Source organism: Xyrauchen texanus, chromosome 11, assembly GCF_025860055.1.
Source record: "Xyrauchen texanus isolate HMW12.3.18 chromosome 11, RBS_HiC_50CHRs, whole genome shotgun sequence".
NCBI lineage: Eukaryota > Metazoa > Chordata > Actinopteri > Cypriniformes > Catostomidae > Xyrauchen > Xyrauchen texanus.
The window spans coordinates 4,699,552-4,768,671 of NC_068286.1; the positions used below are offsets into that span (position 1 = coordinate 4,699,552).

Sequence of the window (69,120 nt, forward strand, 5' to 3'; positions counted from 1 at the left end):
TTAAACATACATATCATATTTCCATACCACTGAACTACAGGCAGCATACGATATTCTCTGGCCCAGGATTACGACAGCAGCAACAATCACAATTCTGGTCCGGTATAGAAAGTGAAAGTCTACTCAAATCAAAAGTTAAACAAAAGGAAGTGGTCTTTAGGTTCTGCATTTGAGTGAGTGTGGGTGTCCAGAAACTACATGCAAGATTAGGTTTGAGCACTGAGAACAAGCATACATTTACTACTGAGCATGCTAGTATAACATACCTCACCAGTCACTATTAGAGCTTTAAAAGATTGCTGAATTTGACAGAGTCAAGACTATTGGAACTGGACTTGAGCGATAATAAGAGGATTTCAGCTCAAAATGAAGTTCTTCTGTATCCTCTGGCTCTGTATGTTTCTGTCAGGTCAGTTCTCTCTATATTAAAAATAGAAACTTTACAGTGTGGGTGACCCATTAGTTTGCTTTTCATGATAAGAGTGTCTCAAATAGTGGTCGACCGAAATGGGGTTTTTTAATGGCTGATGCCGATGCGATATCCGGAGAGCAGGGAGGCCGATTGGCCGATACAATGCCGAAATATCAAACATCAAATTGCTAAATAAATCATTATAAGCTCTTATTTGGCACTATATTTACTCAATTTCACACAAAGCTTTGCCTTTGTAAAAAAGAATCCAAAAAATTGTATTGTATTTTAATTGGTAGATAGAAGTTTCTTCTGATTTCTGTTTATTCAGCTAATTTTAGGCATTTATTTGCACATGAAACAATTGTTGATATATTAGGAAGAAGCCAGTAACAGTACACTCTGTAGTCCAGAAACCACAGATGGCATGTCCACGTTAGCAATCGCATTTCCTAAAAACTAAACAATCAAACCAATTGTACATACAGTACATAGTAAGATATTTACTTATACCACAAGTGAAGCATTTGTACTTTGAAGTTGCACTCATGCGCTGGTGCGAATCAAGCGGGAGCAGCATTCTCCTGACAGTTTCAACGGCCATATTATATCAGGAGAGATTTATATATTATGTGCTTTAGAGGTAAACAAATGAGCTCTCCACAGGATGCTGGATCTGCTCAGGTTTTGTGAGGTTTGTTTATTACATCTGTTTAAACGAGACATGTTTGCAGATGGTCTATGATAATATATTTATTGATGTTTATTTATCATTAGACTAGACAGTTAAAAGTTACAGGGAACTGTTGAGGAGAGAGAGGGAGAATGAAGCAGATGAACACTTTAACATTATAAGATCAAACGCGTCTGCCGCGGCTATGATATGTGACCGTTTCAATGAGACTGTGTTGCACACCGGACTATTGCTGTTGTAACATGATGGCACGTAACAACAAAACAAACCGTGACTGGTCATTTACATGTCTCAGTCCCTTTACATGCAAGCAGGAGATTTTCGGCACCCGCGAGGCCAATAAATCAGACGATAATCTGACTTTTTTAATTATCGCATCGGGCACTAGTCTCAAAATTAGCTTCTATATGAAATTCAACCCCTTCGACAATGAATTTCAAAACTTTTCGACCATATAATCTACATTTATCTTTATACCTGTTTTTCTTTCACATGTATGTTTACAATAAACATTTTGCAATAATACATTTAATTGCAGACAAAACAAATACACTGTTTGTAAAGAGATCATACTTCCTATTATAATATTAATTGAGAATACGAAAGTGTAACAGGTACTTTTTCAAATAAATAACTGAAACTGAACAACCTTGTAGAGGAATTGATAATCGAAACATACACCATTTTTCAGAACTAATAAAACCGACTATGAACACAGAGTGTGTGTGTGTGTCCAAAATACAGGAAGTACCATAAACAAGTCCCAAACTAACCTTAAACAAGCCAAATACCCTTAGTAAGCATGGCTGTGCATGGACGGGTCAATAACAGAGGCCAACTGCTTTATTTTATCCAACAGAAATTAAGACTTCAACTACTGATGGCATTTCTGCTAATGGATACATGGACCAAAACATCACAATTTCATGTTCTTTCACTTGGGCTAACAGCAACATTAAGTACTTCTGCAGAAATCCATGTAAAGACAGAGATATTCTAGTTAAAGCTGAAAACTCACTTGTTAGGAGATTTAAACTGAAGGACTTTAAGAATGGGACCTTCATTGTGACCATCACTGAACTACAGGAGTCAGACTCTGGGGTTTACTGGTGTGCAGTGGAACGGTTTGGTGTAGACTCGTATCATAAGGTGACTGTAAGTGTATCTAAAGGTAAGAATACTGTGCACTGTTGTGCATTTCATTACTATTCAACACATTCTTTTCATTTCACATTAATGGCTGACACACACACCTCCTATACCAGGGACAGGTTTTAAAATACAACTGACCACACCAAAATGTCATGTTTCCACACGTGCAACTACAGAAGACAGCAAAACCTCATTGGCATCAACAGGTAACACAGATTTCTCTCAATCTCAGCATTTCTTTTAGGGGTGGGTGGACTAATCGGTGTGTGTGTGTGTGTGTGACTTAGTAACGATGTATATACAAATAGTAACGCAAGCTGAGTGACTCCAGTCAGGCTTCCTTAGCAACCAATTGGCCCGGTTGCTAGAGTGGGTATAGTCATGTTAGGTTAACCTTCTCGTGGTCGCTATAGTGTGGTTCTCGCTCTCTTCGTGGGGCGTGGGGAGTTGTGTGTGGATGCTGCAGAGAATAGCGTGAGCCTCCACACACGCTAGGTCTCCACGGTAACACGCTGCACAAACCATGTGATAAGATGCGCGGATTGACGGTCTCAGACGTGGAGGCAACTGAGATACGTCCTCTGCCACCCGGATTGAGGCAAGTCACTACACCACCATGAGGACTTACAGTGCATTGGGAATTGGGCATTACACATTGGGGATAAAAAAAAAACACAGATATAAAATCAACACAACCAAAACTGAAGTGATCTTCAATTAAAATCAAATACCCAAAATTAGATTTTAACAATTTAATGAAAACAATTAAATTCTATATTAATGCAAAGTTCTGATGTTGCTCTGCTATCATAAACAACTATTAGATGTCCTGTTCACACCACAGAAATGACGCTAGACAATGCGATCTGTGTTGCTGCAGCATATCATTAAACAAGACGAATGTTATATCAATATATGAATCTAACTCACTCAGAATGCTGATACGGTTTTCCACACATCATTTTATTAGGCCATAACTATGTATGTGGTCTCACTCCGAGCGGGATTCGAACCGGCGTCTTTGGCATGGGAGGTGGGCATGCTAACAAGGAGGCTAAAGGCTACAGCCCCTAGCGTCAGTGGCTAGTGCGCCTCTTGAGGCCAGGGGAGTGAGGTTTACACACACAGCAAAGCACATATCAGTTGGCTACCCTTACACCTGCACTCGAGTCGACTCCAGAATCACATACTCACTGCCTGGAGATGGATGACGTAAATTCCTTTGTCTTCACTCTCATTGGTAGTTGCTTGCGAATTTCGCTCTTCATTTGCATAAAGTTGACATTTTCTCAACTTGTCTTGTCGCTCCCCGCGGCGATCTCTTTTGCCAATGGTCGCGACAGCTCGTGTCACCAGAAGTCGCTGCGATCTCATTGAAAATTAATGGGATCGCGTCGCTTCGTCGTGCAATGCCGCTTGCGGTGTGAACAGGGCTGAAGTGGAGTTTCAACATCACTCTTAATAACACTATACAATATCAACCGTGATATAACCTGTATAGTGAAATCTCAACTATTTTACAGTTCCACCGGTGTCCCGAAATTACTAAGTATCTTAAAGGTTGTTTAAACAATGTTGCTTCCTCCTCCCTTTTAGAGCTTAATGAAGCATCTGCTGAAGCTTTCTTTGACAAAGGCAAAACAGCAGGTGAGTTGCAGCCTCTTCTGATCTACAATGGCATTTAACTCGTGTAGAAATAGCCCTGTGATGGTTTTCTTCTATTCTTAGATAAAGATCCAACTCAATGCATATTTTAATGCCCTAAAATCCTTCATATCTTTTTTCTACCACCCCCAGTGCCTGTGAATTATATCCTCTATGCTGTTGGTGGTCTGATTGTCATGGTTATCATATTTGCAGTTGGACTTGTCACTGTTTGTCTGTACAAAAAGCGAGTCAAGACATCAGCAAGTGGGTGACCGCTCATACACAGTGCATGCTCGTATAGCAAACTTTCGTTTTTACTTTCTTAAAATTCATTTATATCAATATATTATTATTCACACATTTCACAAAAAACAACCTGTTTGTTTCAGGTTGTGTGCCAGAGACATCTATTGGGTGTAAAAGTGAAGAGGTGAGTGACCCACAGGAACAGTTCACACAACAATGCAGTTAGATCTAAACCACCTTTCCTCCAGCTCTCTTTAATTTCAACGGATTATCAACCATCTTTACCTTGTGTCTCCTTCATTCAGACCAACAGTGTTCATGACAATGATCTTGATGACAGACCCAATATCACCACAAAAAAGTTTAACAAGACAAAGGACTTCAAGAGCCAATCAGATCCAGTCTACGAGAATGTACAGTTTAAGACACGCTAGGCACATGCTAGATATGACAATCTTGAATCTGTGCAACATATGAAGTCCAATAGTCTCAACTGAAATGAGTGAATGTGCAGAAGAAGAGGAATATGTAGTTTTGTGAAGTAGCATGCACAGTTTCAAGACACTTACCTTATGTGTTAGTCCTTTATCTGCTGTCCAGTCAGTTAGCCCAAAAGCTAAATGAGTATGTGGTCCATTTAGGCAGGGAGGGAAAGGTCCCCCATTGGATCACCCATTCACAGACTCCCCCTCCACCCCGCCATGTTTTATCTGGCTTGGGTGGCATACTTTTCTTCCTTGTTTGTTAATTTGATACAACAAAACACCTGTGAATCTGTCTGTATTTCATCGTCGAGCTTTTCTGGCATGGAACTCAATTTACAAACACAATTTTTCGTACTTTTTTTTCTTTTTCTTAATACTTAATTTGGAACAACAAGGACATTTTATACACTGGCAGCCAAAGTTTGGAATAATGGACAGATTTTGCTATTTCGGAAGGAAATTGGTCCTTTAATTCACCAATGTGGCATTCAACTGATCACAAAGTATAGTCGGGTCATTACTGATGTATAAAACAGCCCCATCACTATTTGAAAAAATTTAATTTTTGATCAAATCTAGACAGCAGCATCACTCCAACACCTTATCCTTGAGCAATCTTGCTAAATTGATCATTTGGTACCAGAAAATCACTCGCCATTATATCAAACACAGTTGAAAGATATTTGGTTCATTAAATGAAGTTTAACATTGTGTTAGAGTTGCACAGTGTGCAATAGACTGGCATGTCTTAAGATCAATATTGGGTCAAAAATGGCAAAAAAGAAACAGCTTTCTCTAGAAACTCATCAGTCAATCATTGTTTTGAGGAATGAAGGCTGATACAATGCTTGAAATGGCCAAAAAACTGCAGATTTCATACAAAGGTGTCACTACAGTCTTCAAAGATAAAGCACAACTGTCTCTAACAAGGACAGAAAGAGATGTGGAAGACCAGATGTGCAACTAAACAAGAGGATAAGTGCATCAGAGTCTCTAGTTTGAGAAATAGACGCCTCACATGTCCTCCGCTGACAGCTTCATTGAATTCTACCCGCTCAACACCAGTTTCATGTACAACAGTAAAGAGAAGACTCAGGAGGACTTATGGGAAGAACTGCAAAGAAAAAGACACTTTTGAAACAGAAAAACAAAAAGAAAATTTTAGATTGGGCAAAGAAACACAGACATTGGACAACAGATAATTGGAAAAGAGTGTTATGGATCTTCAGCCCATTGAGCTTTTGTGGGATCAGCTGGACTGTACGGTGTGTGAGAAGTGCCCGACAAGACAGACACATCTATGGCAAGTGCTACAGGAAGTGTGGGGTGAAAGGTCAAGTGCTGCAGGAAGTGTGGGGTGAAAGGTCAAGTGCTACAGGAAGTGTGGGGTGAAAGGTCAAGTGCTACAGGAAGTGTGGGGTGAAAGGTCAAGTGCTACAGGAAGTGTGGGGTGAAAGGTCAAGTGCTACAGGAAGTGTGGGGTGAAAGGTCACCTGAGTATCTGGAGAAACTGACCGCTAGAATAACAAGCATCTGCAAAACTGTCATTGCTGCACATGGAGGATTATTTTATGAGAACTCTCTGAAGTAGTTTAAGAAGTTAAGATTTTTTTTTTTCTTCCAATTTTAATAGTAATTTTTCACATTATTAATGTCCTGACTATACATTTTTGATCCGTTGAATGCCACTTTGGTGAATAAAAGTACCAATTTTTTCCATATGAGCAAAATCTGAACATTATTCAAAACGTTTGGCTGCCAGTGTATAAAAAAAAAAGACTCTTTTCTTTGAAAAGTGGTTTCGAAATAATATTGTTTTGGTGGACCAGTTATTAAATAAAGACTTCTCTTTACTTATGATGAATTTTTGGCACAATATAACATTCCTGTACCACCAGGGGAATTTGCAATGGTGTTAGGTGCCAATCCTTCTGGAGTATGCATGTTGTTTAGACAGCAAAGGAGGTTGGATTACCAGCAACTCCCGCCCCTCACACCAAAACACTGCCTTGTTGGTGAAATATGTTTCTCATTTCATTGCAGTAATAACAATAGATCAATAAGAGCCCTATTCCAAAAAGACATTGTTTCACAATCAAATGTAATTGCAAATTCTTAAGACAATCAAACTCACACATATTTGATAAATGTTGTTATTTTAATGGCTAAATTCCACATTCATAAATGTAAATTGCCTGTTGTAAATGTAAAATGTCTTTGTGTAATTGTATGCATACCTCCCCTTAGCATACTTGTACTCTCTTTGTAATATTTGTAATGTATTTGTATTGTATTTCATTATTGATCTGTAAAAATAAAAAATTGCCAAAAGTTCATTTTACAGTAGCAAAAGTTACATTTTCATGTCTGTTTTTAATGTTTATTTAAAACAAGGCAAACTTGGTATAATTTTTTATCTCCAATCCGTTAGCTATCATCTTAATTCTCAGCTATAGCAGCACAAGTGACCAGCCAGATTTTAATCCCACTTACTCTGATGGGGCATGTTGTACCTGCGTTACCATGTGCCCAATAAGAGCAAACCATTCCATGCAGTCAGATATGAAATCTACATAATTCAACGTTTTGCGTGTGTGTCCTCAATCCATGCATTATTTAAGTCAATGCAGTTTTTTGTTGTGTATTCTTTGTCAAATGTCAAAATTATTGCAATATTAAACATGAAGTTAATAAATGGCTTTTATTGACATAGTATCATAGTTTGTCTTCTACAGGGCCATTTCTACTGATGCTAACGTTATTAGCTTTAAAAAAAGCAAGTTCACAAAAAAGAGTTCACAAAGTATTCTGATCATTCGGCAGCGGCGTTTATTTACAACAGAAGAATGAACATCACGCAAGAGTTCTGCCATTACAAACAGCATCAGAGCCCTGGACGGAAGCGCCGATTTAATGTTAATAAAACTTGAATTATCGACTTGTTTCTTACATACAGTAAATCTTTCGATCCGCTTCTGTTATGCTGCCTGAATGTGACTTTTGGACCGTCATAGTGCTAGCACCTGTTTACTTGCATTATAAGGTCCTGACAGAGCTCTGTCTTCTACTAAAAATCTCATTTGTGTTCTGCTGAAGAAAGACTTGAGAAAGAAAGAGCAGGTCTTAGTGGGTGCCAACTCCACAAAGAAGATCAATGATCAGTTCAAACTGTTATCATAAAAGGCAGGAAGCGCACCGCCTGTGCTATATACTATATAAACTTATATCTATATAAGACTGTTTAATTAGACCTCACTGTTCTTCTCTATTAAAACACAACTAAACAATTTCAGCAGATGCTTAGTATAAAAAGTGCACTCTATCAGTAAACATATGATATAAACAGAAATGTTATGAAAATAATAAAGCAAGAAACTTTGTATTTATTAAAAGCCTGTTTTAGATTTATAAATCAGGTGCAATCCCAGAGTTGGTTAAAAAGAAAGAGGATCAGCCTGTCTTGTCAATCCACTGTAGATCACAGAAAAATCATTCTCTTGGCTCTGAGGAGATCTGTGAAATAAATAAAGCCAAATACATCATTTTTAAGGGTGCTACTGTATGTAATATAACAAGCCAATTTAGCCTTTAATTCACCCGTCGTAGCAATGTTTCATTTAGAGAGCCCTGCAAAAGATTTTCTACAAGAATTCCAATTACAGAGCTCTCTATTTGCATTTTACTTGAAATTTGGCTTTCCATAGTTTGTGGAAAGATTAACTTACATATAGAGGTTTGTTTCACACACACAAAATGTGTGATTAAATATGTGGGCATATAAAGGGACTTTGGGATTAACGGTCTCACTTGGTTTCAGTAGCATTGCGGTGAATTGTAACGCTGGCATACTGGATTTCATCCTCGTCAGGTTTCTTCATAACTTTATCTTGACGCTGAACAGTAGCAGAGAGTCCCTCATCACCATCTCCAGATGTAGACACCTTTCCAGCAGATGTCTGCTACACAATCAATGCTGCATTACATTATTATGGACCCAGCAATCGATAATACTTTAGTCACAATTATGAAAAATATATCCCTCATGTTAGCATTTATGCACTTGAACATATCTTTAAGCATTATTGGCCACTGGAGGCAGTGTTTGCACAAACTATTGTACAATAGTGTATAATCTTACGCACCTTTTTAAGTTTGGTGTCCGTAGAATCATCATTTCTTCTTTTATTCCTGCTTTTCAATATGTAAATGTTGCATAAAAGTTAGTGTATATAAGAATTGTTAAATACACTGCCAGGCCAGGCATTGTTAAACAACCATGTCAGAAGATGTATCCCGTGGTCGAGGAAAAGATGTTCTATCGGGAAGACACGCAGGCTTGAGTGAAGTTTAAGATGCCATTTATTTGATAGATTAAAAACAGAAAGTTATGTCTCTGTCTTTGGCGTAGGCCCTGTCCGGCGGTCCGAGGGAGTTTTACCCAGAACCGTCATGTCCTGCCGGAGATAGGAGGAGGAGCCTACCCCCGTGCGGGACAGGGCTCAACTGGTGGTGGTGGGGTGGTGGAGGTTGCCGTGAGCGGAAGTGAGCGGACTTATAAAGCAATGGCTTACATGCGATTGGCTAGGAGTTACCCCGCTATTGATGTGATGATGTACAGCTGCTAGTATTCCCGCTAGAACTACACTGCATGTGCTTCCATTTCTGGCCATCATACAATTCCATTTACAGTGTTTAAGAAGAGTAAAATTAATGACCTGCATCAAGCAAAAAAAAACAACTAAGGAGATTACTGAAATCACTGGAATTGGGTTAAGAACTGTCCAGCCCATTATTCAAATCTGGAAGTATATTGGTGAACCATTAGCTTCGATGAAGAAATGTGGTCGGAAAATCGGAGATCACTAAAACGCTTGGTGAAGTCACATCACAAAACATCGATCGTAGAACTCACGGCTGTGTTAATAGTTAAATCAAGAGCATTTCCACACACACAATGTGACGAGAACTTAAAGGATTGTGACTAAACAGCTGTGTGGCCACAAGAATGACACATTTTAGTGTGGCTAATCAGAAATAAATTACTTAAATTTGCTATGGAGCATAAAGATTGGACTGTGGAGCAATGGAAAAACATCATGTGGTCTGATGAGTCCAGATTTACTCTATTCCAAAGCGATGGGCACCTCAGGGTAAGAAGCGATGCACCCGTTTCAACTCTCCCATCATCATTACAGGAGCTCGGCCAAAAATGTATGCAACTCTGGATGGAAATACATTTTGTGACGTTGCATAATGTTGTCGGGTGGTCCAACGAAATATTAAAGTATGCAACTTTTTGGCAAGGCAGTGTATATTAAACTCCTTGCTGCAAAAGTTGGCTATACAAAATGTTACAATTAAACATAAAACAATTTCATATAAAAAACATTTCACTGCTCAGAGCTACAGAAAAATCTGACACAAAATCCATTTCAAAACAGAGAAAAACTGTCAAAACATAAAGCTTAATAATTCAAACATTGGCAACAAACTGACCATCTGATGACAATGATGAGGAGGAACAAGATCCCAAATCCAGCCGCAGTTCCAATAATGACACGCAGTCCAGTGACATACATGACATTCCAAGCCCCTACAAAAATTATAATTTCATTAATTCTGTGTAGATCAGCTGGCATGTGGTTGGTACATGTAAGACTGACTGCTTTGTTTTCTAGTGACAACATGGTTCCTGAACTTGAAGGTCTTGCACAGAAGAAAAAAAATGGAGGAATCCACTGTCTAGTATTTTGGCAACAGTAAATATAAAAGCTTGTTTAGTTTAAATCTACAATTGTAAATGTTACTGTTGATCATGTCGGAAACTTCCTTGTCAAAGACATCATAGAAATGAAGGGCTGAAGTGGATTACCAGAAACTTGAAGTTGTATTCCTGGATAACCAATCCATCTTTCTGTATCTTTTTTAGTCGTTAATCTGAAACAATATGTGTTCTCGTCGCTTTTCAGTCACATTGTGCAGTCTGAGAGTGGCAGTATTACTTGGTCTGTCCTCAATGTATTCCACCCTGTCTTTATACTCTGGATATTCTTCTAAACTTATGATCATTTCGTTGCGTGTCTTACACTTCATCCAGAATGTATTATTCAATGTAAACTGCTCAGGGTATTTATAAGAGCATGACATGTTCACTGTTGATCCTTTCAGAGCACATATTGTTGTGGTGTCATAAGTCACATTATACTTTTCACCAAAAACCCCTGAAACACAAAAAACATAAAAACTTAGCGACAAAGCTTGCGTTATTTGTAAATGTAGCTGTATAATGAGTGCAAGTCGATGAGATGACCACAATGTGAGGAGTGTTTGAAACGTTCAGCAGATATGAAGGGTGTTGCACAAAAGAAGAAATGGTCATGCTGACTCAACCAACAAACCGATGACCCATTTTAAAATGTGAAACACAAGAAAAACCCTTCTAAACAAGTTGATACAGTACACCCATTTCAGTGATATCTGTCAAATAGATGGTACATGTAATGTGTGAAATCTCTTTCAGCACCTTTAAAGTGAGTTAACAACAGTGACTCACCAGACATCATGAGCAGAGAGATCAGAGGAAGAGTCAGTCTGACCATCATCGCCATCATCGTCAACCTTTACAGCCATAAAATAGAAGAATACTTATCAATAGTACGTACTCGTCACTGTTTGTCTATGTTAGCATGAGCATTTATGTTGGAAGATTTATATAATACGTTGTTACCATGTATCAACTCATGTGTTGGCCATCAAAGGCTTCTGTGTACTGTGGGTCTATTAAAGAGTTTTATCACATCAGACTCTATTTCATGAACAATGATCATCATGTAGTCCATCTCATGGGGTAAAAGACTAGCAATAAAGCTTCTAAAAAGATAATCATCTTAGCTCAGTTAAAAAGGAACGATTTGTCCCATAATGCTGTGCTCAGTCAAACCTCCTCAACAACACCCAAACTTCAGATAAGATCACCATGGGTGGCACAGAGGTGTTAAACTGCTGAACTGTGGCTACATTGTTCACGCAATCTAACATCATGTTTCAAGCAAGCTTGGCATTTTCCTCCATTTGTCTTTTTCCATTGTAATATCAGATTATATAGCCTTGAACATTATAATAGTAAAAGTCAATGGGATATTCAACCACCAAAAGATCAATTCATTACAAGTTAAGCTCAATCGACAGCATTTGAATTAAAAAATGTAAATATAAATTTACAGAACATTTAGTAAGCAGTTTTATCACACTAATACAAAAATTACACGCATATTATTTATGTTTTGTGGTCATACTTTTGAAACAGTGAGTATTTTAACATTCCAAAATTGTCTGCCATTCACTTCCATAGTAAGTCCCTTGATTTCTCCTTTTTTTTTTTAAGAAAAGGAGAGACGAGTCAAAAGTATATTTTGTGGTAATCAATATTATACCACAAATGCTGTCGATTGAGCTTAACTTGTATTGAACCCCGAATATTCTCTGAACTCTGATCGGAGCATCATTTGAGCACTGGTGGTTTTAAAGAAGGTTCTGTATTTTTTCATGGTATTTATAAAGAACAATACAAAAGCTAATTGTATTTTTTTCCACACCCTTATTCCAAACTCTTTGTCAAAGAATACTTAAAAACTCTCTTACCTTGTTGCAGTATCTTTCAACGCTAGTGCCCAAAGAGCAAATGATGAGTTCAAGATAGAACAGGGGTGTTAAATTGAACAGACAGTGGTTTCAAGAGCTTCTTTTTTCTGCACAAATGTGTCAGACAGACAAAGTGCACGGAAGAGAAACAGTCTCACGATATGTTTTATGATCATTTCAAGACTTCTTGCTACATGCAAAAAAGGAAACCCAGAAGAATGAAGCATTTGCGTGTGTTGTGTGCTGCTCTGTGTGTACGGATAACTTTGACAGTTTTCAACCCACCGATCAAGCAGATCATATAAATGTATAAATAAAAACAGAAATGTTCATGATCACTAATGTGGGTGCAGGTTGGTTTGGGGTGGGCCTCGTATATAGTCTCAACAAGACATCAATGGTTCCCTTTCAAAAAGCTACACTTATGATGCTATGCTGAATTAGCACTTTGGGAACAACATTAGATGTGACCATCTGTGAATATGTGTGCAACACGTCAATGAAAATTTACCGGAATTTATAGCCTCTGCCGGTGACATCATTGGATGCACCTGTAGCAGGGCTATAAATAGATGCGTCACAGGTGCATCGTCAGATCTTTTGTCTTCAGATCACTCTGTGTGTGTGTGCATATTCAGCCTGTCAGAAACGTTCTACTTTCCTCCGTTAGGGGTTAGAATTGATAGGCAGTGCGCAGAAACCTTTCTCTTTCTCTTTTCTTTAAAAAAAAAAAAGAAGAAGGAAAATAATGACTGATTAACAGAGCAAGCGGTGTTCCAGGAGGCAAAAAGTCACGAGGAAGCCTTTGGACAATTCCTTCCTCGCCACACTCAGGGGGAGGGGCCAGCACCATTTGTCTCCCGCTCTAACTGAGTCCATTCAGAACACCCTGAGCAAAATCAGGCTAGGCCAAGGTTGCACTGTTCGTCAGCATCAACGACTAATAGGTCTCATGGCAATTGCGTCCTTGGTGATCCCTTTGGGCCTTTTTGCACATAAGACCATTTCAGTTGTGGCTCAAAGCCATTCACATTTACATTTATGCATTTGGCAGACACTTTTATCCAAAGCGACTTACAGTGCCCTATTTACAGGGATAATTCCCCCAGAGCAACCTGGAGTTAAGTGCCTTGCTCAAGGACACAATGGTGGTGGCTGTGGGGTTCGAACCTACAACCTTCTGCTTACCAGTTCAGTGCTTTAGAAACTATGCCACCACCACTCCAAAGCCAGGGGATTTCATCCAAGGGCCAATCCCCTAGGCTGATAAGGGTTATGCGCCACATGCTTTCTATGTGGTTCAGACACCAGTTCCTCACTTTGGGTCCCAGTCTAGGGGCGTCTTGCTATAGCAGGTTGCTAACGACAGAAGCCTCCCTGACGGGATGGGTAGCGGTCTTAAGTGGTTGTCCAGCTCAAGGGGAATGGAAGGGTCGTCAGCTCGGTTGTTACATTAACTGTCTCGAGTTGATGGCTGTATTTCTGGCCCTGAAATACTTTCTCCAGAGGCTGCCATGTCTTGGTGTGGGTGGATAACACAGCAGTAGTCTCTTACATAAACATCAATGAGGTCTAAGTTCAAGCCAGCTGAACAGACTGGCACGGCAGATTCTCCTTTGGGCCCAGGGCAAGCTCCTGTTAATCAGAGCAGCTTGTATCCCTGGATGCCTGAATGGGAGCAGATTTACTGTCCAGACAGGATATACAGATGGGGGAGTGGAAACTCCACCCCGAGGTAGTGGAACAAATCTGGGTGAGATTTTACAGGGCAGAAGTGGACCTCTTCGCCTCCTAATGTCCCCTCTACTTCTCTCCGAGTCACTCTGCTCCCCTGGGTCTGGACGCAATGGCGCATGCATGGCCCAGAATGCATCTGCATGCGTTTCCCCCGGTTTCTCTGCTCCCGGGAGTCTTGGCCAGAGTTCGCCAGCAAGGGTCCTGCCTCTTACTGATAGCGCCGCGCTGGCCGAACAGGGTATGGTTCTCGGAGATAATGTCTCTCCTTGACGGCTCGCCTCGGGCGATTCCGAACAGGAGGGACCTTCTGTCTCAGGCTCAGGGGACAATATTTCATCCCCGGCCCGAGCTGTGGAACCTTCATGTTTGGCCGCTGAGGGGTACCAACTGAGGGACATTGGTTTTTCACCTGAGGTTATCGAGACCATTTTCAGTGCTAGGGCTCCCTCTACTAGAAGAATCTACGAAAGTCTTTGAAAGTTGTAGCAGTGCACATAATTTAGATCCAGTTAACTACCAGATTGCTTCAGTTCTGGACTTTCTGTAGGGAAGAATTGTCAGTAGGCATATGCCCCACCGCTCTCAGAGTCTATGTGGCTGCCATTTCGGCTTGCCACACCTTGATGGTACTCGCTCGCTTCATTCGTGGAGCTATGCGACAGAGGCCTCCTGCTAGGACCAAGACCCCTTCATGGGACTTTGCAATAGTCCTTGAGGGTCTGGTTGAGACCCCCTGTCAACCTCTAGATTCAGCATCTGATAAACTTCTGACTCTCAATATGGTTTTCTTATGGCGATTACCTCTCTAAAGAGAATTGGGGATCTACAGGCTCTGTCTGTCTTGCCAGCCTGCTTAGATTTTGCCCCAGGAATGGCTAAAGCAATTTTGCATCCTCATCCTGACTCCCTGCCTAAGGTTCCTTTCTCGACCTTACATCCGGTCACTCTCGAAGCCTTCTGCTCCCCGTCATTTACCATGCCGGAGCAAGAAAGACTTCACAGACTTTGTCCAGTCCATGCCCTTCAGACTTATGTCAACCGCACTAGCTAGTGGCGTAAGTCAGGGCAATTATTCGTTTGCCATGGGGGCCTCAACAGGGGGGCGGCCGCCACCAAGCAGACTGTGTCGCATTGGGTGAGGGACACTATTGCCCTGGCCTATGAGGCACGCGGTCAAGCTTCGCCAGTAGGTAGCAGGGCTCACTCTACCAGAGGGGTCACCTCTTCTAAAGCCTTCGCTAGAGGTGTCCCTCTGCAGCATGTTTGTGATTCGGCAGGCTGGTCCTCTCCGCACACATTCATTAGATTTTATAGTTTGGATGTTCATGCCACTCCGGGCTCTTATGTCCTTGAGTCGACATCACAAGCTCATGTCTGAGACCTCTCGCACTCTTGTGAGCACACAACACTACCGTAAGTGGTCCGGACATCCACAGTGCGGCGGCTTGGGTATTCTCATTCCCAAAGCGCTAATTCAGCGCAGCATCATAAGTGTAGCTTTTTAAAAGGGAACGTCTTGGGTTACTTGACTGTAATGGAACGAGATGCTGCGCTTCATTGCCACACTGGGATGCCACAGGACTGCTCTTCAGACAAAATACCTGATGATGCACCTGTGACGCATCTATTTATAGCCCTGCTACAGGTGCATCCAATGATGTCACCGGCAGAGGCTATAAATTCTGGTAAATTTTCATTGATGATTTGCACACATTCTCACAGCTGGTCACACCTAAAGTTGTTCCCAAAATGCTAATTCAGCACAGCATCTCGTTTCGCTTTTATCAGGGAACAAGGGTTACAGTCAAGTAACCCGAGACGTTCAGTGTGATCAAGATACGGGAGTCTTGAAGGTGAATTACATGCGTTCATGGTGTCGGAAACTGTCATTTAAGTGGCAGTTTAAGGGCAGGAATGTACAGTATAATGAGTGTCAGTCGCAAGATTTACCTACCATGAGATTTTGAGAATGAGACAGCCCTAAAAATGGCCGACTCACTGATCAGGGCCCTGAATGCTGAACTAGTGAACTGATGGAGACACACCTATGGTTTAAAAGTTTCCACACACACTGGTAAGACAAAACTTCATTTGTTTACTTGTTGCCATATCAAAACTGTATAGAGAAAAAAAATGCTGCAAAATTTCAAAAAACCTTTTAAGATATCGCCAAAAGTTCATTTTACAGTAGCAAACATTCTTTCTAACGAAAGTTAATTTTCATTTGTGTTTTTAATGTTTATTTATAGCAAGGCAAACTTGGTATAATTTTTTATGTACAATCTGTTAGCTATCATCTTAATTCTCAGCTATAGTAAGCAGACCAGGTTTAACTCCCACTTACACTGATGGGGAGCGAACTGTATTCCATGCAGTCAGATATGCAGTTTACATAATTCACCATTATGTGTGTGTGTGTGTGTGTGTGTGTGTGTGTGTGTGTGTGTGTGTGTGTGTGTGTGTGTCATCAATCCATGCATTATTTCATTATTATTAGTTTTTTGTTGTGTATTCATTGTGAAGTGTCAAAATTATTAGGCAAGCTACTATGAGGGTAGGCACAGATGCACTCGGGCTGCAAGGAGCCTACCCAGACGCCCCAATACATCGTGTGCTTACCCTGAGGGGGGGAAGGAGACGTACCAAATATGGGAGCAGGCCATGCCATCCGCGCCCTTTTCTCTCTAATTTTTCTCTTCATAGGAAAATAGATTCAGCTGGGGCCTAATAAATGCTCATAAGCTGCGCCAGGGCAGTTCTATTCCGTTAGGGTAAAGAGTGGCAAATACACCATAAGGGCCCAAAGCCATAAATATAATCATGGAATTTGGCACAAGCAAAGACTAGTCCCAGGAGCTGTTTCTTAATTTGTCCATAGCCTTCTTCAGTCTCAGTGAGGGCTCTTGATGCGAATGCCACAGGCCTGCCATCTTGAAGACATACTGCACCAAGAATTGTCTGCTGACGCTGTGAAGTGTCATTGCCTACTGTTTACATTGACAGCTGCCTTATTAGGAACCATTCAAACACAAATAAAAACTTGTAAGTGACTGAACACTCTGTATGACACACAGTTAGTGTCCCGCACAGAAGACTCGACTCATTTGTTTTTGATAAAGCTTGATGTTAGCATGTTGCTAAGCTTCTGATATTTATTTATTTATTTCTGTAGTGGAACACAAAGAGGGATGCTTTACAGAATGGTCAGCTCTTTTCCATACAATACATTTAGAGTGAATAAGATCTGGGACTGTCAGGCTCCAAACAGGATTTCTTTATTTTAAGACCATTTAAAGTAGTCAATACGATGTATTCCTGGTCTTCTGAAGCCAAACAATATCTTTATAAAAGGAACAGACTGAAATGTAAGTAACTATTCAGTGAAAATCTTGCATTTTGTTAAATATTTCCCTTTACATTTCATGGAAGAGACACAAATTAAACAAGTTTTGGAGTTAACTATCCATCAAGAATTAATTTCACTACTATAGTTGACCTATTGTATGCCACACAATAATCATCACTCTAGTGGCTGAACTGGGTAACAGCATGTATTCTCCACTCCACACTGGGAGCACTACAGTCTTCAAAGACAAAGGACAACTGTCTCTAACAAGGACAGAAAGAGATGTGGAAGACCAGATGTGCAACTAAACAAGAGGATAAGTACATCAGAGTCTCTGGTTTGAGAAATAGACGCCTCACATGTCCTCCGCTGACAGCTTCATTGAATTTTACCCGCTCAACACCAGTTTCATGTGCAACAGTAAAGAGAAGACTCAGGAGGACTTATGGGAAGAATTGCTGGATCACATTTACAATATATTTTCCCACTGGTTACAACTGTGACCAAGAATAAATCTCAAACTTTCACACATTTTTTTAATTTAATTTAAAAAAAAATGTTTTGCTTTTTTAAGAAAAGGCATACAGTTTCTTTCATTGGGCTCTCCAATGAGTAAAATACATGTGCATACTTAGCTGTGAAAAATTTGGGATTTAACAGGAAAAAGTAAGTAATTAAAAACTTGCAATGATTTGAAATTGATGAACAGGAGATCATTAAAAGAACAGTTGTTCAACTATTCTGTATAGGCCTATTATATGCAGAAGAGCCAAACACTGGTAGAGAAATAAAAAGGAAGCAATACAGACATTTTACAAATCCTCCCTCATATCAGAGGGATTATCCAACTTTAAATGCACAAACACTTGATGAATAAAGATATTTGATGTCTCAGGAGCTGTGAGAGTGCACACGTCATCAGGGGATCTCTACACAGCATCAACATTGGCGTATATGTCATCATCAGTGTGAACATGCTACAGGAAAGAGGAAGAAAATCAGAATAATCATTTATTCAGTAACTTAAACATCATGTCTAAAATGGTCAAAGTCCCTTATTTAGGACATTTACAGGGGATTTTTAAAACATTCTGTGAATTTGACTAGCTCATATAAAAAGTCTTTAAACTGCAGCTTAAAAGTTTCTCTTTTAACTGAAACAGTGATTTTAGCTGATACATTATGGGGTGGCTGTGGCTCAGTTGGTATAGCGGGTCAGCCACTAATCGCAGGGTTGGTGGTTTGAATCACATGACTCCACATGCCGAAATGTCCTTGGGCAAGACACTGAACCCCAAGTTGCTCCCAATGGCAGGCTAGCACCTTACATGGCGTCTCTGCCACCATTGGTGTATGAATGTGTGTGTGTGAATGGGTGAATGAGTCACAGTTTAAAGCGCTTTGAATACCATTAAGGTTAAAAAGGCGCTATATAAGTGCAGACCATATACATTTATTTCATCTAAAACAAAGCCAGACAGCTAATTAAACTTTCTTTTTTTTTATATCATTGTTCATTATTATAAGATGGTTCCACTATGATGAAACATATAACTGGTACTTTAGAAAAAGGTGTGCATGCTGAGAACAAGCTTGAATGCTAGTGAAATGTTCTCCTAACTGTAGGTGCCCAAAATAATATTTAAGTTCCCAAAAATGCTTACAATGTAAGTTTTAAAATAGAAATGTATTTATATTCCCTGTCCTTTTCACTATCACTATCACAATAACTTGTTTGAACCAGCCTTTATACATATTAGCCGTCGACCAACAGGGGATTTTATCTGTACAGATACTGTAACTAAGGTGGTGGAATATTTCCTTCATAATCTCTCTGCTTGCAAGAAGAGCATTGCAGTGGGCTCAATCATTCTGGGAACTAAACTGTCCAGTTACTCAGTCACTTGAGAGCTTCATCCAACTCTTCAAGGAAGTTTTCAGATGCCCAGCTGGAGATTCATCCATTAGTGAGCAACTCTATAATCTCTGCCAAGGTTAAAAGTTCAATCACCGATTATGCTCTAAAATTTCATCCGCTTCCAGTGGATGGAATGAGTCTGCTCTCCTCTCCATCTACCATCAGGGACGCAAACCAAGGCTACGGCTGCATCTCTCCACCTATGATGACACCATGGGGCTTGAGCGCTTCATTCAACTTTCCATCCGCATTGCCAACCGAATGAAAGCCTGCCTAGACAAGTTATCCACTTGGTAGTATCCGCCTATTCCCCACCAATAACCTTCTGTTCACTCCCCAGAACCAGACGGCGAACCTATGCAAATGAATGCTTTTCAGCTGTCCTCGGCAGAGTGCCAACGATGGCAATTTCACAGATTCACCTGATGCTCCCACCACACACACACACACAACCTTCCCTCTCTCCTGAATCCTACTCACCTGCACCTGCCTTCCATCACCATGTCAATCAGTTCCACAATATAAGCCCCACTCACACCTCAAGCAATGTCTGGTCACCCATGAAATACAGACTCACTTACCTGCGACTTATCTGTTCTCCTGTCAATCTACAAATTCTACTCCAAATTTCCTCTCCATTGTCTCCTTCAAATTGTGTGTGTGGCTCTTCAAGGATAATCACTCCCTACATCGATACAAACTGTCATCAGGTCTCTTTTCATCACTCTTGTGTTTGATACTCACCAGTTTCCCTATTTTGTGTTTTCAATAAATACCTGCCTTCGGGTTCAAACACCATCATCGAGACTGGGTTTCCATTACAGCTATAATGTCTATACTTATGTATATCTATCTATCTATGTATGTATATATATATATATATATATATATATATACACAGTTAAAGTCAGAAGTTTACATACACTTAGGTTGAAGTCATTAAAACAAATTTTTTAACCACTCCACAGATTTCATATTAGCAAACTATAGTTTTGGTAAGTCATTTAGTACATCTACTTGTGCATGACACGAGTAATTTTTCCAACAATTTTTTACAGACAGATTTATTTATTTTTCACTTGACTATATCACAATTCCAGGGAGTCAGAAATGTACATACACTAAGATTACTGTGCCTTTAAGCAGCTTGGAAAATTCCCGAAAATGAAGTCAATCATTTAGGCAATCAGCCAATTAGCTGCTGATATTCTAATTGGAGTAAAATGGAGGTGTACCTGTTGATATATTTTAAGGCTTCCTTCAAACTCAGTGCCTCTTTGCTTGACATCATGGAAAAATCTAAATAAATCAGCCAACACCTCAGAAAAAGTAATTGTGGATCTCCACAAGTCTGGTTTATCCTTGGGAACAATTTCCAATTGCCTGAAGGTACCAAGCTCATCTGTACAAACAATAGTACGCAAGTATAAACACCATGGGACCACGTAGCCATCATACCCCTCAGGAAGGAGACACATTCTGTCTCCTAGAGATAGACATAGTTTGGTGTGAAAAGTGCAAATCAGTCCCAGAGAAATAGCAAAGGACCTTGAGAAGATGCTGAAGGAAACAGGTAGACAAGTATCTATATCCACAGTAAAATGAGTCCTATATCGATATTACCTGAAAGGCTGCTCAGCAAGAAGGGGACAAAGATCTTACTTTTTGGAGAAATGTTCTCTGGTCTGATGAAACAAAAATCGAACTGTTTGGCCATAATAAACATTGTTATGTTTGGAGGAAAAAGGGTGAGGCTTGCAAGCCAAAGAACACCATCCCAACTGTGAAGCATGGGGGTGGCAGCATCATGTTGTGGGGGTGCTTTGCAGCAGGAGGGACTGGTGCACTTTGCATAATAGATGGAATCAGGAGGAAGGACAATTATGTGGATATATTGAACGAAATGCAATGGTACCAAATACAAAGATCAGAATCTGCCGTTGCTGGTTCAAAACAAATGATGCGTCCAAGCCTTTGTTAGTAATGCAAAAAGTTCACTTCAGAAATAGCATCATGGCTTGTGCTGTTTCCAACAAGTTATTGGATAAACAAGGATGGATGGATGGATGGATATGTGAATGTGTGTGTGAGAGTGAGAGAGAGAGAGAGAGAGAGAGAGAGAGAGAGAGAGAGAGACGGAGCTTGCATGATCACCTTTTTCCACACCCAAGCAGAGATGCTGTCAGCTTTCTGAAAATCAGCTTTCTCAGTGGAAAAATAGCGGTTCAGGCGGGGGTATTTCTCCCTATTTCGTGGTATCCAGTGCGCAAGAGTCATTCACTAAAGAAACCGCAATGTCCTCCATTTTAAACTCCTCCATTTGTGTCCACTCCAATGTGGAAAGTCTGATAAGCGCTTTCAGTTTGTGTAATAAATCAGTCTGTTGTGTCTCTCAGCTGTGATGAGTCGTAATGCTGAAGTTGTTCGTTTAAAGCCGTTTAAAGCTATTGTCTAGCTTTAGTAGTGTAATATTAATACAAGCGATCATGGAGAGCTGTTGTATGTAAATGCCTGAAGCGTCTTCACTTCACATCACCTAACAGGCTCATATTACATATAAAAATTATCTTTTGCCTCCACCTGCTGGCTAACATATGTTATGTAAAAAATAAATTAATGCAAAAAATAAAAGACAAATCATAGCTCTTAACAGATCTGCACTGCTCTTACACTTTAGTTCAGAAAGGCACGAACACAAGCGGAGTGATACACACACAGTGAAGCGTCCGAGTGCTGATGGTGTCAGACCATCAGTGCTCATGGAACGTCTCTCGTCCAATCAGTTTTGAGGACCGGAACTAACTGTTGTGTGTGTGTGTATGTATATATATATATATGTGGAGCGGAGGGGGGCGGGGCCGGGCTGGAATATCGCACGGCCAGTCCCCAATCGGCCTGATGGGGCGCGCAAGGTATAAAGGCGGCCGGTGACAACGGTTTGAGAGAGAGAGAATTACGGGCATGTCCGTCATGTGTGTGTTCATTTTTGTGATTTTTGTTTTGAGATTAATTAAATATTATTTATAATGACAAGCCGGTTCTCGCCTCCTCCTTGCCTTGTTCATTATTTAATGAACAGGACAGTTCATTTGGTATAGGTCTCATGAAAACTGATTCTTAACAAGCCCCTGAATATCTGGCCTTGAAATGTGGCCTGATATTTCACTAGTGGAAAATTCATAGTTTAAACTAGGTGTGTTCATAGAATGAACTTACTGCTGGTAGATTGTACACGTCATCAGATGACATGTACTTTTTGTCCAGATCTTTGTATAGGTCCTCACTGGAGTTAACATCCTATAAGAAGACAGAAGAGCAATGTGGTCACCAATAATGCAAAGAAGGCAATTATGTCTGACAGGTTCATTGAATGTAAAAATGTGAAATCTGAGGGACAATTATAATAATAAAGAGAGAAAAGTTATTAAGTGGTTAATATTCAAAATACTGATGAATGTTTACATGTGACTCTTCCCTGACTGCAGGATTGTTGATGTACACATCTTCAGAGGACAGACGTACAACGTCAATGTTATCACACAGGTCTACATGCTAATGAAAAGAGAATGATGTACAGAATAGCCACATTTTACTCTGTAACATTATTAGAAGAAATTTTAAACATGAATTCAAACTGTTTACATTTCTATTTTGTATTACGCTCATTTCAGACAGATTTAATGGATCTATAAAAGCCAGACTATTAAAGGAACCATTTTAATAATAAATAACAATGAAATGACTGTTTCAACTGTAGATGTAGATTGGTTTACCTGCTTTTCTCTGATGTTAACAGATCTTTGTTTTTTCAACCTGTATAAAAAAAGACATAAAACTCAAAACAAATACAATCCTAAAATATGTATATTACTTTCAGTCATTTATTTGAACTCTAATTATCTTAAAAACAACTCACCGAATGTGTATTAATATGAAAATAAAAATTAAACCCCCACATCCACCTGTTATCCCAGACACAGCATACCAAACTGCATGTTTTCCTCCTAAACCAAGAGATATAAAACGAGATATGATTTTGTTGTTGTGCCAGTTAAAAAGGTGCTGGTGGACACATTTCTATATTCCCTCCAACTGCCATATGGCAAGATCATGAACATAAATAATCTGCAGACTGTGATTGGGAAACGAATTAACTGTCATTAGCAGAGTAAGCGTGGACTGTCCAGTTTCTCTAATACGCAGACTGTCCATGTCTGTGTGCATTGTCCGAGCATGTGGCTGCCGTTGACAGTACTAAAGCGTATCGCAAATCAGTAGTATTGCTCAAGAGTCGACCATGTTTGCCTTGGCTTGCAGCCAAAAGAGTATACTTTGAAATGCAAGTATACTGCACAAGATGCAAAGCAATGTGAAAAACAAAAAACCTATGTAGCTTCTGCACCTCTAGCACCTCCGAATGGAATTGCAAAAATAAACATTGTTTTCAAATAGCTGTCTGAATATGCTCCCGTCTGCTTTTGCTCGGAATAAAGTTTCACCCCAAACCGCACACTTCTACACTCTTCTACGTCATATTACATTGTGAGTAATGCTATTACAATGCTAACACTGAAAATGCAACAAAACAGAAGTGTACTATGAGTACCCGGATGACAGTGCCATTCCTAGAATAAGCTGTGTAAGTGGGCACTTAGTGCCACCGAGTCACCAGGGTGCCCCACTAAGCAAGGTCTTTTTTTTAAAAATATACTAAAAGCTGCATGTAATTCTCAGGCATTTATTATGGCTCAATTAGACAGATATAGGGGGCCCCCTTGTGGCCCGAGAGCGAATGGAGAATGTAATGATTTTGCTTAGGGCCCCCATATGCTCAGAAACGGCCCTGCTGGATGATGCACTTCTTCAACCTTCAAAACAGATTGTGAAATCTGTTTTGACACTTCAAACACTCAGCACTCGCAGTTTGCTGGACATAGGTGGAAGGGGCGAAGTTACTTACTGTGTTGCTGTTCTGACAAAACAATTGTAAACAATGGAGAATGCAGCAACTAGCGAAACTTTAGAGAAGACAGAGCCTTGCAAATGAGAGTTGAATGCTTTACCATCACCCCACGATGTGTGAATTTGCATGTTGTTGGGATACAAATATTGAACTAATGTTAGCTAATGCGCTAAAGCTAGCGGCAACACATCTTGTGCATTTGAAACGTCACTTCCGTTAGCTGTTAAACGCTGAATGCTTCCGTTTAGTAAAAAAAAAAAAATTACGTTTTCCATTTGGGAAATGATGGTACACTTTGAAAACTCTATGAGGGCATAGTGTATAGTGCATCATTTCAGACACAGCAAAAGAGATAGTCCGAGCCAAAAATGTTGTGTAGGGTTGAATTTTTAAAACGACTATGTTTTTACTGATTTCGAGAAAATGAACATACACACTTTTAAAAATACAAAATACACTGTTATTAAAAGATACATTCTCTGAAAAGAAGTCTAAATATCGGATGCAATTTTGCTTCTGAAGTAAATTTATCTTGTTTTAAGAATGTCTTTTTCATGGAAAACTAAATAAGAAAGAAGATAAAGATGATACACACCTGCAACAGAGACTGATAGAGCAGCTGATCTCTGAGATCCATGTTCATTCTGAGCCTCACAGTAAAACCGTCCACTGTGACTGGAATTAAAGTTGGAGATGCTGTAATTCTGTCCCGATCCAACAGATGAGCTTTCATTCACCTTAAACCAGGTGTAGATGTGAGCAGGTGGGTTTGAATCACTGCTGCAGGTCAGAGTCACTGAATCACCCAAAACTATTTCACCAGATCCACTCATGGACACTGAGACTTTCTCTGGGGGGTCTAAGATGGATTCAAAAGAAATAAAAAAAACCAAACAAACAAACAAGATTTTTTAAATGACTAGCAACAACCTGGTGATCGATTGCCACAAGTACTAATTTATCACTTACACAGGACATTTAAAAGGACACCATGTGAGTATTTATCTTCATGTTCATTTGTGGATTTGCGCTTGTGTTCTCCGCTGTGATCAGAACCGATCCTTGCAATGTTGTGGGTTTTTTAAATGCTACAAGATTCCTTCCCTTAAACCAGTTGTACTCTTTTACTGGTGGGCAGGGTTGGGGAGTAATGGAATACATGTAACGGGATTACGTATTTAAAATAAAAATATACGTAAGTGATTGTATTCCACTACGGTTACAATTGAATTAATTGGTAATTACAATACAGTTACATTCCAAAAGTATTTTGATTACTGAAGAGATTAGCCCTTCCGATCCAAAGTGCATTTGAACAGCGGTGAAACACTTTCTTATGATGCGTTACATTCATACGAGCAGACAGAGAAGTACGTTTGGAGAAGAAGAAATAGAAATAAACCTTGTGTAAATTGTCAGCTTTATGCTAAGCTAAAATGCTAATTCTAATTCAGTGAATTTTGAAGGAAGTCAAATCTATATGAGTTTACAAAGAAAAACACATATCAAATATCACTTTGGATTATCCAACGTATTCAAAAATGAGTGAACATTTACTTACATGTGACATTGAGATAAACATGTGATGTGAAATTGTGTCCGTGTACAGCACAGCTATATCTGCCTGCATCCTCTCTTCTGACTGACTGCAGGAGGAGTTTACTGTTTGTCTCAGTTAATGACTGTGTGTTTTTCCACCAGGTGAATCTTGCTCGATCAGTCAGATTGCAGGTGCTTTTACAAGTCAGATTAACTGAATCTCCTTCTTTCACGCTCTCAGGAGACTCTACCTGCAGATCTGAAATGAGAGAGCTCTGTCCTTATTCAAGTCCAGCAGTATCCCCCTGATTAAAAGAGTGAAACCTGATGTGATGTTTACCTGTAACATTAAGAGTCATTCCTTTTTTGTCAACCCATTTTCCATCCGTAATATTAGTTATGATTCTGACATAATACTTGTGTGCATCCTTCTTTTGCACATCACTCAGTTTGAGGGTGCAGTTATGCCATTTATATGTTAGATATTCAATTCGTTTATTGTATTCAGGATGTTTAGACAGATCATCATCTAGATTGTCTAATGATTTGATCCAATACACTGTTGTGATCTGATGTCCAGGGGGGTATTTAAAAGTGCAGGGCATTATCAGTGTTGACCCCTGTATTACACAAATGCTTGAAGAGTTGAGACTCACACCCCAGTCATCATGACTGTAAACGCCTGGAACACACATTTTGAAATGTTCTTATTGATTGAAATGTCACAACTGAATCTACCTTTATGCAAGCTTTACAATCCATGCAATCCATGGAACATACAATAAAATTGATGTAGAACATTATTTTAACCCTTGGTTACTGTTCATTACAAAAATGCTCTTTTGCTCTCATTACAGTGTCAATAATAAATGTGTGTGCGTGCGTGCTAGAGTCTCACCCCATATTTTCTGTGTGGGTGTGCTCTGCCTTCTGGCTGATCTTTTTTGTTTTTTGTGGCAAATAAAATTTAAAGAAATGCTCTGTGTTATAGTCTCACCCATTCATTTTCTATGGCGGGTCATATGATCCTGACACAGTACAAGTGTCACTTTTTCTGCAACCATTTAAATCACGCCTTTTTTTTTTTTTTTTCAGATTGCAAGTGGATGAAAAGTCAAAAAGCCTAGTATAGCTCTGATGAAGGAAACCATTTTTAATTTAAAAAAGAAATGTCAAACAGGTCAAAGAAGACGTGAACAGTAACCAAGGGTTAAGTGTAGAAACAGCAATGACTTACCAGGAATCATGAATATAAAGATCAGAGGAAGTGGTGGAGCCATTCTGACTGACATCACCATAGCAACACTATGAGCACAACCAATCTGAAATTATTTGTCATCTTAAAAATACAATGTTGACATTTTTTTCAAATTGAGAAAATGCAATATAAGTCTTGTTAGCGATTATTGACTTTGCCTATAGAAAATTTGTTTTTACATTTGAAATGTCATGTTTCATTAGATGACTAATCAGACATTAGTGATGCAATCTTTGAATTAGACCAACATTTACAACTGCAAAGCACTAAAGGAAAAAACTAATTTTCTCATGCCAATAAAGTCTATTCATGGACAAAAAACACAAACGGCAAATGATGAAACCAGGAAATGAGTTTCTGTTTTTGTCCTCCCTTTATAAAATGGCAGCTACTCTCTTCTGCTTCTTGGTATCGTGACAACCCTTAACTCATTACTATACTGCCTTAACAAACAGATCCAGTTTCATTACTTGAAAAACTACAGTGCAGACAGTCAATCCTCCAGATTGGAGTTGAAAAACGAACCGGGGTCCAGTGTTAACAAAAGTTTGAACTTTCACACTATTTCAAATCTAGTCCAAATATCAGCAAAGGGTGAAATGTTAAGTCTTTGTAATGTTGACATTATTAGTGTACACTGAATATAACATTTAATGAAGCAAAAGAATGAGTAGAAAAATCACACTCTTACCCGTTTCATCAAAACCTCACAAGCCGAGGATGACTTTACAAATGAGTATGATAACAGCTGCAGTGGGGTTTGGCTCCTGAACACCTTGTGGTTAGCACTTTTTTTCTTTCTTTTTTTTTTATGAGGTGATGTTTCTGTTGAAATTGTGTTGAAAAAATCAAATTCCTTTATCGTCACTCAACAATATACACAAGTGCAACAGTGGGTGAAAGTATTGGGTGCAGTTCCAAGCAACATTACAATTACAATAAAAATATACTGTATACCCCCCCCCCCATGTAATCAGTAGAAATAAATATGAATATGTGTTGTGTTGACATTCAACTGTAGGTTAAAAGTCAGTTGCCAGTATGTTAAGAAGTATAAAATGTGAGTCCAGTCTGAGGCTAATATAGTGCAGTGCTGATATACTGTATGTATCGTGAGCGAACAAGAGTTCAAAAGTCTGATCGCTTGGGGAAATAAGCTGTCATGAAGTCGGCTGGTGCGGGTCCTGATGTTGCAATACCGCCAGCCTGATGGTAGCATGCTTCTTCAACTGTCCTTCAATCTTGTCCCTGTACTGGCATTTGGCTGCCCTGATAGTTTTGCGGAGGGCATAACTGGCTTTTTTATGCTCCTCCACATTCCCAAAATTAAAAGCGGAAGTCTGTGCATTAAGAGCCGCACGAACATCGCTATTAATCCACAGATTCTGATAAGGGTAGATCCATATTTTTTTGGTCGGCACTACATCATCTATGCACTTCCTGATGAAACACGTTACAGTATCAGCATAGACCTCGATGTCGACATCAGCGGCGGACCGGAACATCTCCCAGTCCACGTGATCAAAATAGTCCTGTAGTGTAGGATCTGATTAGTCTGACCAGCACTGGATCCATCTGAGGGCGGGTGCTTCCTGTTTCAGTTTCGGCCTGTAAGTGGGCAGAAGGACAACGGAAGAGTGGTCCGATTTGCCAAATGGTGGGTTGAGGAGGTATTTGTAGCCATTCCGGAAGAGAGAGTAGCAATCGTCCAAATCCTGACCCCCTCGTGTGTTGAAACTGATGTGTTGGCAGTATTTCGGTGCTATTGACTTGAAGTTGGCTTTGTTAAAGTCCCCAGTCATCATGAACGCATCCTCGGTGTGCGGTTTCCTGCTTGCTTGTACTCTCATACAGCATGCGGTCTGTGTCGACTTTTGGGGTGATGTACACAGCTGTGATAATGACTGCTGTCATGGCAACTGGCCCAAAAGTTGTTGAGCGGGTGGAGAGGTGGGGGGTGTTCGCTGTACTTTTCTGCACATCGTGCCGCCGTTTTGTGGTCCGTTCTGCATAACGTGAAGCTCATTTTTGCATATGGCTGGCAAGTCCACCCCTAATCGGCCCCAAAGTGCGTCAGCCCACCGGGAAAATGGCCAGTATGCCAGATTGTCAGTCCAGCCCTGACTGCTATGAATTCACTCGGTAGCTAGAATGGTCGACACAGAAGCTTGAGAAATTCAAGACCAAGAGAGCAGAAAGACTTGATAGAATGTACATTCCTTTGATCACACCAGGATTTTTTTATCATAAAACATACACCACCACCTCTGCTTTTACCTGAGGGGTCTTTCACTCTGCCCGCTCGGTGCACTGAGAACCCCACGGGTTCGATGGCTAAGTCTGGAATCTCCACAGTCATACAAGTTTCTGTAAAGCAGTCCCTCATCTCTCATTGGAAAGAGATCTCATGCTCTCAGAGCTTATTGTCCAGAGACTGAGCATTTGCCAGAAGAATGCTGGGTAGTGGGGGTCGATTTGCGTGAAGTCTTAGCCTGACAAGAATGCCGGCTCTCCTTCCCCTTTTCCGGCTGCGTTTCCGTGGCCAGGCATCCCAGACAAAGGGCTCCACCCTCGTGTTTGAAAACAGCAGGTCGGCATTGAGGTATTTAAAGTCTGGTTTTCTGTGTGCTATTGAAGAACCAATGTCCAAAAGCATTTGTCTATCTTAGACAATAAGGCAGATGACATCCAATATGAAAAACACAAGAATTGTTGACAAAAAATAACCTGCAATATTGGGTCAGAGCTCATAGCGCAGCAGCCATACACGGCTCCATCTTGAAGCTTGATACTCACTTAATAGCAAAAACAATGACAGGTAGATGTGAATACACAACAAACCTTAGAAATCCATAAAAACTATAGTGGCCATCTTATCGCGTAGCTACCCAACTAATCTGATAATGTATTGTGAAATAACACCTACTCAAAAAAAATTTAAAAAACTATAACAACGTGCTAGTACCCTCCTGAACATCAGATCAAAACTGTGTTTTGGACCAAAATATAAAACACAAATGATGTAATGCATAAACCATTACAGGCCTTACCATAATAACTTTTTGGCATTGTTACCTTATTCTCAGTCTTGTCATGTACCTTCTGTTATTGTGTAACTTTTCTCTTCTTGGTTTTTATTCACACATTAATGTAGTAATTTCCTCTTTCAAGAGAACTCTGGTCCTAACTGTGATCAGATATGGAGAGATAAAAAAATAGACATCCGGCCAGTCCAAGTTCTGCACGGGCAAAGGTGACATTTGGCCTTTCTCCACCACTTGCACAAAGGTAACCCCACAAGCCTTTAAACCTACCTCATTCTGAGGCATTGAAAATGGTTTCTTCATTCACTTTTGCTGTTTGGAGAAATTAAAGCTGCAATGAATGGTGAATGGTGTCTGAGGCTGAACACATGCTCTTTTTTTCTAGCTCTTAAAACATAGTATGCAAGGTTAAAATTTCAAATATTGGTGTCAAATGACCTCCGTGTTTAATTCAGCAAGTAATGTCCAGTTATTCTTCAAATTTTTTATTAAAACGTGACTTGAAAAACCACATTTTCTCACATACATGATAACGCACTGCAAAAATAGAGTTGATTAAAACAGAACAGACTAAATTTAAGTCGTAATTCACTGGAAAGCTTTCTCTTCAACATAGCTCCCAAATCGCATTCATGCTTGCACTCAATTCAAAACATTCAAAAGTGTATAATCATTCATAAAATATGCAAAAGACCAACAACGTTTCATGTAAACTTAACAACGTATCCACCTACAATGGTGGCCAAAACAAAAATGGGGCCACTATGTTTGAAATGATTGTAAGAATGAGAGAGATGGATCTAGTTGCAGCTTCTTTAATTAAAACTCAAAACCAACTCAAAAAGCCAAGAATTTGGGTCAGGTGGACAGCCAGGATGTTGTTGTAGGTGAAAAGGGGTCCAGAGCATAGCAGGAAGGCTAGCAGGAGACCAAGGTGGAGCCAGCAGGCAACCAGGGCGGATCCGGCAGGAGACCAGTAGGCCAAGGCAGAGCATGCAACTGACCTTGCCCCAGTCACTCTCTGAACTGTTGCCTCCTGAGCCTCCACCCCCAGAGTGATGTCATATGAGGGATTATATTCCCTACATGTGAGATATTCCATCTCTGGCAAATCCATATTATAATAATAATTTAGGCCAATCCAATATGGGATTTAAAATGCGAGTCCTCCCAGTTCAACTGGTTTGCTAAAATAAAAAAGCGAGCCGAATTTTCCACAAGAGGAAGTCCTGCCCATCATAGTTCCCCAAAAGCAGCTGCTAGATCCATGGGGACCAATCGTTCTTCTGTATGACTGCAAGGATGAGACAGGTGGATGTACTTGCAATGTTTAGAAGAAACTTAAACAAAAATAAAAACTCAAAAAGCCAAGACACCAGAACACAAGACACCAGAACACAAGACACCAGAACACAAGACACCAGAACACAAGACACCAGAACACAAGACACCAGAACACAAGACACCAGAACACAAGACACCAGAACACAAGACACCAGAACACAAGACACCAGAACACAAGACACCAGAACACAAGAAACACTCCTGCCTGCAAAGGATAAGAACTGATAAAGACAGAGAGCACATAAGGGCATTATATACTGGAGCAAACAAGGTTAACAAGATACAGCTGGGGTACAATCAGAGGGGGACAAGGAACTGAAGCAAAACAAGAAATGAAAACAGAACTTCAAAATAAAAGTCCCTGCCAGAACTATACATTTCTAAACCTCCTAGCATCCACCAGGGCAACCAATATGCAGATTAACAGGTTGAACAGATTTAACTGTTATTCTATGAGGAATAGCTTATGCTAGTATGACGGGAAGATTTAGCTTAATTGTCTGAATGTCACTTTTTGTCTCTCTCTCTCTCTCTCTCTCTCTCTCTCTCGCTCGCTTGCTCGCTCGCTCATTTTTTTTTACATAAAATAGTCATCAGAGTATCTAGCAGGCTTTTAATGTTGGATCTGGTTCTTGTGTGTCTTACAACAAGGTCTGTAGGGTGTATGGTAGCTTCTCTGTTTGTGATTTGGTTTGCTGTGCCAACTGGGAAGTCGTGGGACTCTCTTGTCCCCCAGTAGTAATCATTTAAGGTGGGTTGGTCTGCTGGTGAGGTGACCTTGGACTGTTCAGGCACTGGAAGAATGTTTTTTCTGTTACAACGGTATTTCTTGCTGACCTGTGAGTGTAATGTAACAATCATTTTTCTATAATATTTTTCTTGATTTTAAGAACTTCCCAATCCATGAGGGACACAACTTTTTAATATGTTGTTTCTGAGGGCCCAATAATGAAGAATTCGATACCTCCAGGTCAAAACTGCTGTGAAATTGCATTGCTTTAATGGGCAAGTGGTATTTCTTGTAAAAAGGGGTCAAAAGGTCCAATTTGGGATTCTGAAGCCCCAGGGTCTCCCAAATCAGGGCCTAAAATGTGGAGGCTCTAGACATTTTCTGAATGCACTCTTTCAGCTCTAGACCTTAAATTAACACCCAAATAACTTTGCACATGCAAGAGGCTCTCTCTGGCTTTGATAGCAAGAGGCCTGTGAGGTTGATTCTTGCATTAAAGCAAAAAAAATAATTTTCATTCTAGAGACTTGTGCTTTTATTATGACACACTAGGGGCCACGGAATACCAGCACGTGCAGTTTATCTGTAATTTATTTCATTCATTTTCTACAACGGGTTGATAGATAGTCAGAACGACTCAAAAACGACATATGCGTGTCGTCAGGGTGTCCTTAGATAGCATGGAGAGTTTCGTGACCTTTTGACCTTTTTTTCCATTAATTTGGCTCATTTAGGGACTTTGTCCACAAACTTTTGTGAAAAATGCATTGGTTCAAAGGGCAAGTGGGACGTCTGTATAACAGGGGTCAAAAGGTTGCAGGTTCTTGAAACTCCAGAAACTCGAGCAAAAGGGCCCCCCTAATCAGGAACCAAAATTTGGGGTTTCTAGAACCTTCCTGAGCGTATATCCAAACCCTAACCCTAGTTGTCTCTCATCATTCATGAGGCTCTGTCAAGCTATCAGTGTAAGAGACCTTTGTGAGAGAATCTTGCACAAACTCCAAAAAAAAAAGTTTCCTTTTTTCTAGAGCCTTGTGCTCTCAGTATGTCTTTTGAAGGATGTCAGGCTACCACCGCCTGAAATTTGGGGGCTGTGGGATCTTTCTAGAAAAAGTCCATCTACAATTTCTTTCATTTATTTTCTACAACGGGTTGGTGGACGGGGCTCTGAAAGGACAAAACGACTCGAAATTGACATATGTGTATCGTCAGTGTGTCCTGAGATAGTGTGCAAAGTTTCAAGTCCCAACAACTTCGTTAAGTGCTTAATTGTCTGACTTGTGGACGAAAAGTAATTTTCTGGAATATTTTTCTAGATTTTTTTTAAAAGTACTTCCCATGCACCGAGGAACACAGTCTTTTAATAGGTCGTTTCTGAGGGCCCTATGATGAAGTGTTCAAAGCCCCCAGGTCTTAGCACCAATTTTAAGGCTGTCCATGAAACTTTTGTGGAATTACATTGCTACAATGGGAAAGTGGGACGTCTAGAAAAGGGGGTTCTCAAGGATGCAGGACCTTGAAATTCCAGATATTCGATCATCAGGGCCCCCCGAGTCAGGTCCTAGAGTTTGCACACCCTGGGGGATTGCTAAGTATTAAAGCCTCTGATGAATGTACTGTTGCACACAGGCCTAAAATGCAGCCTGTCTCATTGATTCCTATGACAGGCAGAGAGATCTGTTGAAAATAATGAAAAATACTTTTTTCCCATCCTAGGCCTTAGTCCTCTTAGTATATCGATAACGGGCCCTTGACGTGTCACTGTGTGAAATTTGGGGTCTGTAGGACCTCAGGAAGCGCAATCCCACTTACAATTTCTACCATTAATTTTCACAGCGGGTCCGTGGACTTGACTTGGAAAGGTCCAAATGGCTACAAATTGAAATCTGTAGCTTCTCAGGGACCCCTTAGACACTGTGAAAAGGTTCAAGTTCTTGCTTAACACTGAGGGACATTAATTTATTATATGTTGTATATGAAGGACCCAGGAAGGAGTACTCGACGACTGAAGTTGCTGGCATATGATTCAAGGCTTTTTTCACAGAATCATACAGGATGTGCCCACTTCTAATTTGTTTGAATGGTGCCAAATGAATGGTTTGTGGGAAGTCATTGTTTAAGGTAATTATGCATATTTATGAGTTGTAAGTTGCATAAACCTGTTGTATTGTGTATTCTCAGTGCTGCCAAGTGGATTTTGTCAATAAAATGTAATGTAAATGTTACTGTAAGTGTTTAAAATGAATTGTCTATGAACTTAGTGCTGAGTTGTGTACTACTTAATAAATGAACATAATAACGCACACTGTTTCCCCCCACTCCAACCTCAACAGGCTAAATGCCAACGGCTGTTGTGACGTACTTCCGCTGAAATCTCAGCCACCACGAATACTTCCGGTTAGCCTAAGCGTCGACTTGTTTTAGTAGCTGCTTCTAGTATTTTTTACAGTCTATGAGTTGATATGAAGTCATCAAAGTTTAAATACCAGAGAGTGTCTGGTACTACTGCCGAACACTGTTGTGTGCCACAGTGCCAGGCATCCGGAAAGTACAATTCTGTACTTAGTTTTTTACTTTTCCTGCTGATGAGGAGCTGAGGCGTAAGTGGATCGTTAATATTCGCAGGGACAAATTCACCGTTACGCCTCACACCGGGTGTGTAGCCGGCACTTCAGAACGGAAGACATCCGTGAACCAGCATCAGAAACAGGTCGTCGGCTGTTAAAAAAGGGTGTTGTTCCGGTTTTATTTGAGTGGAACAACTTCTCCCTTCCACCTACAAGACCGGGGTTTGGGAGAGAAGGAAAGACCACCGCCGCCAGAGGATGACTGGGAGGATACACCGGACCACGGAACATTCGGCGTCCCCATGCAACACGACTACTGGCGTCGAAACCTGAAGCTGCAGTCGTTGATTTGGTGTTGGAGGAAAATGCGTTTCTCCGGGAGGAAAATCGCCTGTTACGCCAACAGATCGAGGGGCTTACACTGAGGCAGCGGTTCAGCATTCATCGTTTTGCTGCCTCGGACAAGGATATCAGGTTCTTTACAAGGTAACTTACGTCTAGACAGGTAGGCTTAGGCTAACGTGTGTGTGTGTGTGTGTGTGTGTGTGTGTGTGTGTGTGTGTGTGTGTGTGTGTGTGTGTGTGTGTGTGTGTGTGTGTGTGTGAAAGAGAATTATTATTATTTTTTAATTTTTTTTAAGCATCGAGTCAGGAGCACATCCCAGATTAGTTTTTTTTATTTAGTATTTTTTTTACGTCATTACACCGTTTAGAGCATAAGAAATAAATTAAAAAATATATTTTATTCATATTTTATGCTATGTCCTCTGTAGAAAACACCAGGTTGTTTTAAAAATAAAATGACATGAAATTACATGCATAGGTAAAAACAATGTTTTTTTTTTTTTTATTCGCCAATCAATTTCTATGTTTCAGGATTTTTTTTAACCAAACTTTGTTTAAAGATAATTCTCAACTATGTTATGAAAGACATAATGGAATTGATTGATATATGATTTTCCATCCCAAAAAAGTGTAAAAATGGGAATATTGATTGGCAACATTTTCATAATAATATTAAATAATTATTAGGAATGTTGATATGTAACTTATTTCCCTATTTATTGTTCTGTCTCCCAAAATGCCTGATAAACAATGTGCCTTAGTGTTTTCAATTTGCACAAATACATTTAATTAAAGTTATGTGTGTACATTTTGTGTTAATTATGAACCGTTATTAATAGTGTATCTGTATTCCATTTCTTTAGGTTTGCATCATATGATCTACTGATGCGTTTCTGGGGCTTGATTGCGAACTCACTACCATCCATGGTCAGTGTTCGACAAGCACAAAGAGGAGCTCTCACAGAGTCAAATGCTACAACCCATTCCCTGCAGCCCATTGACGAGTTTTTCCTATTTTTGAATTACCTTGCCCTTGGGTCTAAGCAGCGGGACCTTGCTGACCGGTATGGTATTCATCAGTCCACGGTCAGCAGAATCATTACTACATGGAGCAACTTCCTGTTCACAGTACTCGGCTCAGTGAGGATCTGGATACCTGAAGAGGAGATACAGAGAAAACTGCCTGCAGACTTCAAGGACTACCCCGACACCACAGTCATCCTTGACTGCACTGAGCTGAGGTGTCAATGCCCATCTTCCCCTCTCCTCCAAAGTGAGGTATTTTCCTCCTACAAGTCCCACTGCACTCTGAAGGGGCTCATTGGGATCGCGCCACATGGGCCAGTGACATTTGTGTCTGCGCTGTATGCTGGGTCTATCAGCGACAAACAGATTACCCGTGAATCTGGTCTCCTCAGTCTGCTCAAACCTGGGATGGCTGTCATGGTAGACAGAGGTTTCCTCATTAATGACATTGTGCCCTGCAAGGTTTACAGGCCAGCCTTCCTCTCTGGCAGGCCTCAAATGTCTGCATCTGAGGTTAGGGAGACCCAGGCCATAGCACGTGTAAGGGTGCATGTGGTGCGCTTCATTCGCCGGGTCAAAGAGCACAAGTTTTTCGATTCTGTGATTCCCCTACGGGTTTTTGGGAGCATCAACCAACTGTACACGGTAGCTTGTCTCCTTACAAACTATGAAAATGGGCCACTGGTAAAGGCCTGGGCAAAGAAGCCTGAGATCTGAGGATTTCCAACGTGCAACCACACTGTATATTTATACACTTTCATAAAGGCACTGCATATCAGGCTTTCAGCCAGACGACCTTCAACAAGCCATTGCACATAACATACATAAAAACTATGTATTATATGTGCAGTGCACTGATGAGGGACGTCTGAGTAAAAGCTTGATATGCAGTGCCTTTATGAAAGATTTATGAAAGCTTTGTGATATTAAAAATAATTGTTAGTAATCTGCTTTTGTTTGGTCTCTCATTTTTAATTCCTGTCTCTTACCTTTTAAAACTAAATTTAAGCCGTACAAAACACCAAAATGCTCAGATTTATCAAGTCATTTATTACTTACCCTAAGCATTACATCACAATTAAAAACATTACATCACAATCAGAAACATTTCACTGTCAAATATATTTACACTGCAATCAAGTCATTAATTGGCCAAGAAGGCATTGAGGTAGAAATAAAAAAGAAATAGTCAACTTTTTTCTTTAATGGTTTGTATGACTTGCATGTCACGGGGAATTCTCTGAATGAACATGTCATCTTCTGTGTAAATGACAAAGTCACACCAGTCACAGCCAGAAATCAACATTTGTCCCTGGACTTGCCAGTAATAAGGATGGGTTCGCCTCAGTGTATGTGTACCCTCCTTTATCACAACATAAGGGCAGTCCACATAGCTAGTTACATTTGGGCATTTAATTTCTAACAGGCCAAACACTGGCTGCCCCTCAGGATCGTACACAAGCCCATCAGGTGTTGACCCCATCCATGGTGAGTCAGGGTGGATCAGGAACCCACATGGGTAGTGGTTGACTTCCCTCACCTTGCAGTACTTCTCTACTGCTACAGGCTCCAGGGCAAGACCCTGCCGCATGTCAGCAGTCTGATGGCAAGATCCCAGAAGCCTTTTTGCCAGGTTTTCAGCAGAGCTTTCCCCCCTGGTGTGGCAAACTTCTCTAAATTTAGTAGAGGTGATGCGGCACCTCCTTAGTTGGTGCCACTCAGCGCAGGAACTCTGCTCTCGCGTGCTTTTTTCAACTTTGTGTGCCGTCTCAAAAGATGTCACAAGGGATGCCAGATGATGGTGCTGATGTTCAGAAAACACAAATGCACAGGTAGGGGGTCCCAGTCTGTAATCCGAGAGTGGCAGCTGTGGGGGAGAAGGGGCACCTGTGTGTGGACGGGTACTGGGGACTGCCATTACTGGTAGCTGATAGGAAAGCACACTTCCCTCCTGCACCGGACCGAACATGGACTCAATCAGAGGTACATCACTCGAGATAGCCATTGCTGTGATCATGGGAGCTTCGTCTGCACTAAGTCCATGGTACGCCTCCTGAACTTTCAGAGTGGAGATGTCTGGCAGAGGGCAGATAACTCCTTTATACAAGTTGCTTCTGTGGAAAAAAGACAAACAAATGTGTTAGAATTAAGAAGTAAATGTGCAAAGCAATGAGTTTTGTGCGTGTGACAGATCGCAAATGTATATATATCGCAATATGCATATGGCAACGGCTTGCAATAACTGCGGTCATGAACAAAAGACAAAGAGAAAATCACTCACTGCTCTGGGCTGAATAATTTTTGTAGCTTTAATAAGAATCAGTATATATTTAATTCATACAGTGAAAACTAAGCAGTGTTTTATTTTTTAATTTGATTATTTAGTTTCTGTTGTTAAATAAACTTAACGTAGGATAACCTAAACCCCGTGGTTTACACTGATGTTAAAATAACACTTCTTATGCTACTGTAAAACACTGTTCACTTTCAGAAGTTGTAGGGATGTTTTCTCGTCACAAAAATAACGTGAAACAAGTATGTAGGTTATATAATTAATTTTGAATATATTTTTAAGAAGTTACGTTTATTTTACACACTTTAAGCATTATCGTATCACATATCGAATATCGATGTATAAATATATAGTTTATATAAAATAATGTTCATAAATCAATTTCCTAAACTTAAACCACTAACCTTTTTTTGGTTTCACTTTTTAAACTTTTTTTTTCTACTTTTAAATGAGACCACACTTAAGTCTCAAGCTTTATTTAATTTTTTTGACAGACATTTTTGTCCACCATGGACCTATGTGTAACTTTTTTTAATTGATGCACAAGGGTTGAGCAAGTAAGTACTTCTGAGGGTGCGTAAATGTATGTGTGCAAATGGATTTGTTGTGTGTGTTTAGTATAGATAACAACATACCTGATTCCTTCTGCAAGTCTCCTTTCTTTTGGTCTGGCTGATATAATGACCATGTCATTAACTGGACCAGGTTTAATACCCTGCAACGAAATAAAAACATGTTTGAGAAACATCCAAGAGATATCCATACATAAAATGAAAGAGTCATTAAAAGGCTTGCTACCATGGTCCTTGGTTTGTGCCACTTTTGTTCAGTTTCTGTGCAGCTGAACACTGGGGAACTGATATAAGCCTCAGCTGGGAGTAGTCGCCGTCTGGTACAGTAGAGCTGCCACATGACTGCACAAGGCTGTACCTGCCACACAGGTACACTGGCATCTCAGTAACACCACCGGCTTTGAATCCCTTAGCACAATCTGTTACAACAACAAATATTTGTTAGAAAACTGTACCGGCTACAACTGCAATTAAAGAGACACACTAAATTTGTGAACGGCTGTTAGCAAAAATCTGTTAGTGAACTTTAAAATGTGCAAAGTGATACAGGGATTGTTACAATTTATTTAGCCTATAGTTGACTATGTCAGATGTAATATATCATGATTAATCTCACTATACTCATTTTAAAATAGTAGTGCAGAATAAGTAATGAAGAAATTATAAAAACTCTTAACAAAATCTTGCTTCTGTGGGAGCCATTAATTTTACATTCTTTCTGGCACACCCTGTATTCATATTTCACATGATATCTCAAGTACCATATGATTCATATAGTGCAATGATGATGTTTATCTGGATCTAATTCACAGCAATGATATGGCTCACAGAAACTTCATTTTGACAAAAAAAGAACCTGTTTCTTCTGAACCTGAACTGAACCTGAACTGAACCTGAACTGAACCTGCAGGATGACTTTCCCTTACACTCAGACAGTGAGGCTTCTGGCTTTTCCTCATAGATCTGAAGCACTCAGACCTAACCGTGACCTCTCCTGACTCCTTGTTTGAAACTGTGATTAACATAGAGGTTAGGGTATTGCATTTCAGAAAAACAAAATATTCATGATGTTAACCTATCACTCTGCTAACATTATTAACGTTGCTTCCTCACTGTGCTATCTTTGGCTAGTAAAGAGCCAATGAGCTAGCATGTATCGTTTTTGGTAAACTCAAAACAGAGGCTTGTTAACTTACCTTCGTAGTTGTTTATATAGCTGGACACATACAATTTAAAACCTTTGTCCTTTTTTGATGTTGGTGTCTTCGATGTGGTCTGGATGATCCGATGTACATCGTTTGCCGTTATACTCGGCAGGTCCTGCAGCGATCGCGTAAAAAACGACATAGCTACAGCGTACGCTACCGTGGACCGGAAGTACTGAAGCTGGCTGAAAAATGCGGAAGTACCAGAACGGAAGTGCGCGGCATTAAGCCTATTACATGTATAGATTTGAATTTGGAGCCACTCACCCCTACTCCATGTTCAAGTCTATTGCATTGGGTCTCCAACTATAAGTCTATCGCAATGGTAATGATTAATAATTGAGCATTGAGTCTCACACTTAAGCTAATTATGCATGTTTATGAGTTGTTAGTTGCATCAACTTTTATTGTATTGTGTATTCTGAGTGCTGCCAAAGGGATTTTGTAAATAAAATTGAATGTAAATGTTACTGTAAGTGTTTAAAATGAATAGCCCACGAACCTGCTGTTGAGTCTTCTTAGAACAAATTGCTTATGGACACTTTAATTTTTTAAGCTAATTATGCATGTTTATGAGTTGTAAGTAGCATAAACATGTTGTATTGTGTATTCCGAACAGGAGAACAGGTTTCAGCTTCCTAAGTCTATCCAGAGCTGAGATCTGGACATACCACCTACAATTTATCCCATTCACAGAAATAGTGGTTCGTAGACAGTGGAATTCGATGGTTTTGAAGGGTTTATGTTGTTCAGGGGGAGTCAGAGAGTCACCTAAATGTGATTTTGAGTCATGGAAATGATGTCCACCAATTAATTATTTTTGGAACATTACATTGACTGGAAGTGGGACTGCCCACGTGCAATTTATTTGCATTGGCTGAAATCGTCACTTGGTGGACATATAATCACATTTAGGTGACTGTAAGACTCCCCCTGAACATAGTAAACCCTTCAAAACATACAAATTCCACTGTCCACATGTTGGTGGACACAGAGGAAATACAACAATACAATAAATTGGAAATGGACAGTTAGTCTGTTGGTGGACATACAGCTATACAATCAATTGGAAATGGACAGTTAGTCTGTTGGTGGACACATACTGTACAGCTTTAAATTAAATACCTAAATTGCTCTTTGGTCAATTTTGGGAAAAACAATTGGTTAGGGGGCAGATAGTGTGTCTGTGGACAGCTCCGCCCTCTTTGGGTGGTATGGGGGTCTTTTTGGTAAACTTTGGGAAAAACAGTTGGTTGGGGGCAGATAGTGGGTCTGTGAACAGCCCTGCCCCCTCCGGGTGGTCTGGGGGTCTCATTGGTCAATTTGGGAAAAATAGTTGGTTAGGGGGCAGATAGTGGGTCTGTGGACCACCAGGGTGGCACAGTGGTCTTTGGGGGGCATTGCATCCCACTCCCCCATTAAAAGAACAGTGCGACAAATTGAACGAGGGACAGCACTTCCCCAAGAGGTGTCCGACTGCGAAGGCACCCAATGAATGGCGAAGGCACCCATTCATTTAAGCCAGAGGTAGGACGTGAGGCTGCCACCACTTGGTTCAAGGCTGAACTGCGGGGGATATGCTCATTCTGGGGGGTTTCTTTAAACGGCCGTGGCAGGCCGTTCCCTTTTGTGTGAGGGAACTCGTTCCCTTTCCGCCGTCAGCCAAATCAGACAAAAAGCTGCTCAGAACATCTAAAGCTCTGTGTGTGGTCCAAATAGATACGCAAAGCACGTACTGGACACAGCAATGAAAAGGCTGGGTCTGCCTCCTCCCAGTGGGTCGTAGGAACCTTGGGCACGTAGTCTGGTTGCCGTCTCAGGATGACTCAATGCCGGACCGAACTCCAGGCAAATGTTGTTGACAGAGACCGCTTGCACGCTTGATGGAAGCTAGCACTATCAGGAGGGCCGTCTTCAAGGGCCTTGAGCTCAACTGAGTCAAGCGGCTTGAAGGGGGGTCTCTGAAGGCCCGTAACAGGCTTGGCTGGGGAGCCTCTAAGGAACCTGATAATCAATTTGTGCTTACCCAAGGACACCCACTGCATCGCGAAGGGCCACAATAGCGGCTACATACACCTTCAAGGTGGAGGGGGACAGCCTACCCTCCAGCCTCTCTTGCAGGAATGAAAGCACTGACTGAACTGCACACCTCTGCGGGTCTTCAGATTAGGAATAACACCAATTCGTGAACAAGCGTCACTTAAGGGCGTAAATTTGCCTGGTGGAGGGAGCTCTGGCTTGGTTGATCGTATCTAAGACTGCAAGTAATAGGTCACTCAGATCTTCCGCGTCCCATCCAGGGGCCAGACGTGGAGGTTCCAGAGGTCTGGTCGCAGATGGCAGAGGGTACCCCGTCCCTGAGAAAGAAGGTCCTTTCTCAGGGGAATTTGCCAGGGAGGTGCTGTCGCGAGGAGCGTGAGATCCGAGAACCAAGTCCAAGTGGGCCAGTAAGGAGCCACTAAGGTGACTTGTTCCTCGTCTTCCCTGATCTTGTACAGCACCAGTGCAAGAAGGCTCACTGGGGGAAATGCTTACTTGCGCAGCTCCCGGGGCCAGCTGCATGCTAACGCGTCTGTCCATAGAGGGGCTTCTGTTAGGGAGTACCAGAGTGGGTAATGAGTGTTGCCCCGAACAGGGATGGGCAGTATTTCAGATACATGTATTTAAAATACGTATTTGAAATACAAAATACTATTTTGTATTTTGTATTTTAAAGCCTTTGGAAAAAAATCAAATGTAATTTGTATTTAAATACATTTAAGATGAGTATTTTTGTATTTTCAAAATACTCAAAATACTTTGAGCCAGTCAACCTCTTTATCAGGGTACTGTTTTCATGCATCAACTAGTTCAGACCAGACACACCCATCCCCCCAACCCCAACATTCATGCACGTGAGCTGAGCTGCAGCTGTACAACCCAGGCCAGCATTGGATTAGCGACTTTTTGAGGTGAGGATGGTCAATTCTGCTTGTTGATTAAAGTAGCTTGTCAAATGTGTTTAAAGCATTAACGTTACTGCATGTTAGGAATGGGGGATATCATATGACATACATATCGTAGATTCATAGCGATGATGTAAATTGTGAATCGATTGAACTTTTTCTAAATCGTTTACATAGATAGGCCTATCGGGTTAAGAATATATATATATATATAGTGGAAAAAGCAGCAAGGGCGAATGAGTAATTGGGTGTGATGTGAATGTGATTTGTGTTATTATAACTGCCGCAAAAGGAAATTCAAATCCACACTTGCACGTTAGAAGGCAGTTTTTTGTGCGCGCGATCCGAGACTGAGTGGAACGCTGTCAAATAGGCCTACACTTTTGACTTTAAAGGCCCTTTCACACATGACGCAGCAAGTGCTGATATCAGCGCACAGTTGCTGCTTTCTCTTGTAGCTTTGTGCAGTTTAAGTCTTGTTTATACTTTCGGAATTCGAATGGCTATACGCCGCGAACCTGCTTGCTACGCACGCTCCTCAGTAAACCGACAAGGCTTTTATGCTTGACGTGCTCACCGTTGTGTAATTCTGTGAAACGACAGGGAGCGACTCGGAGTAATTGTTCTCCAAACCACCAAAAAGCAGCAATGAGAGGAAGTAGTACGTTTGCCGAATAATTTGTCAAACACTCGTCTCATGAGAAGTTTGTGAATAAATGGATTTCTTCACATATAAACTGATTAGGTTGTGGGTCATTTTGAAAACACGTGAAAAAGTACACACACTTTATCGAAAAAGTACACTTCTTAAACCCTCACCAAATAATCAAGTTATTGAAATTGTGTATTAGAACAAAACATATTAATATGTATAACACTAAATTGAACAATACTGTCTTATATGTGTTTTTTAATTCATTATTTTCTTTTAATTAACGATTGTATTAAACACTGACCATTACTTTATTAATTATTTCTGCTATGCAGGCTCATTTTGTGAATGTATTTGTAATTGCCAGCAGGGCAATTGGCACTTAAGAAGAGAGAGAGAGAGAGAGAGAGAGAGAGAGAGAGAGAGGTTATGTTGACAGAATGACAGAGAGACCAGAAATGAGGTAAGGAATTAAAAGTCAGTAGGCCTGTGACTATTTATAATTAGCTTATTAATTATACAATATATAATTTATATATTACACTATATTATATTAGACTTTATAATTAACTTAACTAATTTTATATAACAAGATTAGTGTTTTGTTCTTGTCCCATAACTTTTCTATGAACTGTTCTATTTAAAAATCTGTATGTTTCACCTATAATGTCATGCATAAATATTAACAAACAATGGCCCATCCATTTTACAGTGTTGACCTGGCAGAACAGGATGATGATGATTCACCAGAAATTCCATCAACTAGTTCAACTGGGTTGGTTAGGTCGGCAATATTGGATGGCAGATACTTTAAGATTGTGAAACAAACAGAACTGGGCCACATTCAAGCTGAATGTAAATTGTGCACACAAAAGAAAAACATCATATGTGGTTCTTTAGCTGCAACGACAAACTTCAAAGTTCATTTAAAGAGGATACACCCTGAAGCACTTCAGGACTATGAACAACACAAGAGGGATGTCACAGGCTCAGCAGCAAAGAAAAAGACTCCAGCCAACACCAAATACAAGCAGAGCAAGTTGTTTGCAGGGTCCTCAGTGGTGTCACAAAAAGATTAGATGAGCTGATTGTTTCCTATGTTGTTCAAGGTATGCATTCACTCTCAACAGTTGAGCAGAAGGAATTTATCGAATTGATTCAAGGACTTAGCCCACACTCATCTGTGATGTCAAGGAGAACACTGTGCAGAAGAACTGATTGTGACTTTGAATCAAAAGTTAGTAGTGTTAAAGACTTGTTGAAAACTACCAAACATCTTTGCACCACGGCTGACATCTGGTCGACTAGTGTGTCTAGTTTCATAGGAGTCACAGCACACTGGGTTCATAATGACACATTGGAACGCCAGTCTGTCACATTGGCTTGCAGACATTTTCCAAGTCCACAAACATACAACCGAATTGCTGAACTGTTGGATGAAATCCACTCTGAATTTGGGCTGTCACACGAGCGCATTGTGGCCACAGTGACTGATAACGGGTCTAATTTTGTAAAAGCCTTTAAAGAGTTTAGCGTCACTGTAGAAGAGCAAGATGAGCAAGATGGCAATGAGGATCTGTCTTTTATACACATTGATTCATCAGTTTCAGAGGAAAATGAGAGTGGAATTGTTTTGCCAACCCGCTTGAGGTGTGCATGCCACACCTTGAATTTAGTGGCTACCACAGATGCGAAGAAAGCCATGAGAGACAGTCCCAGTCTCTCTCGTCTCAACAATGCCACAATGGGTAAATGTTCTGCCTTGTGGAATGCATCAGGAAGACCAAAGAGTGCAGAGAAGCTCTCGGAGGTGTTGAAGTGCCGGTTGTTCACACCATGTCCAACACGATGGAACTCTCTCTACGACAGTCTCAACCAGCTAAACACTCAAAGAGAAAAACTTGGAGATATCATGGTGACATTGAACCTACCTTCCTTCAGGGATGCTGAACTGGATTACCTGGAGGAGTACTCCAAAATCTTGAAGCCCATTGCAGTCAGCCATTGATCGACTACAGGGCCAGTCATCCTGCTATTATGCTGAGCTTCTTCCCACCCTGTTTGCTGTGGAATCTAAACTTGAAGCTTTACATTCCTCCAATTTCAGATACTGTTCTCACCTTTTGCAAGCCATAATGGATGGTTTTAGAAGCAGATTCAGTAGCTTTCTGCAACTTAAACCAGAAGTCAATGAGGCAATCCTTGCAAGTGTAACCCATCCATACTTCAAAATGCGCTGGCTACCCCAACAATTGTCAGAAAGAAAAAAAGAATTAATGAACTAGTGCTCCAGTCAGCAGCAGACCTTGGGCTTGTCACTGAAAGCGAGTCAAGTTCAACACCTGCTGATGGTGAAGTGGAAGACTTTTTTGTCTTTACCGAAGATGTTGAGGTCTCTGGCAAGTCTACACACAGCAAAACTGAACTGGAGACATTGCACTTCCTAGAAGATCAGAGGAAGGATTTGGACATCTTGAACCAGTATCCACTTATTAGACAGCTGTTTGTGAGGTTCAACACAATCATTCCCTCTTCAGCTCCTGTAGAGCTTGTTTTCCTTTTTGGGTTTAATCAATAGGCCACACAGACGGCCTTAAACCCAAACTTTTTGAAAAGCTGGTGGTGCTAAAGGGTTTCGAATAGATGGATGTCTGAAACATGTCTGAAACACACAGGTACACCACCTGGAGGAGTACACCATCAGTTATTTAAAATATAATTGACTTTGTGTTATTGAGTTCTTGTTACTGAGTGCGAGGTAATGATGGTGATAAAACATAATAAAAGATGTTTGAAATTAGTTTTTTTTTGTAGTTTTGTATTTCCTACAGGGCGGGGAAGGGAAGAGGTATATAAAATGAAAACGAAAGTTTCTAAGTAGTTGCACACATCTAAATAATTGTTGGCATTCAGAATAGGCCCAGATAGATTTCAGCCTAATAGGGATGCCTGCACTGAATCCCCAATTTCACATGTATTTTGTGTATTTTCAAAATACAAAATACTGTATTTGTATTTAAATAAATTTTTCCACACAGTATTTTGTATTTGTATTTAAATACATTTCCATGTATTTATGCCCATCCCTGGCCCCGAACAAGTGGGAGAAACCTCAGCAGGGCAAGGAATACAGCCAGCATACAGCCATAGTCAGTTGATGTGCCAACGCAGCCAGGGCCCTGTCCATGACCCAATGGCTGCGTACACGTTGCACACGGCGCCCCCAACCCAGTTGAGAGGTGTCTGTGGTGACCACAACATATCTGGACACCTGCTGTAGGGGGACTCCGGCCCGCAAAAAAAGAGGTCTGTCCAAGGGTCCAGGAGCATCTGGAATTGTTTTAGAGGAACCTTGGTGCCAGGCTCGAAGAGAGCGAGGCACCTGAGCACTGACTGCACGTACTCATTCGTGAAGCTCTCATTGATCGCTGTCTTGAGACTGAGTATTGAGACTGAGTCTAACTCCATGCCGAGAAAAGAGATGCTCGAGCTTGCTCTTTTCCCAGTTGACCTGAAGCCCTAGATGGCTGAGGTGCTTGAGCACCTGGTCCCTTTTAGCTCACTTTTAGAGTGAGCCAGTAACTCTCGAGAGTGAGCCAGAATGAGTCATCGAGGTAATTGAGTATGTGGATGCCCACTTCCCGTAGCAGGGAGAGGGCTGCCTCTGCAACCTTGGTGAAGATGCGAGGGGACAGAGACAGGCCGAAGGGGAGGACCTTGTACTGATATGCCTGGCCATCGAACGCAAACTGTAGTAAGGGTCAGTGATTACTTTGAACGGGAGTTTGTGCAAAGCCCAGTTGAGAATTTGCAAGTCCAAGATTGTCCGCAAACCCACCGCCTATATTGGGTACGATGAAGTAAGGGCTATAGAAACTCTTATTCATCTCGGCTGGAAGGACAGGCTCTATCGCATCCTTGAGTAGCAGAGTTGTGATTTCTGCCCGTAAAGCACTGGCTTTTTCGCCACATACGGAGGTGGAGTAAATACCGCTGAAACGAGGTGGGAGCCAGGCGAATTGAATCGCGTAGACGATTCGGATGGTTCTGGCCAACCAACGCGATGGGTTGGACAGCGAAAGCCACGTGTCCAGAGTCCGCACGAGGGGCACTAACGGGACAATGAGTACATGAACCATCCACAAATGCTGCCTCAGTGTGATTGCTGCCCAGGCACACAAGGCAGCACCTATGTCTGTCGGTTTTGGAGAGATATCAACCGCATCCAGGAACTACACAGAGGCAGAAAGGCATCTTTAAAAAGATGCGTCCTGAAAAGGACGTTCAACGACTGCTTGTGTATTGCTCTTTTATGAGTGAAAATAAACTCTTTTAGAGAAATCAAACTCTTTTAGGAGGGGAAAACACTCTTTCAGACAGAAAGCAGTGTCGAAGCGCCCAGGGGCGTGGACTGCACAGCTTACAGAGAGAGAAGGCCACTGGAAATGCACCGTAGGATCCAACAGCAGTGCTTCTTGCCAACAGAGGTGAGTGGAACAGTGGTGAGACTTCAGCTTGCTGCTGCATAACCGCTCGGCTCCGAAGAAAAAATCTGACTGACAGACACATGCCCGCTTCCCTTTATACCCGTATGTCGGGAGCGGGACATGCAAATTCTGTCTGCCAATTTCTCAAGGGCCTTTTCTCAAGTTCATAGGTACTCGAGTCTCCCAAGGAAGACCCTCGTGTCAGTTCATTCGACATAACCCCCTTTTGTTCCATTTCAAGAATGGCTTTGATGATTTTTTATTTGATGGGAATAGGGACCCGTCTTGGCAACTGTTACACAGGATGGACTGTAGGGTCAACCTCAAGGTCTAGCTCCCCTAGGAGGCATTCTAATCCATAAAATACATCATCATTCATGGAGATGACTACTTCCATTGTGCTGGGTGCATCTGCAGCGGATGCCCATTGTGTGTTTATATTATGTATTACATGGTTGGTGTTAACCCGGAGTAAATTGAGCTTCTGGCAGGTTTCAGCTGAAAGTGGTGGTGTATGTGATTCCTCCTTTACCTGAAATCTGAGGATGTATGTGCATCCTTCATGGTCTGCTTTGAGGTCACATTCTCTCTTAGGCTTAATTAGCATGCCATCATACAGCTTGAGTGTGGCTTTGCTGGGCATTAAAGTTGGATTGCCATTTTGCAATAGGCACTGGAGGTCGTGGAATCCAGTTTCAGCCTATGTCTAGCTGGCACTTCAGAGTATAATGGGGATCATCATTGAATGACTTGTTATTGTGTGGAGCCAGCTTCAGTTTGATGAACCATTTACTTTGGTTGGCTTGCATGCGATTTACATGTGAGATGTACCACATTGCATCTGCTTGTTCTTTGGACTGGCTATCCTCCTCCAACACATTCAGTTGTAGTTTGTGTTGTCTTTGTTTACAAACACGTGCAAAATGATTCTGTTTGCCACAGGCCTTACAGGATACTCCATATGCTGGGCATTTGTCTTTTGCATGCACTGATCCACAGTTATAGCATGAGTTATAGCACAGTTGCCTCTTTTTTTTATCCTCAGATATGTTTGTCTGTTTGTACCCTGAGTGCCTGCCACGTTCAGAATAGTTTTCACGGGAAGTAAAGTTGATGGTGTCTTCCAGCTCCGTTCCACTTATTTTCAGTATCTGCAATTGTGCCTGTTCACTCGCATGACACATGTCTAGCCATGGTTAGTGTGAGCTTTGGTTTCCATAACACCCATGCTTGCATGATTGAATCCTTTGTGCCTATGACCAGCAGGTTGCGTATCAGCTTTTCTCTTAATGTACCAAATTCACATGTGTCTGCTAATTTCCTTAGCTTGGCAATGAACTCTTCTGCTGTCTCACACTGAGTTTGTTTACAGTCATTAAACACATACCTTTCATAGATCATGTTCTTGCATGATTCAAAATGTGATTGCAATGCATTAAGTAATTTAGTTGGATCCTCCCTGTCTGCCATTAGCATTTGTAGGTGGCATTGGAGTTGATGGCATTCCTTTCCCATCACTGTCAGCAGTGTGGCAACATGAACCTTTTTGTCTTTTTTATTCAGGCCTGTGGCAATCTCAGAGTTGTCCCATTGTGCCTGGAAATCCATTTTCTGTATGTATCACCTTTCATGTCCATGGGTTCAGGGACTGGGATACTATAGGCCATAGCTGCTAATCTGACAAGGAACTACATTTGTTTTAAAGTTGTCTTTCAGAAGACTTGTTAATTACTTACTTGGTTGGCTTGAGCAGTCCTGTTGGTTCTGACTTCTGACACCATGTTTTATGTTCATCATACACAGAGACTTGCCTGCAATGTGTTTTTAATCAGCCTCTTCAGCATTATGACCTTCATGCAGCTGTTCTTTTGAACAACCCTATGGGTTGCATAGCTCCCACCTTACCATAGTTCAATGGCGCCATTTATTGGCCCACCTATATTGTAACATTTGCTACATATATTTATAATTAAGTAAATTGTTTACAAAAATAACAACATGTGACTTCATAGTGCTGATCAGTGGTGGTTGTACCCTCAATCCCCTTAATTGGTTGATTCAGTCAAAATAAATTCTAATTCTTGAATTTACTAAAATCACTTACATAAGATGTTACCATGTGAAGAACATTTTTAAGTTACTTGACACACATTTTTACATTGTCTTGTTTCATTCGTGGTTCAAGTTATAAAAATGATTGTCTACCGTGCTGCAATGAATCTCAATGTCAACATCCACATAAGCAAAGTGAGCATTTTGGGTCATCAGATGCATGTTTTAATAGTAAAAACAATGAATACAAAAAATGTCACACTGAAATTTCCTTTAATCTGCTCAGAACTGAAAAAAGCACAGTTCAGGTCAGAAGGCAAATAATACAAAATACAAATAAATCATTGCTTGCAGTATTGAAATGGTTTGGAAGATAACAAAAAGCAACAGGTGACGATCAGTATTAGTCTCTAGTATTAACAAACACATTAGCTGAACATCTAATCTCTTCAACAGCAATCTCATAAATAACAAGATAAAAATACAGTGAATGAAATCAGTAGAACAGACATATTCTTGAAATAATTGTGTGTTAAAGCACATGCATCAGATCAAGAGTTAACTGGTGAATAGAGCTATTATTGTATAGAGCATTATTATTTCTATTACAGTACAACACTAACTGAGATAAATGGACAAAATATAGACTAACAAAAACTACTGATGTGTGTATGGCTGTGAACATTCAGCTGTAAAGAACTTAATGAAATGAAATAATATTCCAGCTGAGTTTTGGATTTTTCAAATTTAACTCTAAAACTTGATCTAAAATATTTCTAAAATGAATGAACTGCAAAAGGAATCTAGAGATCAAACTTGAACTGTTCTGTTCGTTCATTTGTCGATTCAATGAAATGGTGCTGTTGAGCAGAAACCGTGTTGATCATTTGACAGAGCTGTAGATCACATCCACTGAACTGTGGAATAAATGAATGTTCATTTCAGAGTGATTCATTCATGTTCTAATTAAAGGTAATCATCCATTATTTCATGGTGTAGCATAATAAATAGCTCAATAAATATGTTTTATATGTGCCTCAATCAGTGTTATGAACATGTTTCTCACCTGCTGGGATCAGAGGAATGAGACACTTCAAAGTTGGTGTCCTTGTCTTCAGTCTTTTTCTTCTCTTTGTTTCTGAAGTATTGAACACTGGCATATTGAACATTGTCAACATCTCCTGCAGCTGTTTGTGCATTTCTGGAACTGTTGGGTTTCTTATGTGCAATGCAGGCATAAAGAGCATCATTCTGATTGGTCGATATTTGTGGAGAAATCGGAAGGTCATTGGTTGGATCTGCTCCTGCTGAGCTGCGATTCTCCTGCAGTTTTGGAAAATAAAACATTGCAATACCTAACAACAGATCAAAACCTGAAGAACACAAAGGGCCCTATTAAACGCAGAGTCATGCGATGAATCATAAGTGCAAAGTCAGCGGGCATGACCATAAAGTCTAAGTCTAGGCACAAGTGGGTTTGGTAAAATTACACTTGTAAAGCACTATTGGGCTGCGTCAAGTGCAATTCAATTTTGTTATGATGAGCAGGCGGAGGCAGATGAGGGCAGACGAGGAGTTTGGATCTACATGCGGTTCTATTGAACAAGAGTGAGAACAAGACAAACAGGAACAAAAGAAACATCCGTGATGGGAAAACTGAAACTAAAACACGAAAACATCTAGGGAACACGAACTGGTTGAACACGGCTGGAATGAACACGGGAAGACAGGCAACAGAGCATCTGAACATGGGAAACATCAAGACAGTCAGAACAACGAACGACAAGGGAATGGAGGAACAGCGGGGTTTAAATACACAGAGACATGATGATACAAACAACAATCAGGTGCGAACAATGACAGAATGATGAGGACCGGGAAACATGGTGACAGTGACACGGAAAACACGGGGCAGACAACCAGGGATCGTAACATAACCCCCCCTCAAAGGATCGGATTCCAGACGATCCAAAACAAAACATAAACAAAAAACGGAGCCGTGGGAAGCGGAGCCGTAGGAGGCTCTGGAGGCGGAGGCCTGGAAGGCTCTGGAGGTGGAGCCAGGGAAGGCAGAGCCGTGGAAGGCGGAGCCAAAGGAGGCTCTAGAGGCAGAGCCGTAGGAGGCTCTGGAGGCGGAGCCGAGGGAGGTGGCGCCGTAGGAGGCTTTAGAGGCAGAGACCTGGAAGGCTCTGGAGGCGGAGCCAAGGGAGGTGGTGCCGTGGGAGGCTCAGGAGGCGGAGCCGTGGAAGGCTCAGGAGGCGGAGCCCTGGTAGGCTCGAGAGGCGGAGCACTGGAAGGTTTGGGTGGCTCGAGAGGCGGAGCCCTGGTAGGCTCGAGAGGCGAAGCCCTGGTAGGCTCAAGAGGCGGAGCCCTGGGAGGCTCGAAAAGCAGAGCCCTGGAAGGCTCGGGTGGCTCGAGAGGCAGAGCCCTGGGAGGCTCGAGAGGCGGAGCCCTGGGAGGCTCGAGAAGTGGAGCCCTGGAAGGCTCGAGAGACGGAGCCCTGGGAGGCTCGAGAGATGGAGCCCTGGGAGGTGCTGGCTCTGGGACAGTCGAGGCTACAGGCGCTGGCTCTGGGACGGTCGAGGCTACAGGCGCTGGCTCTGGGACGGTCGAGGCTACAGGCGCTTGCTCTGGGACGGTCGAGGCTACAGGCGCTGGCTCTGGGACGGTCGAGGCTACAGTCGCTGGCTCTGGGACGGTCGAGGCTACAGGCATTGGCTGGTTGGCCGTGGTAGGCAGAGGCTGGAGAGCAGAGGCCTTTCCTTTTCTCCTCCTCCTCCGGGCGGACGAGACTGGCAGCGCTGGATCGCTGACCGTGGCTGGTGTGGGCTCAGGCTCGCTGACCGTGGCTGGCGTGGGCTCAGGCTCGCTGACCGTGGCCGGCGTAGGCTCTGGCTCGCAGGCCGTGGCAGGCGTTGGCTCTGGCTCGCAGACTATGGCAGGCGTTGGCTCTGGCTCGCAGACCGTGGCAGGCGTTGGCTCTGGCTCGCAGACCGTGGCAGGCGTGAACTGGGGAGCGGAAGCCTTTCTTCTTCTCCTCCTCCGGGCGGACGAAGCTGGCAGCGCCGGCTCTTTGACCAAGGCAGGCGTGGGGGTTGGCTTGCTGACAGGCGGGGCAGGCGTGAAGGGACGAGCCATGGACGAATGGAGGGTTACCACTGTGGGAGGAGAGGCAGGGTTCTCCTCGACGACGCCCACAGTGAACGGCGGTGGCAACCGCTCCTTGAGCGCACTGTTCAGGTTGGCCCAGAAAAAACCCACCAAGCAGGAGTCCTGAAAGTCCGTGGCACTCGCTATCACGAGAAAATCGAGGATGTGGTCTTCCACCGGACGATCCTCTTGCATGAGGTTAAGCAGACTGCAGTTGGCTTGTAGAACCGCTAGATCCATTGTTGGTCGTTCGTTCTGTTATGATGAGCAGGCGGAGGCAGATGAGGGCAGACGAGGAGTTTGGATCTACATGCGGTTTTATTGAACAAGAGTGAGAACAAGACAAACAGGAACAGCGGGGTTTACATACACAGACACATGATGATACAAACGACAATCAGGTGCGAACAATGACAGAATGATGAGGACCGGGAAATATGGTGACGGTGACACGGAAAACACGGGGCAGACAACCAGGGATCGTAACAGATTTGGAGGTCCTTCTATTATATAGTCCATTCCCTCAAGCTCCTGCGGTATAGAAAAGACTGCACATTCATACGAAGATGCTAGTGTAAATGGACTGTATGTAATGAATTAGAAGAATACAAATATGGACGTGTGTTCTTTTGTTCATTAACTGCGTACTTGTTGAATGTCAGGCATATTTCTAGTGACACGCTGCATTTATATGCATTAAAAAATGTGTTTTCTCTATCAAATCTCTATTTCTATATGTCTCTTAAAGTGAAGAGGGCCACTCTGTTCAATCGTTATTTCTAACAAATTCAATCAAACTTTATTTAATTCACTGTTTTTACAATATTGCTGTCAATACAATGTTTATATATATCTCTCTCTATCTATTTCTTTCTATTCATCCTTTTTCCTCCCTCTCTCTGTCTATCTGTCTGTCTGTCTATCTGTCTGTCTGTCTGTCTGTCTATCTGTCTGTCTGTCTATCAATCATTTAGTGCAACCTAGCAACCAGAACCCATTGACTGCCATTCAAAATTGCTTAGATGATATCACCTGATCAGAATGTCCTACAGACATGGGAGTTGGCTTGTTTGAATTAGGTGAGCAGTCAGTCTTTAAGTATCATCATGGAAAATACTAATCCATGCCCTAGCAACCATTTAGAGCACCCTAGCAACCAAATCCCATTGACTTCCATTCAAAATCACTAAGATGGATATCTCAGGATCAGAAAGTCAAAGAGACTTTCGGGTTGACTTATTTCACTCAGGATGGCAAGGAGCCTCATTAAGTATCACCTTGGTAACTGCCTAGCAACCAGATGGGGTTTCCCTAGCAACCGAGTAACAAATTACATATTTCTGCACATGAAATTCGTAGAGACATCTGGGTTGATTTAGTTCAATCAGGATAGCAAGGAGACTTGATAAGTTTCACTATGGTAACTGCCTAGCAACCAGATAGGGTTACCCTAGCAACCGAGTAACAAATCACATATCTCTGCACCAAAAAATGGTAGGGACTTCTGGGTTGATTTATTTAAATCAGGATGGCAAGGAGACTAGATACGTATCACTATGGTAACTGTCTAGCAACCACATGGGGTTACCCTAGCAACTGAGTAACAAATCACATATCTCTACACCAGAAAATCGTAGAGACTTCTGGGTTGATTTATTTCAATCAGGATGGTAAAGGAGACTTGATACGTATCACTATGGTAACTATCTAGCAACCAGATGAGGTTACCCTAGCAACCGAGTAAAAAAATCACATATCTCTGCACCAGAAATTTGTAGAGACTTCCTGTTTGACTTAATTCACTCAGGATGGAAAGGATGCTTGTGATGTATCACCCTGGTAACTGCTTAGCAACCAGATGAGGTTACCCTAACATCTGAGTAGCAAATCACATATCTCTGCACCAGAAAATCGTAGAGACATCTGGGTTGATTTGTTTCAATCAGGATGGTAAAGGAGACTTGATACGTATCACTATGGTAACTGTCTAGCAACCAGATGAGGTTAACCTAGCAACGAATTAACAAATCACATATCTCTGCGCCAGAAAATCGTAGAGACTTCTTGGTTGACTTAATTCACTCAGGATGGAAAGGAGGCTTGTGAAGTATCACCCTGGTAACTGCTTAGCAACCAGATGAGGTTACCCTAGCAACCAAGTAACAAATCATATATCTCTGCACCAGAAAATCGTAGAGACTTCTGGGTTGATTTATGTCAATCAGGATGGAAAGGAGACTTGATAAGTGTCACTATGGTAACTGCCTAGCAACTGGATGGGGTTACCTTAGCAACTGAGTAATAAATCACATATCTCTGCACCAGAAAATCGTAGAGACTTCTGGGTTGATTTATTTCAATCAGGATGGCAAAGAGATTTGATAAGTATCACTATGGTAACTGCCTAGCAACCAGATGGGGTTACCCTAGCAACCGAGTAACAAATCACATATCTCTGCAACAGAAAATCGTACAGACTTCTGGGTTGATTTCTTTCAATCAGGATGGCAAGGAGACTTGATACGTATCACTATGGTAACTGCCTAGAAACGATATGGGGTTACCCTAGCAACCAAGTAACAAATCACATATCTCTGCACCAGAAAATTGTAGAGACTTCTGGGTTGATTTATTTCAATCAGGATGGAAAAGGAGACTTGATACATATCACTATAGTAACTGTCTAGCAACCAGATGAGGTTAACCTAGCAACTAATTAACAAATCACATATCTCTGCGCCAGAAAATCGCAGAGACTTCTGGGTTGATTTTTTAAAATCAGGATGGCAAGAAGACTTGATAAATATCACTATGGTAACTGCCTAGAAACCAGATGTGATTACCCTAGCAACCGATTTACAAATCACATATCTCTGCACCAGAAATTCGTAGAGACTTCTTGGTTGATTTATTTCAATCAGGATGGCAAGGAGACTTGATAAGTATCACTATGGTAACTGCTTAGCAACCAGATGAGGTTACCCTAGCAACCAAGTAACAAATCACATATCTCTACACCAGAAATTCGTAGAGACTTCTTGGTTGATTTATTTCAATCAGGATGGCAAGGAGACTTGATAAGTATCACTATGGTAACTGCTTAGCAACCAGATGAGGTTACCCTAGCAACCAAGTAACAAATCACATATCTCTACACCAGAAAATCGTAGAGACTTCTGGGTTGATTTCTTTCAATCAGGATGGCAAGGAGACTTGACACATATCACTATGGTAACTGCCTAGAAACGAGATGGGGTTACCCTAGCAACCGAGTAACAAATCACATATCTCTGCACCAGAAAATTGTAGAGACTTCTGGGTTGATTTATTTCAATCAGGATTGCAAGAAGACTTGATAACTATCACTATGGTAACTGCCTAGCAACCAGATGAGGTTACCCTAGCAACCGAGTAACAAATCACATATTTCTACACCAGAAATTCATAGAGACTTCTGGGTTGATTTATTTCAATCAGGATGGCAAGGAGACTTGATAAGTATCACTATGGTAACTGCCTAGCAACCGGATGGGGTTACCATAGCAACCGAGTAACAAATCACATATCTCTGAACCAGAAAATCTAAATCTATCTATCTATCTATCTATCTATCTATCTATCTATCTATCTATCTATCTATCTATCTATCTATCGATCTATCTATCTATCTATCTATCTATCATACTCTATCTATCTATGGGTCATAATATATCTATCAATCTATGTATCATAATCTATCTATCTATCTATCTATCTATGGGTCATACTTTATCTATCTATCTATCTATCTATCTATCTATCTATCTATCTATATATCCATCTATCTATCTATCTATCTATCTATATATATATATATATATATATATATATATATATATCTATCTATGGGTCATACTATATCTATCAATCTATGTATCATAATCTATCTATCTATCTATCTATCTATGGGTCATACTTTATCTATCTATCTATGGATCTTAATCTATCTATCTATATATATATTGGTCATACTCTATCTATCTATCTATCTATCTGACTGAATTGTCTTATAATCTTTAAAGTTTTAAACTACTAAAACTTATAACTACTTCAAACTTAAAACAATGAGCCTTTTGAGTATCACCTTGGTAATTGCCTAGCAAACAAATTATCTGTCGATCTATCTACCTATCTAATCTATTTGATAGACTGAATGGTCTGGTAATATTTACATTTTGAACTTTGAAAACTACTAATACTTATATCTACATCAAACCTTCAAGCTTTTACAACTAATTCAAACTTTCATGCTAGGCTTTCTCAAGCCAACCTAAAGTTTGTACTCAAACTTTTTAATCTAGATTTGGATGTACTTTCCATTAAATTATAGATAAATAGTATTATTAATCAAACTGATCTACTGACACAAATAATGGCAATCATTAGTAAACGTTTGCCATTTACAGTAAGTTTAACCGCCTTCATGCTTCTAAAACATCTTAGTGCAATGACTTATTACTCAGAAAATAACAACGCTTTGCGCTGGCACAAATTTAGGATAGAGTAGCGCTCTTGTGAAAATTGGATATTCCCCCCGTTGTTGCACTTCACCTAGCGTGCTCATGGAAATAGAGCCCTTTAATTGTCATATAAGATTGTTTTACACATGATCTTTGTGTAAAATATTTTTCAGATAACAGAAGAGTGATTTCATATTTATTTAGTTAAATGAAATATCCCTAAAGAAACACAACATTATTCTCCTGTGATGGTTTTGAGCTGACTCACCTGATTTTGCCTCATGACTTCAGCTCCACCATCTCTCCTCTTCTTCCTGAGACACAAAATAAAGTTCTCAAAATAGTAACTCAATATATTCCAAACTTATTTTTGATAATGTTATAATAGTGAGGATTATTACACACACTCCATTTGAGCAGACTTTTATGTGATTTACACACATTGAATCATTGTTTATGGTGTAACAGTTGCTCAACATTCACTCACCTTACAAACAAAATCATGATGATGATGATGATGATGAATAATCCTCCACATCCTGCCACAATCCCAGAAACTATATAGGGAGCATCAGTCTGAACCCCTAAAACAAGATATTTATGAAGATCACTTCACACAAATGGCAAGTAAACTGAGAGAAACTAGTTCAACTAAACACCTGCAACAGAGACTGATAGAGCAGCTGATCTCTGAGATCCATGTTCATTCTGAGCCTCACAGTAAAACCGTTCACTGTGACTGGAATTAAAGTTGGAGATGCTGTAACTCTGTCCCGATCCAACAGATGAGCTTTCATTCACCTTAAACCAGGTGTAGATGTGAGCAGGTGGGTTTGAATCACTGCTGCAGGTCAGAGTCACTGAATCACCCAAAACTATTTCACCAGATCCACTGATGGACACTGAGACTTTCTCTGGAGGATCTAGAAGGGAATTAGATTTATTTTATTCATGACTTTCTATTGTAATAAACAACAGTCACTGATACTAATGTGTTATTAGACATCAACAGATGATTTTATTTGTAGTGCTGTGATCAGAAAAGTGAAGATCTCTATCTGATCTATTACACAGTAAAACTCTTTTATAAATTGAACATTTAGTGACTTTTGAAGGTGCAAACTCAAGATAAATAAAAGTGTCTCTAAATTCAGATTCTTGATGCATTCATCAATATGGATCAGTGTGTGCTCACATGTGACATCAAGATAAACTTCAGGAGAGGATCAGATGATCTTTTCCTCTCACAGCACATCTATAATCTCCTGTATCATCACGTGTGACTGACTGCAGCTGGAGCTGATTCACTGTAACTGTTCCTTTAGTGACTGTCTGTGTGTTTCTGGACCAGATGAATGTTGTTTCTTCAGTCAGACTGCAGGTGCTTTTACATGTCAGAGTGACTAAATCTCCCTCTTTCACTCTCTGCTGTGTCTCCACCTGGAGGTCTGACAGCAACACAACAACAACTCTCTGTTTGACCATCATGTTCATGAAATCAATTTTAAAGCACAGCCACCACAAAATCAGACTTTAGCACCTCGTTTTTTTGAGGTGCACTTTGAGAAACAGATTTAACAGATTTAAAATCATGTTTAAAATCAAAGTTAATCTTAAACGAATAAAGCAAATTACAAATTAATATTATTCAACATGTCGTAGTTTTTTTGAGAATATTCAGATGTAACCCCCTTTGGAATCGATAACATTTTCATTAGTAACTGTAATTTAATTGCACATTTTTCTCAGTAACTGTAACAGATTACAGTTACATTTATTTTGTAATGAAATTACATTACACCGTTACATGTAACTAATTACTCCCCCAACACTGTTCATGTAGGTGTGTTTGTAGATTATTTCTACCTGTGACGTCGAGCTGAACTCCAGGAAACCCTGTCCATTTTCCATCTTCTTTGTGTGTTTTAAATCTGAAGTAGTAGATGTGTTTATCAGCTTGTGCTACATTACTCAAAGTGATGCTGTAAGTGTCTTTATTTTCACTCAAACACTGAACTCTTCCTCTGTATTCTGGGTCTGAACACAGGTCAGGTGGTTCTCCAACAGATGGAAATGCAGTTTTGGTCCAGAAGACTGTTTTGACCTCATGATCAGAAGGATGTTTTATAGTACAGGACATTTTCACTGATGCGCCTCTTAATACACAAACATATGAAGGGCTGTAATTCACTCCCCAATTCTGCTGAACATCAACACCTGAAACACAGAAATGAGGAAAATAATCAAAGAGGTTTCCGGCAGTTTATTTATTTTCATCTGCAAGTTATTAAACATATCAAATATTTTCAAAAAGTGTATAAATTTGACCACACTAGGGGTGCACAATATATCAGCAGCTACATCTACATCCATGAACCGTGTTATGCTGTTTTGGGTCATTTTCCATTTCCTGTTTATGCTTCATGAAGTCGTCCATAAGAGAAAATGTTTCAGACACATGAATGTACAGTGTGTTACTTATGGGTAATCATTACAGTGTTTTCACTTATTACTTTATGAATCATAACCCGAATAGTGAAAATAGCATATCGTTATTTACAGCAAATAGTCCCAATTAAACTGAGCCCAAACACAATGTAACACGGTGCAAAGATCTTGAAATAATCCTCACAGAGCGAAGTGAGATATCTGAAACATCTCGGGTTACTTAGGTGTAAACCTTGTTCCCTGGGGGACTCAGTGAGAAGTAGGGGAGACATTGCGCTGTTTGTTAAGGCGAAGAGGGCCACTTCTGGAGCCTTAGCATTTAAAATGAAAGCCCTGTGTCCAAAGATGAAGGTTACACAATTCGGGCCGGGGTTGAAATATTGTCCCCTGTGCCTGAGACAGAAGATCCCTCCTGTCCGGAATCGACCAAGAAGAGCTGTCCAGGAGAGATATTATCCTGTATTATCCTTACTCTGTTCGGCCAGCGCGGCGCTATCAGTAAGAGGCAAGACCCTTGCTGGCAAACTCTGGCCAAGACTCCCGGGAGCAGAGAAGAAGAGGGGACATTACGCTGTCTGTTAAGAGGCGAAGAGGTACACTTCTGCTGTTGTAAAATCTCATCCAGATTTGTTCAACTACCTCAGGGTGGAGTTTCCACTTCCCCATCTGTATTTTCTGTCTGGACAGTAAATATGCTCCCATTCAGGCATCCAGGGATACAAGCTGCTCTGATTAACAGGAGCTTGCCCTGGGCCCCAAGTAGAATCTGCCATGCCAGTCTGTTCAGCTTGCATGAATGTAGACCTCCTTGATGGTTTATGTAAGAGACTACCGCTGTGTTGTCCACCCACATCAAGACATGGCAGCCTCTGGAGGAAGTATTTCAGGGCCAGAAATACAGCCATCAACTCAAGACAGTTAATGTGACAATCGAGCTGATGACCCTCCCATTCCACTTGAGCTGGACGACCACTTAAGACCGCTACCCATCCCGTCAGGGAGGCATCTGTCGTTAGCAACCTGCGATGACAAGACGCACCTAGAGTGGGACCCAAGGTAAGAAACCGGGGTCTGAACCACATAGAAAAGGAACGAAGCGTGTGGTGCGTAACCCTTATTTGCCTTAGGGGACTGGCCCTTGGATGAAATCCCCTGGCTTTTAGCCACAGCTGAAACGGTCTCATGTGCAGAAGGCCTGAAGGGATCACCGCGGATGCCATGAGACCTAGCATTCGTTGATACTGACAAACAGTGCAACCTTGACCTAGCCTGACTTTGCTCAGGGTGTTCTGAATGAATATGATTCGAGCGGGAGACAATTGTGCCCGCATCGTGATCAAATTCCATATAACCCCCAGATAGGTGATTTCCTGAGTGGGAGAGAGAACGCTCTCTTTGATGTTGAGTCTCAGACCCAGAGAGACCAGATGAGCTAAGACAATATCCCTGTGCTGAACTACCAGTTCTTGAGACTGTGCTAGTACCAGCCAGTCGTCTATTTAATTCAGAATGCGTATGCCACGGAGTCGTAAAGCAGCCAGTGCTGCAGCCATGCATTTCGTAAATGTTAGGGGTGATAGGGCTAGGCCGAATGGAAGAACCCGATACTGGAAGGCTTCACCCCCTGGGTGTAAGTGCTTCGTCACCCTGGGTGTAAGTGCTAGCCTAACCTCTCCCCAAAGGGTGACCCTCTTCGATGCGCAAAGTATCTGGGTTGAAGACATCTACACTAAAATCAAGAACTCTTAAAATTATGCTGAATATTTTGTATGATACACTCTACATAACTGTGACAACCAAACACGAGGCTGAACCAGTTGCACACGCATGCTTAAATATGTGAAATATTAAAGGTGTGATTCTGAAAGTCACAAAGGGGGGATATGTGGTGTATTTTTATCAAGTTAAGTATACATTAATCAAGTATAATCAATGCCATTTAATTCTACAATTATTTCTTATGGTCAAGTATGTATTTTACTGTGTCTGTGTGTGTGTGTGTGAGTGAGTAAAGAGGCCTGTGAAGATTAGGCCCCTTAGAATGCAATGCATTCAAACACTACAGACTGAAGACACAGAACAAAAATGTATGGAAGGTTTAGCCATGCCTTGTGAGACCTATGTAAGCTGGTGCAAACTCAAGACACATCAGTTGTCCTGCAGGCAACTCGGCTTTATGGTCTGATAATAAAGACTATTCTTCTGAAATCAAAAACCTTTTTTGAGAGTGAGTTTTTCACAAAGTGGGCAGAAACCACAACAATATGTGTCCATGAGATCGATCGTGACCAGCCAATTGTGATGTTGGATTTGAGACACGACCGTCTTGATAGTTAGCATCTTGAACTTGAACACCCTGACTGAGCGATTCAAGCCTCGAAGATCTAAGATTGGACGCAACCCCCCACCCTTCTTGGGAACCAGGAAGTATTTGCTGTAATAACCTGACTCTCTCTCTCTGGAAGGGGAACACGTTCTATGGCCCCTTTGACCAAGAAATTTTTCAGTTCTTTCCACAGTAGACATGCCTGCTCCGGTTTTATGGTAGTGGAGACCATGGCGTTGAAACACGGAGGGCGGTGAGCGAATTTAATTCTGTAGCCTTTTTCTACTGTTCTTAGGACCCACATAGAAATACCTGGCAGAAGTTTCCACGCTGCCAGGTTCTCTGAGATGGGTATTAATTTTTAAAACTTCCTGTTGAGGGAATGTTTGGTGTTCCACGTTCTGGACTAAGGCAGGAAGCAACGGTACACCCAACTTTTTGTTGGAAGTCTCTAACTCCCAAAACATGGCGGGAATGGAGAGGTATAGCGGAGGTACTGGGAGGGCTGAAGTGGATGATACACATGCCCCGTCCCGAGGGGGGCTATCCCCACAAGGCTGGACGCAAGACCGTCAGGGTTTCTTCCTCTTAGAAATGAATCCCCTGAGGTCTTGCTTTTGGAGCTGCTGAGGGCGACGAGCCTGTCCCCATTCTTTACGAGGGGGAGCACGACTCAGTGGCCAACGGCCCAAACACTGAGTGCGGTGAGGAAAAAAGTGCCCAAATGCTTCCTCGTGGCTTTTTGCCTCTTGGAACCTAGAGATAATCGTATTCATAGCGTCTCCAAACAGGCCAGAAGGTGAAATCAGTGCATCAAGGAGGAAAACTTTGTCCTTATCTCTGATGCCCGAAAGGTTAAGCCATAGGTGTCTCTCTGTGCTAACTAAAGCAGACATAGACTGGCCAATGGCACGGGCTGTCTGCTTGGTCGCACGGAGAGATAGATCCGTGGCTCGACGAAGCTCAGAAAAGTTTAATCGTCGAGTGTGGTACCAGCACTCAGGTCCTTCAGCAGATCAGCCTGGTATGCCTGTAACACTGCCATAGTGTGCAGAGCAGCACCAGCCTGACCTGCTGCTTGATAAGCCTTCCCCACTAGCATGGAGGTAGTGGTGATAAGGACTTTTTAGGGATGATGCCGAACCCGGCGAGAGATAACCCACAAGTGTAGGAGCGCACTTCAAGATCACGGGAAGGACAAGCAGGGTCTGGAGGAGAGCGAGCGAAAGGGACGGACCCGTCTCTCGCTCCTCAGCCAGATCCATACGAGAGCCCCATAAATGAAGTGTGGGCACCGACTCTCGGAAGTAAGCAAGGCGAGCGTGAAGCATTTCGACAGAGAGAAGATCGCAATGCGATCCCAAAGAAACAAAGCAAAACTGATGCGTGTCCCACTCAGCCATAGAGCGTAAACAAGGGAATGCGCATCGTTTGCTCTGATTTTCAGTCATTCTCAAATTTTTTTTGAAAGAAGAGAAAGAAGAGAAAAGGTTTTCTACGCACTGCCTAACAAATTCTAACTCCTAACAGAGGAAAGAAAGTTCTGACAGGCTCGTGAAACACACAAACACAGAGTGATCTGAAGACAAAAGATCTGACGACACGCCTGTGACGCATCTATTTATAGCCCTGCACGCAGGTGCATCCAATGATTACATCGGCAGAGGCTATAAATTACGGTCAATGTTCATTGACGTGTTGCACACATATTCACAGCTGGTCACACCCAAAGCGCTTTTCAGCGCAGCATCAGAAGTGTAGCTTTCTGAAAAGGGAACACACGTTTGTGGGTGAAACTATGTGTGCTTTATGTATTTTATGAGTTGAAACTTGACTATCAGACATGTGTGATGTTTTTCAATTAAGATAAATGTTAATATTGTTTTATATTATGAAGCGGTCACAGATGAGCACTGTAAGAGCTGCTGAAAAGTTACACAATGAAAGCGTGTTCCCTGAAAAAAGCGGAACGAGATGCTGCCCTGAAAAGCGCTTAGGGAACAATCCTAGTTGTGAAACTGTGTGGAATATGTGTGTAACACGTCAATGAGCATTGACCGGAATTTATAGCCTCGGCTGATGAAAGCATTAGATGCACCTGTAGCCAGGCTATAAATGGATGCGTCACCAGAGTGTCATCAGATACTTCATTTTGAAGAGCAGTCCTGGGACATCCCAGTGCGGCAAAGAAGCGCAGCATCTCGTTCCGCTTTTTCAGGGAACAAGGGTTACATACATAACCTGAGGCGTTCCTTTACAAAAAGCTTCACTAGGATGCTGCGCTGAAAAGCTTAGGGAACGAGAATACCCACACCGCTGCACTGTGGCTGTCTGGACACCTTACGGTTGTGTAGTGTGTTCACAAGAGCGTGAGAGGCTTCAGACATGAGTTTGAGATGTCGACTCAAGGACATAAGAGCCCGGAGTGGCGAAAACCTCCAAACTATAAAAATTTTATGAATGTGTGGGAAGGGGATAACCTGCAGCATCACACACTTGCTGCAGAGGGAGACCTCTAGCCAAGGCTTTAGAGGAGGTGAGCCCTCTGGTAGAGTGAGCCTTAATACCTACTGGCGAAGCTTGACCGCGCGCCTCGTAGGCCAGGCCAGTAGCGTCCCTCACTCAAAGTTACATAGCCTGCCAGGAGGTAACCGCCACCCGGTTACGGCTTCCAAGGGAAGAATTGCTGCCCTGACTTTACGCCACTGGCCAATGCGGTGGACATAAGTCTGAAGGGCACAAACCGGACAAAACTTGTAAAATCTTTACTGCTATGGCGTTACAAAAGGCAGGGAGCAGAAGGCTTAGAGAGTGACCGGACATTGGGTCGCGAAAGGCACCTTAGGCAGGTAGTCAGGGTAAGGGTGCAAAAATTCTTTGGTCTTTCCTGGGGCAAACTCTAAACAGGCTGGCAAAAGAGACAGAGCCTGTAGGTACCCAAATATCCTTAGAGACATAATTGCCCTAAGATAAACCAGCTTGAGAGTCAGAAGTCTGCCAAACGCTGACTCTAGAGGTTTAAAAGGGGCTTAATCAGACCCTCAAGGACTACTTACCAGGTCCTATGAAGAGGTCCTAATCTTAAGAGGAGGCCTCAGTCGCATGGCTCACGAATGAAGCACACGAGTAGAGGATGCCTCTTAAAGGGCACCCCATCCACCGAGGCGTGGCAAGCCGAAGTGGAGGCCAGGTAGAGCCTGGCAGTGGAGGGGCATGTGCCTGCCAGAACTGAAGCGAACTGGCAGTTAGCTGGTTCTGTAATATGAACTTTAGTACAGGGAAACGCATACAGGCGCTTTTTGTGCCATGTATGCGCCACCACATTCAGCCCCCCGGGTGAAGTAGAGGAGACATTGCGCTGTTCACAGGGGCGAAGAGGTCCTCTTCTGCCCTGTAAAATCTACCCAGATCAGTTCCAACTGGAGGGAGCCCTAGCACTTAAACTGTCCTTGATAACCTCAGGAGAAAGCCCTGTGTATCTCAGTTGGTGAAAAAGCATGAAAAAGTTTCCACAATTCGGGCCGGGGATGAAATACAGTCCCCTGTGCCTGAGAAAGAAGGTCCTTCCTGTTCGGAATCACCCGAGGCGAGCCATCGAGGGGAGAATTTAGTTTCGAGAACCATACCCTGTTCGGCCAGCGTGGCGCTACCAATAGGAGGCAAGACCCTTGCTGGCGAACTCTGGCCAAGACTCCCGGGAGCAGAGAGACCGGGGAAAAAAACGCATACAGACGCATTCCGGGTCATGTATGTGTAATTACATCCAGACCCAAGGGGGTTGGGTGACTCAGGGAGAAGTCGAGAAAACATTGCGCTGTTCATAGAGGCAAAGAGGTTCTCTTCTGCCCTGAAAAATCTCACTCAGATTTATTCCACTACCTCAGGGTGGAGATTCCACTCCCCCGTCAGTATTTTTTGCCTGGACAGTAAATCTGCTCCCACATACGGGCATCCAGGGATATAAGCTGCCCTGAGTAACAGGAGCTGCCCTGGACCCCAAGGAGAATCCGATGCGTCAGAAATACAGCTGACAAGAACGTGGATCTCCCTGATGTTTTATGTAAGAGGCTACCGCTGTATTGCCCACCCGCACCAAGACATGGCAGCCTCAGGAGGAAGTATTTCAGGGCCAGAAATACAGCCATCAACTCAAGACAGTGACTGTGACATCTGAGCTGACGACCCTCCTATTCCCCTTAAGTTGGATGACCACTTAAAGCCGCTACACAGCCCGTCAGGGAGGCGTCTGTCATTAGCAGCCTGCGACAACAAGACGCACCTAGAGTGGGACCCAAGGTAAAAACCAGGGTCTGAACCACATAGAAAGGGAACGAAGCCCGCGGCGCATAACCCTTATTAGCCTAGGGGATTTGGCCCTTGGAAGAAATCCCCTGGCTTTGAGCCACAACAAAAGCGGTCTCATGAGCAGAAGGTCCAGAGGGATCACCGCGGACGCAGTCACCCTGAGACCTAGAAATCATTGTTACTGATAACAGTGCAACTTTGACCTAGCCTGACTTTGCTCAGGGTGTTCTGAATGGACTCAATTCTAGCAGGAGACAGTTGTGCCCGCATTGTGACTGAACCCCATACGATGCTCCGATAGACAGTGTTCTGAGTGGGAGAGAGGACGCTTTTCTTGGCGTTGAGCCTAAACCCAGAGAAACCAGATGAGCTAAGACGATATCCCTGTGCTGAACTGCCAGTTCCTGGAGCTACGCTAAGATCAGCCAGTCCCCTATGTAATTCAGAATGCGGAAAGAGCTAGGCCGAATGGAATAACCCGATACTGAAAGATTTCGCCCCCAAAAGCGAACCTCAGGAACTTCCTGTGTTGTGGCAGAACTTCTAAATGAAGAAGTAAAGAAGTGCGTCATAAGATCGATGGTGACCAGCCAAACGAGATGTTGGGCTTGAGACACGATCGTCTTGATAGGCAGCATCTAGGACTTGAACACCCAGACTGGGCAGTTCAAGCTTTAATATCTAAGCCAGACACCACCCCTCACCCTCCATGGGAACCAGGAAGTACTTGGTGTAATAACCTAATTCTCTCTCTGGAAGGGGAACACGTTCTATGGCTCTTTTAACCAGGGAGTGTTTTTTGTTTTGCACAGTAGACATAATAAATCCGGTTTACGGTAGTGAGAACCACGCCATTGAAACACGGAAGGTGGCGAGTTAATTAAATTCTGTCGCCCTTTCCTACTGTCCTTAAGACCCACAAAAAAGTATATATCTGGCAGAAGTTTCTATGCTGCCAGGATCTCTGAGATGGGTATTACATTTTAACACTTCCTGTTGAGGGGTGTCGAGTGTTCCACGTCCTGAATAAATGCAGTGAGCAGCGAAAACACCCAACTCTTGATTGGAGCCTCTGCCACCTGAAACACTAAGAGGCGGCGGGAATGGAGAGGCTTCGCGGGGGTACCGGGAGGGGTGAAGTGGAGCACGCTCCCCGTCCCGAGGGGAGCTACCCCCTAAATCTAGGCGCAAGACCATCAGGGTTTTCTCTTTTTAGAAATTATGGTCCTGAGGTCTTGCTTCAGGGGCTGCCGAGGGAAATGAGACTATCCCCAATCCCTGGGAGGAGGAGCACGACTCGCCACGCTTTGCTTTTGAGCCTCCCTTTTAACGGGACCGAGGCGGGTCTGGGGGGCCGAAGGACCCGCTCCCTGAGTGTGGCGAGGGAGGAACTGCCCGAAGGCTTCCTCGTGGCTTTTCATCTCCTGGAACCTGGAGATAACCGTGGCCATGGCGTCTCCGAATAGGCCAGTGGGCGAAACCAGGGCATCAAGGAGGAAAACTTTGTCCTTGATGCCCAAAAGGTTGAGCCAAAGGTGCCTCTCCGCAGTGACCAAGGCAGACATAGACCGGCCAATAGCATGGGCTGTTTGCTTGGTCGCGTGGAGAGAAAGATCTGTGGCTCGGTGAAGCTCAGAAAAAGCTTGCGTGGCACCCACACTCAGGTCGTCCAGCAGGTCAGCCTGGTATGCCTGTAATACAGCAATAGTGTGCAGAGCAGCACCAGCCTGACCTGCTGCTTGATAAGCCCTTCCAACTAAAGTGGAGGTTGTTCAACAAGGCTTTGAGGGGAGAGAGGGCTTTTTGAGTGACGATGCCGAGTCCTGTGAGAGATAGCCCGCAAGCGTGTCTTCAACCGGCGGTATCACTGAATATCCCCGTGCCTCAGCACCCATGATGGTCGACTATAATGACGTCGAGTGTACGTGAATACGGGAAGAATAGGGGTTCCTCCATGAGCGAGAAAGCTCTTCATGGAGGTTATCAAAGAAGGGAAGGGACTGATGAGGCGTTCCCTTCCCCAGATTACTAGATACAAATCTATCCCCTAACTTGGAGGGTTTGGGGGTCTCCAGTCCAACTGGAGTCTGGCC

General features: G+C 41.9%; 4 protein-coding genes across 4 annotated transcripts; 1 reads left to right on the forward strand and 3 right to left on the reverse strand.

Annotated features, from left to right (window-relative positions):
- Positions 1 to 18,289: 18,289 nt before the first annotated feature.
- Positions 18,290 to 26,385, reverse strand: LOC127652042 (B-cell receptor CD22-like). The gene is made up of 8 exons (XM_052138099.1): positions 26,121 to 26,385; positions 25,803 to 26,039; positions 24,837 to 25,100; positions 23,264 to 23,282; positions 23,052 to 23,091; positions 22,741 to 22,830; positions 22,495 to 22,575; positions 18,290 to 18,337 (listed from the first exon to the last, which is right to left on the reverse strand). Exons 1-8 carry the CDS (start codon positions 26,383 to 26,385, stop codon positions 18,290 to 18,292), a joined length of 1,044 nt encoding a protein of 347 aa, XP_051994059.1.
- An 8,781-nt stretch (positions 26,386 to 35,166) lies between these two features.
- LOC127652112 (uncharacterized) lies at positions 35,167 to 36,959 on the forward strand. The gene is made up of 2 exons (XM_052138164.1): positions 35,167 to 35,209; positions 35,931 to 36,959. The coding sequence occupies exon 2, from the start codon at positions 35,953 to 35,955 to the stop codon at positions 36,808 to 36,810; it is 858 nt and encodes a 285-aa protein (XP_051994124.1). The 5' UTR covers positions 35,167 to 35,209; positions 35,931 to 35,952; the 3' UTR covers positions 36,811 to 36,959.
- Positions 36,960 to 37,282: 323 nt separating this feature from the next.
- On the reverse strand, positions 37,283 to 39,087 carry LOC127652043 (uncharacterized). The gene is made up of 2 exons (XM_052138100.1): positions 39,022 to 39,087; positions 37,283 to 38,207 (listed from the first exon to the last, which is right to left on the reverse strand). The coding sequence occupies exons 1-2, from the start codon at positions 39,072 to 39,074 to the stop codon at positions 37,283 to 37,285; spliced, it is 978 nt and encodes a 325-aa protein (XP_051994060.1). The 5' UTR covers positions 39,075 to 39,087.
- Positions 39,088 to 50,510: 11,423 nt separating this feature from the next.
- LOC127652044 (B-cell receptor CD22-like) lies at positions 50,511 to 60,088 on the reverse strand. Its single transcript, XM_052138101.1, has 7 exons — positions 59,815 to 60,088; positions 59,202 to 59,396; positions 58,608 to 58,871; positions 58,436 to 58,532; positions 58,217 to 58,262; positions 51,366 to 51,622; positions 50,511 to 51,216 (listed from the first exon to the last, which is right to left on the reverse strand). The coding sequence occupies exons 1-7, from the start codon at positions 60,086 to 60,088 to the stop codon at positions 51,183 to 51,185; spliced, it is 1,167 nt and encodes a 388-aa protein (XP_051994061.1). The 3' UTR covers positions 50,511 to 51,182.
- Between the last annotated feature and the right edge of the window lie 9,032 nt (positions 60,089 to 69,120).

Excerpts from the sequence above, each read along its gene's own strand:
- LOC127652042 (XM_052138099.1), bottom strand. The coding sequence starts at position 26,385 with ATGCCCTGCACTTTTAAATACCCCCCTGGACATCAGATCACAACAGTG. Across the intron at positions 25,101-25,802 it reads TGTTTATCTCAATGTCACAT|ACCCCCCAGAGAAAGTCTCA; the intron begins GTAAGTAAATGT and ends AATCCATCTTAG. Across the intron at positions 22,831-23,051 it reads TTAACATCAGAGAAAAGCAG|CATGTAGACCTGTGTGATAA; the intron begins GTAAACCAATCT and ends TCTTTTCATTAG.
- LOC127652112 (XM_052138164.1), top strand. The coding sequence starts at position 35,953 with ATGCGTTTCTGGGGCTTGATTGCGAACTCACTACCATCCATGGTCAGT.
- LOC127652043 (XM_052138100.1), bottom strand. The coding sequence starts at position 39,074 with ATGGTCATTATATCAGCCAGACCAAAAGAAAGGAGACTTGCAGAAGGA. Across the intron at positions 38,208-39,021 it reads AGACTTGCAGAAGGAATCAG|AAGCAACTTGTATAAAGGAG; the intron begins GTATGTTGTTAT and ends TTTTTTCCACAG.
- LOC127652044 (XM_052138101.1), bottom strand. The coding sequence starts at position 60,088 with ATGTCCTGTACTATAAAACATCCTTCTGATCATGAGGTCAAAACAGTC. Across the intron at positions 58,533-58,607 it reads TCTATCAGTCTCTGTTGCAG|GGGTTCAGACTGATGCTCCC; the intron begins GTGTTTAGTTGA and ends ATCTTGTTTTAG. Across the intron at positions 51,217-51,365 it reads CATTCCTCTGATCCCAGCAG|TTCAGTGGATGTGATCTACA; the intron begins GTGAGAAACATG and ends TTTATTCCACAG.